General features: G+C 38.4%; 1 long non-coding RNA gene and 2 pseudogenes across 1 annotated transcript; 1 reads left to right on the top strand and 2 right to left on the bottom strand.

Annotated features, from left to right (window-relative positions):
- Positions 1-18,778: 18,778 nt before the first annotated feature.
- On the bottom strand, positions 18,779-21,546 carry LOC112471687 (annotated as a pseudogene).
- Positions 21,547-25,775: 4,229 nt separating this feature from the next.
- Positions 25,776-31,025, bottom strand: LOC112471688. The gene is made up of 3 exons (XR_003043375.1): positions 30,696-31,025; positions 30,121-30,234; positions 25,776-27,022 (listed from the first exon to the last, which is right to left on the bottom strand). It is a non-coding gene; the product is annotated as an uncharacterized LOC112471688 (long non-coding RNA).
- Positions 31,026-54,837: 23,812 nt separating this feature from the next.
- Positions 54,838-56,130, top strand: LOC102892796 (annotated as a pseudogene).
- The last annotated feature ends 7,359 nt before the right edge of the window (positions 56,131-63,489 follow it).

Raw genomic sequence — 63,489 nt, 5'->3', positions numbered from 1 at the left:
AAAAAAGAATCAACAGGTGTTAATAGTAATTTAAAGAAAAGAAAAGAAAAAAGCAAATGAGTTGCAAAGAACAAAAAGGATTCATTTTTAAACTATAAAGAGACAGTAAATAGCATTTCATACAAGCTTTTAGAAGAAGAACCACCCTGGGAAGCTTATGAAGCAAAGGCAGGCTACTTATAAGCTGGGGCAGCCCAGGTGCTGGCCAGGCAGAAGCAAGCCCACTAGAAAGCGTTTTAGCAATGGGCCCAGCTGGTAGAAAGGAGAAAGCCTCAGGTCTCAGGGAAGAGTCTCTTGCCTTAGAGCACAAATTATTACCTTTTCAAACTCAGACAAGTGATGAAAGATAACCAGAAGTGGCAGTAGGTTTATATTCTTAGTCGGGATCTCTCTTTTGGATGAACACTTTGTTAGAGATACAGCATCTTTTATGGGCCTCAACAAGAAGTATTAACTGACCTATTGACACATTCTCTAGGGAGTCAGAGTTCAAATTTCAACTGAAAGGATAGCAAATTTCTCTCTCATGCAGGCCCACATTCTATTCTTCCCTGGGCCTACGGCAAACAAACAACCCAGTTATCTGTGATTAGGTAGCCTCCATCTGAATGCAGACCTTCAGGCAAAGGAGAACAAGACAGTTTACTTCAGAGTGAGAATTACTACGGGGGTCAGCTAAGGAGTGGAACCAACAATAACAGCAACCCAACTCATTACCAGTGAATGGGGGGACTATGCCCTCCATAATCCCGTAAGTGCATTCATCTAGAAAAGTCTCCTGAAAAGTCAGTCTTAAAAATAACCATTGTGCTTGACAGGCTCTCTATACATAGTTTAGTTGCCTGGCTCCTAAGGGCCAGCTCAAAAAAAAAATAAAAAATAAAAAATAAAAAAATGAAAAATGTATAGTGATGAATTAAATTAAACTCTACAGTGAAGGCTAGGCCTCAACAATGTTGCCAGGCACTGCCCAATAAAGTTGACGTCTACTTTCATTGGCACAATATTTGTTTGCGGTCATATTTCCTTGAGACCAAGTGGCAATGGCAAAAAGAGTAAAAAAAAAAAAAAAAGGACACCCCCCACCCACCCAAAAAAAGAGATTTATTTGAAGAAATTGGAAGGGGTTCCGTAGGAAACTAAATCACAATGCAAGCACACTTCCTCTGAGCTACTTACTCCACCTAGGGTCCACACTCAGCATTTCTACCAATTCCGATACTGTCCTAAGGTCTAGACAGGGAATGAAGCTAAGAGGGCAATTTCTCTCAGGACCAAGCCAGCCCCTCTGCAGCGATCACAGCATGGGGCTAGAATCTACCAACATCTGACTGAACACATTAGAGAAGTATGAATTAAATGAACAGTTTTCCTACAGTCCAGATGCCAAGGATGCAGGAGAGCTAGCTGAAAATGGAGGGTGCTTAATGGACAGTTTTCTGTTTATATCCATATCAGTATTTGCCTTTGGAAATAAACTCTACCCCATGGATTGCAGAACCCTAAGGGAGGTACTTTACTTACTCAAGTAGAGTCAAGACCTCCAAATTCACACTAGTTTTTCAACTCATAAAACATTCAGAATCTGGTAAAGAAGGAATACAGTAATTAACAGCCTTAGACTAAATGTTCTGTCTTGAAAATACCATTCTAAACCGCATCTTCAGATCAATGTCAGTTCCTTGTAAGGAACTACCTACAAGAGCCCTAAGAAGCCAAAAAGATGTCGTTCTCAGATGCAGAGGAAGTTTTAGAATGCCAGAAGGGAGACACCAAGCCTCTACAAGAAGAACTGTGCTTATTCTCAGATAAAGTGGTATCAAGGAATCATGTCTTAGTGTCACAAACTGCCACCTGCTCACCTGTCAAGTCAATGCCAACTAATACAGACAAGAAATAAAGGAAGCTGGTTTCATTCATTTCACTACTGGTTCAATCACCAGAGAAAACTGATCATCAGTAAATACCTCGAAAGCAGTAAAGAGTCATTACTCTGTTTCAATCATATTCTTGATCATTAAGTGGCAATCACAAATGTTCTTATTTTCACATTCCCTGGAGAGTTTATGTCCTCTCAAATGCTGTGATTAGTATTTGATTATGCTCTAGATATCTGTTAGTGGATTTGTTTTGTATTTTTTCCCTTTTTCTGAATTGCACTTTAAAGCAGGCTGATTTAAGCCTGTTTATCAATCTGTTGAGCACCCTAATGCAAAAGAAATATCTGCAAATAGGCCCAGAACCACCCAGAACTCATCCAATTACAGTATAATCTCAAATCTCAATACCACACAATTCAAAAGGAGATGAGGAACGGCCTGAACACAATTCTCACTGCAAAGAACTGAACAAGTCACTCAGCCTGACACTACCAGCCTTGGGCAAGACTTCTGAGGAGGAAGGAATATTGATTGATGATTTAGTTTAATTTTCTACTTGCATACAGGCAAATGAGACCAAGTCAAGAAAGTCCTTTCAATTAGCAAATTAAATGATTTGCTACCTAAAACTGAGATTAAAAATCTCAGTTTTAGGTAGCAAACTGAGATTAAAAATCCCTCAAAATACCAACAGACATGTATCTGTGCTCTTTCAAACGTATTATTACTATTAGACGTCTATCAACAGGTAACATTTTCTAAGTATGTGTTAGACAATGTACTAGACACTTTATCCCACTTAAGTCTCACAACAGCCTTATAAGGTAGGTGCCATTATACTCCCATTAAAGATGTGGAAATTAAGACCCAAAAAGTTGAGTACTTTGCTCATAGTCACAAGCTAATAGTAAAAGAGTCTGTCCTAGAATCCAGGTGTGTTCAAAGCCAAAGCATGGTCTCCCAACACTTTCCACAACTACAGTCAATATGCCTTATTGGGCTGGAAAAGTTCTTTATAGTTATTTGAAAGTTGAAGATATTTTTTGTCACCACTTAAAATTAATTAATAATTTATGGCCATGAAAAACCAGGACCCCTCCATTGGAATGTGCACCACACTATAATCACTCCTTAAAATTATAATCCTATTTAAAAATGGAGATAGAGGAGCACAAGATTAAAGAATTCATGGCTCAATTGTGTGTGTGTGTGTGTGTGTGTGTGTGTGTGTGTGTGTATGTGTTGAAGGGCAGGAGAAAAGTGAGAAAACAAAAGATGGTTCACAAGCAAAACTGTCCCCTATTTCTGATGAGTCCGTCACCCTGCTCTTGAGAAGGTTAACTTCATAGGAAGGAGTTTAAAAGATATTAGATGCATTTCTCTCATGTTGTAGTCAGTCTCCAAATTAATATAGGGCAGCACCCGAAATTTTCATAAAACTTAACATTTTACAAAGTGCTTCCACACACATTGCATCTCATTTCATTCACATAATTTCACAAAGTTCATAGGGCAGGTGCAGAGACAGGTTCATGACTTGTACAAGATCACTTGGGCAGCTAATTCTGAGTGGAGCTGGGATAACAACACAGGTCTTCAGCTCTTACTCTGTGGTTTTTTCCAATAAACCATACTGCCTCTAAACATACCAAGTGGAGGATCCCTTGATAACAACACTCAACAGAAATCATGAAAACATCTATTTCTCCTAGCAATAGGTAAAAGGGAGGCGGGTGAAGGACGCTCTCTGCACAGTACAGGCATACCTTAGAGATATGTTGAGTTCGGTTCCAGACCACTACAGCAAAGTATCACAAATAAAGCAAGTCATAATCTTTTTGCTGGTGGAGTCTTACCTTCAATTTGTAAAAAAAAAATGTGTGAAGTGCAATAAAATGATGTATGCCGGTACTGTGAAATCACAACTAGCAAGGGAAAGTTATTAGCAACCATCTACACCTCATTATCTATCCAGAATTAGCTCCAATTCAGAAGAGAACCAGCTAGCAATGGCAACAGCAGGAGGCAGGCAGTTCAGAGCCTGACTCACTGCCCTGCCTTTCATTACCAAGGGTTTTCAAACAAATATGTGCCCTCAAAATGAGAGTACACAACTGCTTAAAGGTGGGAGGCCAGCAGAAGCATCTGTTTGATCTCCCAAGTCAAAGATCATCTAATATCTTAGAAAAAGCCTAAATATCAGAAAAATAACTTCCCATACCTTTCCTACCATCATCTCCACCCACTGCAACACATAACTGGTCTCAGATCTCAAAGAGGTTTGAGAAAGTACTAATATCAGTGCATTCAGTTCAACAATGATAAGGAGAAAATGAATGGTGGCCACTTGCTTTGGTGGAGGGAGGGCCTAGAGGTGAGGGGTGTGGGGTGGAGGAGAATGGCAGGAAGAGTATAGGGAAAAGCATAATGTAAAATTGTGTAACCGGGGATGGGAGATGGGAGGCAAAGATGACAGCTGGGACTGGCAGCCTCAGAGAGGAGGAGCTCCCTGGCAGGAAAAATTGAATGTATATAAACGTGTAGCAGAGGGTGAGAACACAAAGGGAACACAGAAGAGCAAATTGAGTCCAATCCTAAGAAAACTGCTTTTACATACGCCCTAAGGAAGCAAAAGAGCTAGCTTCGCTCCATAGAAGAGAGACTATCAGTGATTTTTTATAGCAGAAATTCTTTGACCTCCAGAGCAATTACTGAACAGGCAATAAGACTAACTTCTCCCCTCTCTCAGCTGACTACTGCCAAGGCCAGGCCTTTAAATCTAGCCTGCTTTTATTACCTTTCACTTTTTTTTTTTTTTAAAACAGCTGTTAACTTTCAAGCCCCTCTCTACTACTAATTCACTGAGGGTGGATCACACTACTATTCTTTCCTTCATGCCTCATAACAAAGAGGAAATGACAGCCAAGGACACAAGAGCATTTCTCTTTCCTCTTTCTCTTTCTCTCTCTCTTATATCATGTATCTCAAAAAAGAAGACTAAGCAAGACAAATTAATACTGCGGTTATAGGCACAGTATTTCAAATCTGTCTAAATAATTTGACTGCTACAAGTATACACAGGCTACTTACAATACAGCGTGCCTACCCTTAGTGTTAATTTTAAAAACGAAATTGCTTATCAGTATTCCTTAACACCAAAGGCAGGTCATAAGTCCATATGCACCCACCAAGGGCAAGGCAGTCCTGAAGCTCTAGGAGTGGATGAAATGGGCTAACCTCATTCTCCGCAGCAGGAAGGAGGTATATGGGTCTGATCTCATGGATTACTCCAATCTGTAGATAGAGATGTCAGTAATTACAAAGCATTTTCCAAATTCAAACATGTTCCTTTCACAGCTACCTCCATCAGGAAGACAAAACAAAGGCTTAGAAATTAAGACTGTCTCCATCACTAGTTTCTAAACCATCCAAATTACACCATCCAAACAGCTAATGGAGCTTGGCATATTTTAGCCGGCCTTCTCCTTCGGAGAAAAAGGAAAATCTAGTTCAAAAAAGACTATGTAGTTCAGTGATTAAAAGCAGCAAACTCTAAAATCAGATTTGTGTGGAGGCACCGTCACTAACAGTATGGTCTTAGGCTACTGACATAACCTCTCTGAGCTTCTCCCTAATCTGTAGAACAAGGCCAATAATAGTAGCAATCTCATAGGGTTATTGTGAGGATTAAATAGCGCGGTTTAAAATAAAGTAGTGCCTGGCACATAGTTAGCATTATTATATGTCTTCATAGAAATAATGCTTAGCAAGCCACATGCAGTAGCCTTCAGGACTGCTCTGCAACAGGCTAGGGAGCAGAAACTTCACACAGAAATATATTCTAACTCAGAACTCTAACTTAGAACCCAAACTTCTTCAAAAAAACCAAACCAACAAATTAATCTTAACCTGAGAACCAGAATATAAATATTAATTGTAGAAGGCAGTGAAAAAGAAGAGAATTCTTCATTCCTCCCTATCCTTAGAGCAAACTAGAATGGGGAGAGTGATAACAGCAGTGTGGACTCAAGGAGTTATCAGATGTTATTACTGAGTTAGAAGCCATTAAATCTGAGATATTATGAACAATGTAGAAAGCCCACAAGTAATAAAAATAAAAAGAGGCAATACAAGACTCTCCTTTTAAAAAGAAAATAGTAAAGAATAAACCTACCAATTACAAACCAAGCTGCTAAGCAATGATATATGGCAAGATACTGGACATTAGGCAGGCCAACCTGTAAATTCACAAAATGTAAGATAAAATGGTAGTTAAAGGATTTACGTCAGATTAGTTTGATTTCAGCCTAAGAAAAAATGTCAGCTCTTGGGTCGTTACCTCCACGACTTAAATTGTCTTTACTTTGAGCAATTTCTTCAAATGGAAATGATGCTACCTTCTTTGCAGGGTATAGTTGTGAAAGTCATGTAGTATATGTGGAAGAGTTCTGTAAATTGTAAAGATCTATGCAAATGTTAAACTACTTTAGGACAGGTAAGGGATAAACATCTGATCTTCAACAAAGATTTTCATTTAGTCCTACTGTCAATTTCCATTGAAAGGCTAAACAAGCATGATCTACCTAGATCCATGAGTCTAAAAGTCTGTGACAAAAAATTTAAAAAGTTATAAGTATGATAAGCCATAAGCTTCTCTCATCCCAGAAAACATACACAAACAAAATTTTGCATATAATACAGGGTTGTCACAGACCCGAGGTTACAAACCCTGCACCTTTATTGTACTGCTGTTCAATGAGGAGAAAAATAAAGGTTTCTCTATTAAGCTGAGAGCTCACCTTATAGGGAAATAAGCCATGGTCTACAATATCTGGGTTGGATTCTTCAACTTCTTCAACCTCAGTCTCCTCATATGAGGGAATAATTCCCACCTTCTTCATAAGGTTATGGTCACACACACACACACACACACACACACACACGTAAAATTCCTTTGTAACCCGTACAACTATTACATGTAATAATACAACGTGGCCTTTCATGTGAGCATGCTACTCTATAATTTAAAGGGTGATCTAAATCAGTCCTGGTGTTCTGTTGAGGTACCTCAAAAGCAGTGTGGGATAAAGTGGGGGAGGGGGGTGAAAGACAGGGCTTAGAGACTCACCCATGTGAGGAGAGGGGTTGTCTAACTGTGCTTTTTCATAATTTTTCAATTTACAAAAAAAAAAAAAAAAAAAAAGCATTGAAAACCACTGACTCAAATAATTTCAACATGTTTCAAATAGAAAGTGACATTAAATAAAGTAAGGTTTCCAGCAATTAATTTAAAAAATTAGAATAATTTTGGTTAAAAAAAATCTGATAAAAATAGAATTTGACACCAGATCTAAGAAATACAAGGGAATGGAAATTTTTAATAGCAAAGGGAACAATCAGCTCACAAAGGACCACCTATTAACATGTCTTCATGCATGTCTAACATGCTCCAGGGGCTCAGCAACACTTGCCTATGACTCTGAATATCCTCGAATGGGCTTACAACAGATTGAAAAATCCTAGTCACTTAGTCTATACTTTCATAGTCCATAGGTAAACAGCTTCATTTTTAAAGACGCTCCTTAAGACTGAACATTTCTTCCTCACCATAGGGAGGAAAGAGGTTTTTTAATTTAATCTTGAACAAAGTAAGTGAGGCTAAATAGATCAGGTCTCATTTTGACTGTGACATCAAACTGACCATAATATTACTTTTAAAAATTACAAATGCATCCAAGAAGGAAAATGAAGTAGCCACAAACTGCTGTCAAGATAGTCTTTTTAGGAAACTTTAGAAAATCTACGTTTTAACTCCACAAACAGTACTCAAAGTTTGGTAAGTACACAAAGGTAAAAAGCTAGTTTTACTAGCCATTAAAAACTAAGGACGTCTCATCCAAAAGAAACAGACAAATGCTTACAAACGGGCTGTAATTCGAATAGTGTTCTTAATGAACGGTTTGGTTTCAAACAGTGAAACCCTACATATTTAAGCAAATGCTCACAAAAGATTTCTTTTCCCAAGAGACTGTCAAAAATAGCTATGAGCCAATATAGAACTATATCCAAATGGAACCCTGAAGCCAGAAACAATTTTTTGAAGGGGATGGGGTGGGGAAAACAGTAACAGAGCATATTAAGAGCATGCCTCAGTTGACCCTCCAATTATGATTAAAAGCAAAATGAAAACAATATGCTAGAAAAGTTGAATACTCCAGCTAAACAAACCATTCTCAAAGCCATGAGTAATCACTAATCAAAAGTTAATCTCCACTAATTACTTTTTCTGTGAAATTCACTTGTCTATAGATTCAGTCTAACTTTTGATAACAAGCTCACTTTGTCCCTGACAGCACAACAACAATCAGGATTTAAATGTTAAAAATAACACAATTCTGCTCATTCTTCCAGAGAATAATATAATTCATCTCATTCTTTCATCTTCATATATCCGATGAGAATGGCAATGAACACAAGTAGTCCAAGATGAACACAAGTAGTCTGGATATAATCTAGAACAGGGGTCCCCAACCCATGAGCCGTGGACCAGTACCAGTTTGTGGTCTGTTAGGAACAGGACCACACAGTAGGAGGTGAGTGGCGCCCAGCAAGGGAAGCTTCATCTGTATTTGCAGCCGCTCCCCAGTGCTAGCATCACCACTTCAGTTTCACCTCAAATAATCAGGCATTAGAGTCTCATAGGAGCACTGGTCCTCTGGTGCCAAAATGGTTGAGGACTGGTGATCTAGAAGACATTTTAACTGAAAAGGTAAGAAGCTCTTTCCCCCACCTTCTTTTAAACAGCTATTCCCAGAAACCACAGAGTCAAATATTCTGCACGCAAAGAAATTCAATCTTTGAATCACATCCCAGGATGTCAGGTAATATAGTTCCAGTCTTCCTAGCTGATCCATTATCTTCCAAAACATAAATAGCTTATAGTCAAAACCACACTAAAAACGCTGTTATTACGTATCAAAAGCAAAACTTTTCTTAAGATGGCAAAATCCTAGAGCAGTGATTCTTAAACTTTATCAGGCATCAGAATCATCTGTTTGAACACAGACTGCTGGGCCCCATCCCCAGAGATTCTGATTCAATATGTCTGAAGTGGGGCGTAGGAATGTGCATTTCTAAAAACAAGTTCTCAGGGGATGCTGGTGTTGCTCCATAAAGCATACTCTGACAACTAATGTCTTAGTCTGAAATTGCTAATGTTTTCGACTATTTCAAATAGAGGGAAAATAAGGGTATAGGAGCCACACAGATGTTTCTGAAACCACATAAAGACTCTCCTAGCAGCTGAGTCTGTGTTCATAACTAAAAGAAAAAATGTAGCAAAATAGTATGTAAAAAACTATTATGACTTCATTATGACTTCGAAATAATGACTTACCAATCCACAAATTGAGAGTATGCTTTCAATTCAATTTACCATTTTTATTGAGAACCTATTTACTAAGGACTGTGCCCAGGGATAACCAAAATAAACTTTGCTCCTAAAGAGCTCAACCTTTCAAGACATGAGACAGAAAAATAATCAAAATACAACACATCTGATAATGGCTGCTTCTTAACAGATGTATAAAAGGCAACAGAAATAAATAACTAATTTTGCTGGGGTAGAGGGCTAACATGTGCATAGAAAGCTCATGCATAAAATCTAGGTCCAGCCTTGTCAGTTTTGGGGAGAGGGGAGACAGTCTTGCTCTAAGACAAAACAGTTATGAGCACAGTGTTGAGAAGTGGCAGGAAGAGTAGTTCCATATAAAGCTGAAAAAATTCAACATTTTTTATTGCTTTATGCCAAGCAACTATTAAGTACTCGTACTACTCAGAAATATAAGATAGTCCATAGCCAAAGATCTCATAACTTAGGGAGAATGATAAGCAAGCATCCGGCAGGCTAAACAGCTTGGGTTTCTTTCTACAGAGCAAGTGGTTTAACTGATCTGACTGGTGGCATTATAAAGGATGAATGAGAAGTAAAAAAGGAAGTAGGAAACTCCTTCGATAATCCAAATGGAAAATGAGTCTGAACTAATTAAGAGGAGCTGTAGGAATGGTGAGATGGCAATGGATATGAAAAATGTTTACGAGAATAAACTGAAATTTTTTACCATGGGGTGGAGAGTGATACTGTAAATGGAATAAAGAAAGACAGGCTGAGAGTTGGCTTTGGAGGTGCATACAGAACTGATTATCCTGATGAGAAATATGAACCTGGTATTCAGGAGAGAGGTGGAGGCTGGAATTATCAGCTTAGGTGGAAGCTGAAGCCATGGGAGGAGATGAGATCACTCAGGGAGGATGAAAAGGGAACTGAGAATGGAACTTTCTACATAATTATAGTTTTTTCCAAATGATTCACCACTGAATGCAGTGCACTTTTACTAGGAGAAAATACACCGAAATAGAAATTAAATCCCTTCCAATATCTGGACAATAGTTTTAATAATGTCAGGTAATTAATTTATTATTTAGAAGATTTAAAAGAAGGGTCTTCTCATGTTCTTGTTGTCATTGACTTGGATACAAGGCATAGATAGTATCCATGCCAGAAGCCCCCAAAGGAGCTCTAGACTTTACTTGAGCAGCATATGCAATGCTATTAGCTTTTATATAAAAACAGCACCTATTTCATTCAAAAGATTATCCTGAAAAATGCTTTTTCTTGGATAAAAAGTTAATTTTCCCAACCAAATTTTCTCAACTTTTAAAAAGGAAAATGTATGGAATCTCAGCTAAACCGCAAGGCTAAACCAACTCTCAGCCTGCACTCTACAGTAGAGTACTAAAGAGAAACAAAGCCAATATGCCATAGACCAAGTGATTCCAGAGAAAAATTCACAGAAATAGTAGCTCCTATTTTAGACTGTGATAAAAGTTCATGAAGTATCACTACACTTATGTTCCTTTTCCTACCTTTCTGGTCCTCTTCAGTATTTCTGTAAAGATTAACCAGATATGGTTTTTGAAAAATAAGGATAGCAACACACAGGCAAGTGACCAAGAGACCATTCTCCACTTCAACAATGACATGAAATGGGAAATTTCCTTCCTCCTTCTAGGCCCCAATGATCTCTCAATCTAGAAAATTAAAGATACTCAATAGAACTATACTGAGTCTTATTCTGATTTTTAAAATGATTATGAAATGAGACAAATTTCACTCCTTTACCTATGGACCATATTGATAATATGTTGAAATTGCAAACTTTCCCACTACTTAAGTCATGACAGTGGCAAATTCATTTATATGGGGAAATTAAATGAATGAGTTCAAGGAATATTTAGTACTACACGCTGTTAACAGAGATCTATATTTTCCCCAAATTCTCAACAATTTATAAAATTATCGTTCATTCTAGTAATTTCACTTGCATCTCCAAAAGGGGAAGTAACAAGAAGTTTTACATTTAAAAAGGATGAAGAGAGAAAAAAAAAAAAGGGAAGCCACCTGGCAAATTATTCTTAAAATAAGTTATTTCACCCCACCCCACCACTACCCCTACCTTCTTCCCTCATCTCTTCTCATCCCTCTTATATGGGAATTTTACATTCAATCTGCTCTTACAAAAATTAAGATCCTACTTGTGGAATTTAATAAGCATATCTAGAAACAGACTATCAAGAACACTTTCTTAAAATAAAATACACTTCCAGACAATGAAATATTCAGTGCTAAAATCTCCCAGCTTAGGGAAAACAATCTTACCCAATACAGAAGAAAATTTCATAAGACTTCATCACATTTAAGTACCCAAGGGCAAATATTACACTAGGGGTAAAGTAACTACATAATTTATCATTTAAACCAGGAAACTTTTACGAGTAAAAGAGATGTTATGGATAATTTTGATGGGGCAAAAAGCACAAGCTAAGAATTACAGTTACCCCACTTACGGGGAACCTGGAGGTTGTGTTGTACAAGACCAAGCAATTAGAGTGGAGCTATCTCAGAATAAAATTCCAGGTCAGTCAACTTCCAATTCTAAATTGAGTAGAGTTATGATTCACAAACTTTTCCTAAGAACTCTGAGCAATAATTTTCCGAGAACTGCTTTAAGTATCTATGTCTCTGATTTAAATATATCTAGTCCTACAAAACACCTCCAAATTCCTGGGGGGGTTTTCTCACTATCGAACCTGATAAATCCTCAACCCTATTCTCCTACAGTCAATATTACTTGGTAGCTATACCATCACTGGCTCAGATAATTTCCCCATTAACCAAAATGGTAACTATAATGCCTTACGGTAAGGTATGCAGTATATAATCAAGCCCTACTTCCTTGATTTCGATTGACAGTATACAAAGATCAATGAACCCTAATATTTGCAAAAGATAGCTCTCTGACAGTATTACATCTAGTAAAATTATAAACTCAGGTACAGAACAGGCCAAGATTGTGTAGGTTAGCATTGACTCTAGAATGTACTCTCTGATAGTGTTTCAGAAATGAATACCAAACTGCATGGTAATAAAATGCTAGACATACCAATTTAAATTGTGACGTTAAGAAAAGTATATTAATATATAGAAATTGTTCCATATAATAACATTATAATAACATAACAAATATGACATGTTAAAATCTGAAACCTCAGTTCTCTTGTGTGTACAATCAGAAGATCTAAATCAATGATTTCTAAGGTCCTTTCAGCTCTAATATTCTGTAAATCTACGTTATAAATGGTCAGTTAATTGAAATGCAGTATTCTATGAATTCATGAAGATGAATAAGGCAACGCTGTTTGTTAGAATGTATATTTTAATAGATTATAAATTATTTTGAAACCAAGATGTCTGTAATTTTGTATCCCCACAATGCCCTGCTGCACTTAAATATACTCAAAAATATTTGTTAAAAGAATAGTGAGAAAAAACAATTCTCATTAATCGAAGATTAAGAAAAAGCTTTTTATTAAATTTCAGCCTATTAACTTAAAATGTACTAGTTATCCTTATTATGCTAATGAATAGTATAATAAATGAAACCAACTTTCTTTGATTAAGAGGGCTTTTCGTGATATCAGAGCCATCTTTCTGCATATCAAGATAAAAATAAATTCTAGGAGACTAGACTATGGCACATTTGAATTTACCATTGATGCCCTTTTTATTTAAAAAAAAAAAAATCCCTAATATCAGTTTTTCTTTCTTTGCACCGACTAATCCTAACAACAAGAGAATAAAAATTTAGTATAAAATAGATTTTTGATATGAGATTTCATTTCACAGTTAGAATGCAACTTTCTCATTCTTTTCCAAATTAGGTAATGATGCTACCCATCGTCAATTCAAAAAGAAAGTTCCAATTCCCTGTAAACCTCCTAGAATCAAAACAAACAGCTTAGAAATCTTTCTTAAAAAGATAAGCTTTAAGAAAATCACCTGTGGGGGAAGGGACAGGGAATAGGACATTTTCTAACTATTCTTTAAAAAAAAAATTCAAAAAGATTACTGTACACATAACTGAATGTCTCTGAAAGTAAATTTATAACAGCAGCAGCTAATTGTTATGAATTATTTATATATGTCAGGCATAATACAAAGTATATTACATAATTTAATTCACTACATAAAAATACAGTCTACCCCTTTAGGTTGTTATTGCCGTTCTACAGATGTGCAAAGGCGGGATGCATACCCTAGCAGTTATAATTCCAGAGCTCAAAACACTACACTCTACTGCCTCACTGGCTGCAGTGCTTTGTTTACATTTAGGTCTAAATGATACCCTATATACATTATTTTATTCGAAAACATGTTTATCTTAGAATGACTGACACACAGCATATTCTACTTCTTTCTCATCAATGTTACCAGTTCAGGCCTTTATCACTACACATCCATCCCCAGTTGTCTGAGATACCTATGTAGAAATTCTACGTAGGCCTGTTAGTTTAAAAAATATTTGGCATTACTAACTGTAACCAATTGGTTTAAATTGGTGTTCCCACCTAGTAAACTGGAACTTAGTAGTAGATCTCCAGTTCTTACTGGAAAATCTCTAGGGTGGTTGCTAAAAACACACACATTTTAAGAGGTTCTTCTCAAGAGAGATGAAAACTAGTAGCAATTTCAATCTTTTGCCAGGCAGGGACTTAACAGCACACCTCTGCGCTCTCCTATCACATGCATATTTTTGAATTTCAAAACTCAGGGCAAATAAGAGATAGCTTTTCTCACAAACAAGTCCATTTTGCACAAGGTGATTGATTATCTTTGTGCTATTTTATAGACTCTTTTCTTTTGGTCTTATTTCATATATGGACGCATGTATTGATATAAATACAGATAATCATCAACTTTGCAAAGTATCTACAAGACCTCTTCCATGCAGATATGGAACTAAGACTGACCAAGTAGACTGTGAACCAGAGGTAAGAAACATCATTGTGTAAAAACTTCAGAAGTAGGTCTACAAAGGGATCACCCATTTTATCAATTTGAAAACCCTGCTCCTCAGACCCTAAGGATTCTTTGGAACAACCAGGGGGCTCACTCTCCCCCAAACAGCTCTACTTTCATCCCATTAACAAATTGAGAATGACTGTACAATTTACAGTCTTTAATGAGTATTTATTCCCGTATTTATACCATATTCAGATATGGTATTGTGTTCTGATAAAATATAAAATGCAATAAACACTTTAAAAAGTATTTTAAAAAAAACCAACCACAAACTGAAATTCTACTCAAATAAAAAATCTAAAATTTAATAAAAATTTTAAATTAAATAAAAAAAGAAAAAAACTTTCTGTTGCTAAAGTTTGAAAACACCTAAATCTTATTCTTGCCCCAATCTAACAGATATACTATGGTCTAAAAGAAATTGTAATTTAGTTGCAGAACCCTTACTGAATCCCAGTTCACTAATGTTCTATCCACTAAAATCTGCTCACTGCTCGATATCTCCGGAAATTCCTGAAGTCAGTCAACAATCCAAATCTATTCTCTTCTCCTTCCATAATTACTTTTTATTTGCACTCTCATCATCTTGTTTCAGGTCTTCATCTCATAACTCCATGATGAGGTGGAGGATCGGGTTATATTACTTACCTAGGATCCCAAACACCAGAAAAATACCGCTGCTTCTCTTGAAAAGGGACAGCAAAATTGTACCCAGAATTCTTTAACTAAAAATTAGCAGAGTTGTCCCAGAAATTATCCACACAGCTAAGATATTACATGTGTGAACATTCAAGACTTCCCCCCAAAAATACACCTAAGGATAAAAATACAATAATATATTGTTCTTTTACATTTAATGAAACTTTTCCATTTGGAATGAGAAAGGCCTTCTCAGTGGGCCATTTCTACATCAAGAATTCAGTCATCATCAACATAATTCCCTTCAATGACGATTAGTAACAAAAGATGATTTCTAGAGGCTCCATACACTTATATAAGTGAAAAATATCTGTCACTCCAATTACTATCTTCAAAATAGGAAGGCTATCAATACCACGATGAATTATAATTGATACTCTTAAAGCATTGCAGTCCGTAAATGATACATCTATACAGAACAAGCTTCGAAAGGATACACAACAAACTACTAACAGTGCTTATTCCTGGGGAAGGGGAATCAAGGGGTAAAAGGAGTAACTTTAATAGTTTACTTTAAACACCTGGGTACTATCTGAAATAACCATGTAAGCAAGTCCTTTCATAATTTTTTAAAGTCCAGTAACTTTCCCCTTTTTTTCAAAGACTTAAAATAATTCCATGTCAAAATGCTGGTTAAACACTATCCAATGCAGTAAGGTTCATTCTCTCTGTCTGTTAATATTCCCTCCTGTAGTTGGTTATATCTATCCTTTGAAAATTCAACCTGATGAAAACTTCATTAAATTCTAGGCAACGATGGCTGGCAAACTTATGCATCTGGTAACCTCAGGCTCACCTGGTACCACTGGGCCTGTCAAGTTTTTCCAATGGTGTATTTTGAGAGTTTAAAACTTGATACAATTCTAGAGCAGGGCCAGATGGATAGTGTTGCAGAATGGTAAGGTGACACTCTTAAGACATGACTAAAAACACATTCCATTCAAATTCTTTCCCATGCTGACTTTAAAAAGTTGTTAAACTATACATACCTATTACCGAAATACAAATGCCAGCAAGCTCATATTTCTACTAGTAATTTGTAAGCAATTTTCACTACAGTTTAATGTTATTCTTACAGTAAGAACTACTACTCTGCATACTCTAGTGGGGTTTTCTTTTTTTCTTTAATGCATATCAAAATTTGTCCTTTCATCATACAGCTATAAAATCTGATTTCCCCTAGCACAACCCCCACCCCATAATTGACTTTTAATGTCTACCCACAACTGGGTAGCAAATTATATGTTCTATGGGCAGACATTTCAGAATGTTTCATGTGCACTCCACAATAAGTGGTAGACTTGCATGAAAGCACTAAAATTTACCAGCCTACAGCAAGTACCTCATATTTCACAATCAACATTTCATTGCTAGCCGCCTGCCTGGAATTCTTTCCGCCTTGATGTCCTCAGTTCCATCGGAAATTAATTTCCTCTATAACTAGACCTCGAAGAATAGCTGATCTGTTTCTGAGAAATATGGACATTATGACCCTGTGGGGATTAAGATTTAAAAAGCATGTTAGCAAAATCTCCACCATAAAAAGGAAACCATTAAAAAGCTACTAAGAAAAGCAAAAATAACCAGAAGTCACAGTATACAAACACTGCAGCTTAAAAACCGGTCAACTAAACTTTGTGTTTTACAAGTATAATAAAATCTGCCACCCCTCTGCCTCAAAAAGATTCAAACAAAACAGGACAAAAATTGTAAAAATGCCAAGTATTTACCTAAAAACAATTGAAGATACCAGAAGGGACAAGACCAAGTAAGTATGGGTAAGAAGAAACTAAAGTTAAGATAGGAAAAATAGAAAAAAAAAAGGGAGGGGGTATTTTATAAAAAATAACATATACATATAAAACACGGAACTCTGAAAAGGGGCTCAAAATCGATTGTATTGTGGAAGAAAACAAAGATGAACAACAGAATTATAAGGATAGTAATAAAGAAATAAAGCACATTTCTTTTACTGCTTTAACTATTTAGATCATTATCCTAAATACTAAATTTTTAAAAAACTTTCTGCTGCTAAAGTATGAAAACAAAATGTACAGAAAGATGCATACGCCTCTAACACATTTTCTAGGAACAAAGAAAATGTGGAACTTTTCAAAACATTCACTGGACAACTGGAAAAAAAATCAGAGTTTCCTAGTAAAAATCATGTTGCTAAATTTCTAACTCAAGCGACAACTATGAAAATGTCTTTTTATGGCAAAATCTTATTTTGAAGGATTTTGTTAAAGAATGTCACCATATTTAAAAAAAAAAAAAAAAAGTAAATACCACACTTAATAATGTTCATTGCTATGCTAAGGTTGAGGGCTAACCTGAAAGACTAAGGAGGCTGATCCACAGAAGTAGTTTGGAAACAGCACGTTCAGTGTTATAAGTATCAGGCTCCAAATAGCTTAAAACGATCAAGAACCAAATGCCTTAAATGGTAGGTAGGTTGTATGTTAATTAAAAAAAAAAGTTTTTAATTACTTCCTTGCTTCTGTTAATAAGGGACTAATGCCCCCCATATTAGAGATTTCAAATTTCATAACCATTTCACTATAAAATACACAGTTAGCTTTCAAATAGATTAAATATAAACCAAGATAACTGAAAGAATATTAGTAGCAGAGAGAAAATCTTATCGAGCACATATTTTGTGTCAGGTATCATGCTGTGTGATTTATGTATGCAATCTCATTCCAACCATCATCCTGTGAGGTATTATTCCTAATAAACAGAAGAGGAATCAGAGATTAAGAAACTTGCCAAAAATCAAGACTCCCATCCAATCTCTCAGGCTTCAAATTCATAATATAATCCCCTTTGGTGAAGAGGATGCAAAATGGAGTCCCTCTGACAGTTTTATTTGACCAGCACAGTATCTTTAAAAGTCCAACTTTCAATGTGTTCAAAGCATGTATTGTACTCTCCAATTTAGCCAATTGTACTAGCCCTGTGGTAAATGAGTTTGCAATCCCTGCTTTAACGCATGTTAATAAAAAGAAAAACAAGTGAACAGCTGCTCTCATCGCCTTTACATTCCTAGAAGAGGTGTGGCCTTGACCAGTGGTTGTTCTGGGGACTAGGTGCTCTAATTCTGTGTCAGAAGACAACTACAAAATGAAGATATTCTCAACAGGGGCTGCTCTGCCTTTTAATGGAGCATTTTGGAATTTTGTTGTATTTTTGGTTGGCACAAAAATTGAGATGGCACACTATAGTGGGCTGGGACCAGGGATCCTCAATATCCCACAATGCAGGAAGTCTTGTACAGCAAAGAATTGTCCCTCCTCCTACACAACTTTCAAATGATATTCAAGATGAAAAACTAGTTCTGAGTCAAGAACCTAACTCAATTTTAAATATACCACAATGTATTCTTGCATGGTTTTAAAAATCAGTTTTCCAGGAATGCAATTACTGTGTAAAAAGTGAGGAAAGACTGTACTTTGTTTCATTTGGAACTTTACCAAGAGTTGTTCGCCTTTCATAAAATCAGATTATCAATAGCAATGTCGCCTGTAATATCTGAATTATCATTATAGTAAAAACGTAGTTCTCACATTTGTGGCTTTTGTAGTTAGCATATTTTTGGTTTTTCTATATATGAACAGCAGACTACTTCATTGTCTTCCTCTGTAGCCATGCCTTTACAAAGCGTTTACAAACTGTACTATTTTATTGTTATTTTCCCCTTTATATACATTTAAAGCATTATATACATATATATTTTTTCTTAATAACATGTAGTGAATTACAAAAAATGTGTTATAAAAAGAGAATACAGGATAAATACTTGGCTTTACTTCTGTCACCTACCTGGGGGAGGGAAGCAATGACGATGAGGAGTAACAGAGTGTCCCTGTAACTAGATTTTACTTGAGATGAGAGTAGTACTGGGAGGCATACTTCAAAGATTAGGGAAATTCAATATCTACCTTCCCTAGGAGGAGTGGATAATTCAGTGAAAAGTCTAGTCTGCTAACGACCATCTAAAGTGCACATTTTATGGTATAGTCATTTGTTAGAAAAATCAACCTTGAAATAATCTGGACCTTCTCTTTAGTACTTCTCCTGTTCACTTTTCTATGAACTACCAGAGTTGCAGATAACCCATTAAAGGTAAACACTTTATAGGTAGCAGGCCCTACAACTCAAAGCTATACATTTATGCCACTTTACAATATAGCAGTTTAAAAAACTTTTCCATACATTATCATTTAATCTCATAAAAACTTTATGGATTGTTATACTAATTTAAAAAACAGAAACCAAGGGAACTAAAATGGAAATAGGCTTTAGGCTACCACCAAATCCAGTGCTCTTTCTATTCAACTAACCTGCCCCACAAAATGACCTTTTTAACAGTTTTTTATTTACACTTTACAATAGTAACAGAATATATCAATTTACCTGTCCTGTAATATTGTCTCCAATTGAGTTTAGGCATTAAATTTAAACTACACTAATTTTCTAGTTTCAGAAAAACTATGTTAACACTTCTTAAAACTGCCTTAAACATATTTCAAGTAAATATGTATGTTTTTGATTATGCTTTATGTTATTTAATATTATTCACCCTGGAACGTATTATACTGTTCAATTTTTGTTATTCTTATAGCCACCTAGCCCCAGTTTATACCAAAAGGACAAAAAGTATATCTCTTATCCTGAATTACTAATAGTAAAAGGCCTTATAATAAAGCTCATGAAACTTATTTTTCTTAGTACTGAAATTTAACCATAAAGAAATCACATCACTAGTCTGCAGAGCATACATCCACTTTCTCTGACTCTCTAAATCAGGTGGTTATAACTCAGCAAATGAAAATTATTCTGAACTCACGAGGAGGAAAAGGGTGAGCTCAGTCACATCTTCATTCATATCTTTTTTTCCTCTAAGCCAAGAATACAAATATATTCCAAGCTCCCAAGCAAAAATCTGAAAAAGGAAATTTTTGAACAGCCTCAGAAATATCTTTATCATATATATACCCTACAGTCTTTGAACTATTTAAAGTGAACTCCCATCTCTACCAAAGTATTACAGCACCAGCTCCCATTTATAAAGAACAAGCCTGGGCTTCTATCACAGCAGAATTTTGACTGATTAAGTCTTGACACTTAGTCTGACAGTGTTCTTTTCTTGATTTTTTTTTCTGACACTCCACACTTCATTGTGAGGAGTAGTGGTGTGGTGGGAGGGAGAGGATGAGATGGACAGGCCCAGAGCCCACCTCAAGGAATTTTCCTGGACATCAGGCATTCCTCCATGAAGGTTTAGAGGAAACACCGTCATAAATGAAATCTCCAGAGGGCAGCACTGTGTCTGCCAAGCAGCAGGGCCAGCAGGGGTGCCCTAGGCACCGCTAGGCCCCTGGAACATCAGGGCTATGATGTCTGGCTCGATGTAGATGGTCGGAAAGCTACAGTTGTATCTGCACACAGGAACGCTGTCCCGGCCCACCAGGAACTTCTCGAAGTTCTCGGCAACGTTGTTGAGGCATACCAGGGACAAGGTGATGAACTTGGGCTCCGCCATGAACACAGTGGTGACGTCACTGGGCAAGGGCAGAGCCTCCCTCAAAAAGGCAAAGAGGGGGTGCACCTGTGCATCATTCCCCTCGCACTTCTCGAAGAACACGAAGTTGGGCTCGAACCCGTCACCAAGTCCGATGTACTTGAGGGAATTCACAATCTATTTGTTCTTGGCATTCTCCTGATGCCCGAACTGGGTGCACGGGAAGCCAAGCACCACCAGGCCCCAGGGCCAGAGCGCTGCTGCAGCTCGTTCATCTGGGTGTAGCCCTGGACCGTTGTGCCTCAGAGCTACGCCATATTCTCAAAGAGTAGCACCTTGCCCCGAAGGGAGCCCAGGCTCACAAGCTCCAGCCGGCCAGTGGGCGCGCAGAGAAGGCATACTTACTCAGAGCGCTCGGGCCGCAGCCACCAGCTGAGCAACGCACATGTCTTGGGAATGAGAGCAGAGCACTGGGGAGCCAGACGATAAGGCTTTCTTAATAGCTGACATTTACTATATAAAAGAAAAAACCTAATTTCAAAAAGCCAAAGGTTAAACTTTTACCAGGTTCCATCCAGTCTAGTGAATAAACTTTTATGAAGCTTATGCTTCTGTGTATCACACACAGATTGAAAATAATTCATAGTGTAGGTTTTTGTTAACGAAACAAAAAGAAGTTGTTTATGAAGGTTATAATAAACAGAATCCTATTTTAATGAATTCCAAAGTTAATCTACCTTTTTCTTGAATTCATAATCATAGAGCTTTAGAGTTAGAAACAAATTTCTGACTTCAAAACTTCTGGAAAGCCCATTTCATTTCATATTCATTTCCATAAAGGGTTTTTTCTCCTATTGAGCTCTTAAACAAGTATAGTAGTCCCCCTTTATCCCTGTTTCACTTTCTATGGTTTCAGTTACCCATGGTCAACAGCAGTCTGAAAACATTAAATGCAAAATTCCAGAGATAAATAATTTATAAGTTTTAAACTGCAAGCTCTTCTGAGTAGTGTAATGAAATCTCGAGCCATTCTGCTCACTCTCTCAGCATCTCTTTGTCCAGAATATCCATGTTATATATATATATATATATGCAACCCATCGATCATTTAGTAGCTTTCTAGGTTATCAGATGGACTGTTCTGGTATCACAATGCTCATGTTCAAGAAACCCGTTTAACTTAATAACGGCCCCAAAGTGCAAGAATAGTGGTGCTGGCAATTCGAATATGCCAAAGAGAAGCCTTAAAGTGCTTTCTTTAAGTGAAAAGGTGGAAGTTCTCAACTTAAGGGGAAAAAATCATATGCCGAGGTTGTAAAAATCTACAGTATGAATATTCTATCCATGACATTGCCTAAATTATAAATTAAATTTTATTGCAGATATGTACATATAAGGAAAAACAGTATATATTGGGGTCAGTACCAGTCCACAGTTTCAGGAATCCACTGAGGGTCTTGAAACATAACCCTCGAAGATGAGAGACGACTGTACCAGATGAGAGAGATTCTCCCTTTTCTTTTGAGGTCCCTCTCAACCAGCTCTTTGCCCTACTTATAATGGTTTTGACAATGAGTGCGTGCAAATAACTATACTGCTAGTTTCATTAAAATGATCTTCTTAATACTAAACCCATGCTCTTCTTCCCTGTGCTCTAAGCTATTGTTCTTTGATACAGCCCATCCATCTTTGGAGACTGCCTAATTCCCTTACTTCATTTACACTGATACCTTGAAGGTATTAAAATAGATAATCACATCCCCCTAGTGCTCCCTTTCCCTAAATTTAGCTGCTCAGGCTTTTCTCTTAAGTCTTAGGCTATCATCAATGTAGAATTATCTGCATCTTTTCCTAAATGTGGTTAGAAAGTGTTCATGATTATTTCGAGTTCAATAGTAGGGAGAAAACAATTATACTGTTAATAGTACCACACTTCTGATGTGATCATTGTTTTGTCTAAAGGTAATTCAATGACAGTTCACTGCAAGTTATTTGAAACCTCTTTACAGTTGCTCTTTTCCAGGTAGCAGTTTCCTGGTTTGCCTTAAGGACATTTATTTCATCCTCTTTAGTGAATGATTTGAAATTCCACATTAACAAATATAATTTCAATGCTGGAACTGTTATGCTATTTTTTCCCAGTTGCTCCACAATGGTTTCCAACCTGCTAAACTTGTAGAATCAAAAACTTATGAGTAAAATTTAACATATCCCATCAATCAAAAAAATCTTAATTACATTTAGCATATTCTTTCAACCTGTGGATTGAAAAGTATTTCACAGATAGCGGCCAACACAGGATATCTTGTTGCCTTTTTGTCCTCTAAGAAGCAACATCTAAAGTAAGAAAATAACCTTCTCTAGGATTTTAAACATGAAAGGCAAATGATTCCTCTGTGATGGTTCTACTTTCCCTCTCTCCCCCTTAACCCTTGGCCAGTGTTCAAGTCATTCTGTACTCACCAGAAATGTGCCTCAGACAACAGCATCAAAGTAATAAGCACTCAGCTCAGAAAAAATAGTGTGCTCCCAGCCCCTGTATGCAACCAATAACTCAAAGGCAGGGGGCTAAGTAATAAGGAACATATATCCTAACATGAAAGGACAACAGAACTTATTGGAAAACTTCTGTTTTGATTATGAAATTCAAATTACTGTAGCTTCCTCTTTTTTCCAAGTTCAAATAGGGTAAAAAAAAAAAAAGTCAATGTAACTAATAGCCAAGGTATTAATTCAATAATGCTATATTTTCTTTACTAATAATGACTAGTAACAGTACATGTTGATATTGCTGATAAATGCCTCATGAAAATCCTTATTGTTTACAAAAATCATCAGATTGTTTCAGATTACATGGCAGATAAAAAATAAAGCAAAAAAGCAAAACTACTCAATACTTGAAAATGCTGTTTTTCAAACATGAGTCTCATAGCCAATAAATTATGAAATCAATTTAGAAGGTCACAACAGTTTTCTTTAAATACACTACAGAGTAAGGATAGATACTGTTTCACAAAACATTACATATTTCTGCATAGACTTAGTCACAAATAAAATCTATCTCTCTATCTGGGTCACAAACAAAAGTTTGAAAGCCTTTTTTCTAAAGAGCTTTTATATTTTTAAAGTCATTTCAACATGATTACGTATGAAACAAATTATTTCTATTTTACTAATATTAGCTAATCTCTAATATATTTCAGCACCTAGAAAATTTTACTTCATAATGTTAACTTTTCAGATTTTTAAATTAACAAGCAGCAAGGATGTGGCTGATAACAGATAATGATTATATGGGAGTTTATTACATTATTCATTCTACTTTTTATGTTTGAAATTATAACGAAAATGTAAAAGAAAAAAGAAAACAAGGAAATAAACCTACCTGATACAAATAAATATAATGAATAAATATATAAATTGAGACTGACACATCGTTTCTAAGGAATACCAATCTAGGAACTTTCTCAGATTTAATCCAGATAACGCTTGTGTTGCCTTGTTCAACTATAATGGACAGGTTTAGAAGTCAAAAAAATATATAAGGGACAAAAGAAACTAAGGCATAAATAGAAAACAAACCTCAAAATATAAAATAAAAATACAATTAGTTAAGTGTGCTTCACTGTGTCTTCATTGCCTCTTCAATAGTCAACTACTTCTCAACCAACAGAGAGAACAAAATACCTACCTACCTGGCAGTGATTTTCATTTAATTGTTTAATTCATCTGACAATTTTTCTGGCAAGTTTAATATGAGACCTCTATAACAGATACCATTCTACCTTCCTTGAAACAAGAACTACAAATGTAGTCTGAAGCAGATTTACAGCTAGTTGTATTTCAAAACAGTGCAAACTTCAAAGTCAGCTTTCCTTATTTCCAAAAAGTAAATTTCTAAAAACTTATTAAAACAAAGTATTCTCTCTCTAGGCCCTTTACCCATCAGAGGCAGTACCTAAGCTGTAAGATCAATAGAGTTCTGCGATTTTAGAATTGGAAGGGAATTTAGACATCATCTAGTCTAGTGGTTTTCATTTACTATCAGGAAGAAAAGAAGGATCAATGTTATAATTTATAAATGCAAGCACACTCTTACCTTTTTTTAATGTATCTTACTGTATATGGAACATTTTGCCCTGTATTCTGTCAGAAAGGACTTGACATTTTGTCTTGTATTTTATATTTAATCATTTTTAGAATGTGAATATACATTTGGATATGATTAAAACTATTGCCACAATCTGTAATTTGTTTTCTAATAATAGAACCTTATATAATATATAGAACCCTAATACTTTCAAAGTGATTTCACATCATCTCATAATTCATAGTTTAATCAATCTGAAGCAATATTTGGGTGTAACAAGATAAAACGAAGTGAAGCAAAGCATATCCAAAGTGAAATACTACTGGAAAATACCATAAAGTGTACCATAAGGTTCTAGTAACTAAGATCACTTGGAAAAACTAGTCTTAAAACATTCTATGATTATTTTCAGAAATGCAAAAGAATACCATTTAGTACTTTTTAGAACAAGGAACTTAACACAAGATGTTTCCATCAAAGTCTGCTTTAATGAAAAAATAAGACTGGGTTGTTGTTTTTTTTTTAATTTGAAACATTAACAAAAACAAGAAACAAAACAAAAAACCAGAGAGTGCCTGAGGAACATTAACTATGTCTCCCACTAATCTTCTGTACGTAAATAAATGTAGATACTTAGGAAATTCTTTAAATATTCAATAAACTCCATTTCCATACAGAGCTCTGAGCAGTCAAGTAAAAATAACTTCAATCTAATTAGGTTTGATTAATAAATGTATACTTTGTATAAATGTAAAATCAAACAAAAAAGGCCTACTTTCGACTTTAGATAACAATTTTGAATAAACTCTTGAGAAACAGAAGTATTTTACTTACGTATTCAATTTTTTAAATTTAGACATCAACTCCACTGGAATAATGTTTTTACACTGGATCACAAAAGTATTTCACTTTAAATTCAGTGAGAAGTTTATGACTATAATCAACTAATTTTACTGAAGAGTTTTCCTGCCTCCCTAAAACTATTTCGTTGGTAAGGACCAACTAAAATTGGGAATTCTGAAAGAAAAATCCACAAAAACCTCACAAATTTTAAAAGCATTTATCTAAGGTGCTTAAAATTAAACTCCATACCATCAATGGCATTTTTATAAATTCATGTAAAATGATGTTTTGTTTAAAGAAGCACAGTGAAAGCCAAGCCAATTGTTCACACAATGGTGATTTTGCACTATTATTTTAATTTTGATATGTGAATGTACTTGAAAGATCTCTATTTACTCTTTCTGATAGATTCTATTTTTCCAGATGCTCCTCATTTTTGCTTCCTGCTTTTCTCTTTGTACTACTGTAGACTTTCTTCTTTTTCCTTTTCTCTTACAACTTCATTCTCTATTTCTGATGCTGTCCAGATTGTGTTCTCACTGTAAATAGAATGCATCAGAAAATTTTTCACAGAATTTACTTCTGCTAAAATGTCTTTGCATAACTTTATTCAAATTTTTATTGAACATCTGTGTGATATTTAATATAGTCATTCATTGTTTTTCTACACATTTCATTTGTATAGATATTAGCATCTTATCTCCTTTCCAAATTCTTGTTAAAAAAACTTTTACATACATCTGGCAAAGTTTCAGATTTTACATATGAAACATCTTATTTTGAAAAAGTACCTCAAACTAAATAAATTTATATTTAGTAAAAAATAAAGACAATAGGATAACATTTTGCTTTTTATTAATATATAAAGGTATACTCCACAAGAGAAAATATTTCACATAAAAACTGAATTAATGAGAAAAATAAAGGAATTCTTTCAAGACCAAATAGTCCAATTTCTCATGGAGATTTGTATAACTCAGACAAAGTAAGGCCTGTAATGAACCTCAATCCTAATTTATGGCAAATGTTTGGACTGTGGAGTACATTTATATTTAAGGGCTTTTATTTCCTTTTGTTGTTTTAAACCTTGGTACATTAACAGGTTAAGCTATATTATGTCTGGCAACATAAAATCCCATCTGCATCTCTTTCTAATTTGGATCCAGTAACCTTGAAAAACAAAGACTAAGAGCCCAGCAACAGGTCCTGATGTAGTAACACGGCCTTTCTACTCCAGATCCCTGAAAAGTTTCTCATGCCTGGGTGCTCCATTATGTCAGTAGTGATACTCTGGTCAGTTGCCTGAGAGACTGGAGGCTTATGATCTTCTTAGAAAATGCTTTATTCCAAGGCAAACTATTTCTTCATTTAAATTTTTATTTGGGTTAATTATGTTAAGATCTCTTGCATGACATTTGGCATGTCATTTGTGCACAGCTGCCATAGATAACATGTCTTCTGTTACTCATTTCACTTCACCCAAAGAGGAAATGCACAATAGCAAATACACATCTAAAAATGTACTCAAGGAGAGAAAACTGCCAAACCACTGAAGCAAACAGCACCTGACAGAAAAGAAAAAACGTGTGTATTATCTAATGCAAATACTGACATTGTTAAAAACACAATGCTCACAGCTATCTAGTATCACCCAAGCAAAATGGTTTCTTAAAATTTAGCTCATTAATAATAAAATTGATTAGACTTTTCTTTTTCTCCCACTAAACTGTGTTTATTATCCAACTTTATATTTTCAATATTACATTTTTACACTTCACTCCACATTCATTCATCAGCTAACATCTTCGACACTCCCACTGTGTGCCAGGCACTACATTCTATTTCTATTAACTAAGGGATTCTATGAAGAAATATTTAGTTCACTGAAAGAAAAAGAAAGCCATGAAATCTCCCAGACAATGAAATGGACATACAAACTTTCTTGCCAAATCTGAAACTGCAGCACTGCTGGTCACTTTTCTTAAAAAGTTACATGTGCAAAAGTGCAAATCTCTCTGTTCGGAGCCTTCAAATGAAGTTAACTTCATTCAAGATAATAGTGAGTTAGCATTAACAATTAAATGTTCAATATATATATGAAGAAAAAAAGTAATTAATAATGCTACTTTTCACATACAGTAATATAGCATGTTACAGTACAGTAACATGTTACCTATAATAAAAATGGACTCTGAACTGAGACTCACTATATGCCAGGCAGAAATCTAAGTGCTTTATGGCCATTATCTCATTTAATCCTCGCATCATCCCCAAGGGATTGACATTATTATAAACCCCATTTCACAGATGATAAAACTGAGGCTTGGAAATACTAAGCACCTTACTTACTCAAGTTCACTTAGCTACAGAGAGCTGGGACTCAAACCCAGGTCTATCAGGATCCCACGTCTGCGCTCTTGACTACCATAAAATACCGCTTGGCTTATACTTGTTCAATTTAATTCTAGTCTAAAGCTTTTGAATGTCTTAGCATTTTAGGAAAAGTTTCTTCCTTTAAAATGAACTACATTTTTCACGATACATTCAAAAATCAACACTTTACATAAGGATTTTACTGGAAACTGTGGTCCTTCAAGTTTAAATATTTGGATGAGAAACAAAATCTATCTGAATGAAAGTCTTGATAACAGGTCACAGAACTGGAAGAGATCTTGAGGGTCATCTAGTCCAAATTCTTCATTTTAGGAATAATGAAATAGAGACCTTTTGAAAAACATCTACACTCAATTTATACTACCACATACCCAATCCAGAAACATGTAGGTTTTGGGGTTTTTTTAAGTCATCATTTTGAAATCTAACATTTCTAACATTTCAATATCATACAGAGAGCATGGTATCCATTTCTGAAGCACTGTAAGAAAATGCAAACTCCATGACACAAGGTCAGACTACTATAAGGCTATTACCAGATGAAAGTTTGAATCTTATTATGTTATAGGAAGCTATAAAAAAGCATCCTTATCTATGTGTACTCAAACTCAAATGATAACCGTTTCTTCCTTGAATTAAATTTACATTCATTTAGGTCAACAACAAGCTCAGCTTCACTTCACCGGTCATGTCATGTGACTGAATTCAAGCTCATTTCAAGGAAAAGGCTGAACTATGCTGTATTTGGAACACATATCACTGAAAACAACCAGATGAGTCTTTGAAGGCCTATTCAAAAAACTTGCTTTAGTTGCTAAGAAACTACAATTTCACTGTATTATCAATCACTGAAAGATGCTATGCCAGCAGAGAGATTAGTGTTAAGATCAAGAACCTCTCACCTATGGTGCCAAATGAAACCATGCTATTTCCACAAATCGAATAGCTGAAAATTAGTATTAGGCTTAAGTCATATTGTCAAAACAGACTGTTGGTTAATTGGTTAAGACAAATCAATCTAGCTCTACCCTGCCTTCCACAGTGGCCTATGCTTTGGAGGAAAACAGGAAAAATACACAATATACTTCACATACATTAAATGCTAGAGACAGAAAAATGTTTCCTTTCTGACCCTTACAGTGATAATTCAAGGCCATGAAGCACACACAGGATTTGATTGGTACAATTTGGTATAACAAACACATATTTAACTGATGGTGCTTTTTCGATCCTTTATTGATATATTTTCACTGTAATCGTCAGCAATTTAAGCATGGATTCGCCTTAGAATGCTTAACTCCATTAGCTCTATCACTGACTTTTTTAAAAATGAAAGTCATTTAAAATTTCAGATATTCCAACAGGAGTAATTTCAAATTGTTCTAGCATAACAAGAAAGAAACACTGAAGAAGTAGCAAAAATACTTCATAGTTCACTCTCTAGTACTGACTTCTTATAAATTCTTTACTATAAAAATATTTTTTAAATCTCTTAAAGGCTGTTTCCACAAGAGCAGAAACTAATTCATACTTTTAGTCTCACCTATGAAAGATCAATTCAGCAGCTGAACCGTAACAAATGCCTTCAACAATCAGAATCTTTTCGTCTAGATCAGATACCCCATCACCATGATTCCCCACCACTTCTCCATCTTCTCTAAAGAGCCTGAATTCAAAACCTAAGTCTCTCGTTTTCACTGAACACTGCACGCATCCCAGGCAGGGATTACTTGTATGTTCCTCAGAAATAATCTCTTTTGTCTTGAAACTTTTAGATCTTAAAAACCCATTTTCTCCAGTCACTGTCCTCAATCCCATCACTGCAGTTCCAGCTATGTGCCCCTGGCTTCCCAAAGGCCCAACCAATATCATACAGCGCTTGCCACAACTCAGCTCTTTCCTTCCCGAACATATCTTTCACACTGCAAACAACGTTAAGACCCCGGCTTCCCGCATTTCACTCCTTTCGTTTATTTTGTCTTCCCCCACCTCCATCTCTACTTCCAGGCACCCTTCTTTCTCTAATAAATATTACCCCTACCTCAGTTTCAACCCTTTCTCCCCATCCCTCTGCTCATTTTTCCTCTCCTTATTTAGAAACTCCCTTTTGCTCTCCCAACCACTACCCTAGAATGCCCAACACTCCACCCTCCTCTTCAAACCCAGCCCTCTTCCCCCCCCCACCCCGCCCATGTCGTTTAGAGCCACTGCTGCTTCCCTTTCCAGATCCCCAACTGCAGTCAACCCACTACCTTAGCTTTCCACCCACCTTCCGTCTACCTCTATATCCAAGGTTCTCTGATTCTTCACCCCCTTCTTAGGGCTCCAGTACTCTTGCTCTTGCTCAGTTTTCTCCAGGACTCCTTTACCCACAACGTGTCCTCTATATTTTAAGGATGTCATCAGTCCTACAGGGCCCCAGTAGAATCCTAGACGACCCCTATGCCCGGGACCCTGACAACACCACTTCCCGTCGCCTTAAACACAAACGCCGGTCTCCTGCTGTCTTAATAGCTGCGCCCCTTCCTCATCCGCCCCCGCTACTCCAGCTCCTCACGTCGGCTTCCTGAGTGTCCCCGACTCGGAGCGACGAGCCCCACGATGTGGCGCCTCTAAGTCAGCAATACACCTCAGGCTCTTATCTGACGCCCCCACCTCTCACACTGGCGAATCCCGTTCTCACACCCGCGCCTCCAACTCCGACCCGCTTCTCCTCGCTTTAGATCCGCAGTCCCTCAGACTACCCACCAGCTCCCTTCCCCTTACTCTCGCACCTCCTCGGGCCCCGGACGGCCGCCGGCGTTCCACAGCCCCCGCCCGACCCGCCCCCGGCGCCCCGCTTACCGTTCTGAGCCGCGCCTGGCCCTGGGAGAAGGGAGCCAGAGACCAGCAACAGCGAGAGGGCCAGGGCGCTGGGGAGAGACGAGCCCGACATCCTCCCAGTAGAAGAATGAACAGCAAATGGGCCAGGGCCGGAGCCGGGGCCGGGGAAGGGAGGGGAGGGAGGGAGGGGGCGGGCGAGCGCGCGAGGGAGTGAGCGAGGGAGGCAGCGGTGGCTTAGCGCCGTCCTTCTCCGTCCTCCTCCTACCGCCGCAACACCCAAGCCTCGCGAGACCTTAGCTCCTGGTCGTGGGCGGCTGAAAAGTGATGGTGGCAAGGCTCGCGAGAAGAAGCGACCTCAACAGATGCTCCCGCCCCTTGGACTTCGAGGCCCCGCCCCTGCAGAAACTGATTGGCCAGGTTCTAGGTAGGTCACGTGCCTTGGGCGCTTCTGCCCACGTGACGGAGCGAGGTTAGGGGGCGTCCCTCCAGCTCTCTTGGCCTGGGGGAAGTGCGAAGTCTGCTTTCGCTAATCCCTTTGTGAACTGGAGCTCGCCTAAATAAAAGGAAGCTTTAGGAGCCTAATGTATTTACTCCACCCGTCCTGCTTTGCAGTTTGAGTTCTTGGCTGCGGAATTTGATGCACCACGTCCCATTTCTCGCCTTCCCCTCATTGTCCCGTATCTAGCTAGCTCCAACCTTCCTCTTTAACCTATTGTTTTAACCTTCCATGGTAAGTGCGGCACTCCCCATGCTGGATATTACCTTTTACTTTTCTACCTGCTCCCTCCGCCTGAAATGTCCTTTTTTAACTCGCTCTTCTGTTTTCCCCTCCCCCATTTTAGCCTTATTTTAGATTTATAAAATCAACTAGCCTAATTGCTAGAGTTTAGTTAGATACTAAATTCTACAAGGAAATCATCATGTGTTAATTCATATGAAGACTATTCAGAAGCATTTTCATACAGTGAACCTTCATTGAGTACTTGTTTTGTACCAGGTTGTTCACATCTGCCGTGAAACCCAGATGTAAAGATGCTCCTCACTCACGAAGCTCACAACCTAGTCTATCGGAGGAGCGAGGAAGAAGACAAATGACCTAGCAAAACAACCCATAAGAAAGAAGCCAGCAAAATGCTCTGGCAGCGTGGTCACAACTTTTTGCGTGGAAGTTTGGGAATTGCTCTTTTTAAGGGTATTTTTTGTCCTCTCCTCAGCACTACCATTCTTTGGTTGGCAAAGGAGTTTCTGAGGCTTAGCTCATCCTTGACTCAGAGCAGACATCCTGGGGAGAGTCATTCCAGTGAAACTGAGAGGAGCCAAGTAAACTATCTTGATGACCTGAAAGCTCAGAGAACCTGAAGGAAGGCATTTTCGCCATGACCCTCACATGCTCAAGCCTAAGTAGGCACAAGCTTTAAACATGAACTGAAACGCTGATGGTTCCAGACAACTTTCTGGCCTGCATTGGAACTACAACTATGGCATGTTGTTTATTAAAATGAAAACTATATCCTTCACAACCTCAGGTGTGTAAGAAAGGTTCTCGTATTGGACAGAGGCCATTCCAAAGACAGCTCTGTATGAAGGGCACAGAGCCACCTGTGATGGAACCAGGCTTTTCAGAGAAATTTGAGGTTAGATGCAACCACTCTGCCTTATTGTTGGTAACTAACATCTCTATTTGATCCTTACAACAAGAGATCCTTACAAAATGATTATGGTCATTTTGTGGGTAGAGAGATTGAGGCTTAAAGGAACATAACCTGGCCAGGGCCTGCGTGTTTGTGGTAATCATTAATACCAAATAGTCTGGATTGCCTCCTTCAAGGCTCATGGCAGGAGTACATTTCTCCCTTGAAGTGAGGAGGGGCATGTGACTTGTTTTGGCCAGTGAAATGTGAGAAGTGACATGAATCCTTTTCGAGCAAACACATTTCATTCCAGTTACACTTTAGCACACGCTTGCCTTCGCGGTAATCAGTTCAATGATCCCCAACCTTTTTGGCACGAGGGACCAGTGCTCCTATGAGAACCTAATGCCTGATGATCTGAGATGGAGCTGAGTCAGTGATGCTAGCACTGGGGAACAGCTGCAAATACAGATGAAGCTTTGCTCGCTTGCCTGCTGCTCACCTCCTGCTGTGCCGCCCAGTTCCTAATAGGCCACAGAGGTTGGGGACTCCTGATCCTGATGATGAAAGCATGTGTGAAAATGAAACATGTCAGCCTGGGTCTATGAGTTAATATAATAGCCTAGGCCTCTGCCAACCCACATAGAATAGGTAGTGTCTGTTGAGCTGAGCTATTGAGATTCAGAGGTGTTTTCTCCTACTGCATAACCTGGACTATTTTGATTAAGGGAAAGATGAAATCCAGGTTCGTCTCACCACTACCACCATTTACTAAACTATATGGCCTTTGGCAAATGACCTAAGCTCTCTGGACCCTATTTATCTGTCAGATAGGACTGATGATAGTACCTACTTCATAAAAAGAATAAATGAGAGAATTTATGTACATTGTTTAGACCACTTATTTTTTAGTGCACAGTAAATACTCAAATGTTGATGATAATGATAATAAATATTATTGTTGCTGCTACAATTCTGACTCCAACTCTAGTATTCTCGAGCACTATGCCATGCTTCTTACAAAAAGTAATACAGGAAGAACATTTTTAAGTATGGTATTACCAATCAACTCTCAAAACCCAAAGTTATGAGTAATCCTTTTACCCAGGAGAAAATGTCATCAAATCCTACGTGATAGTAGCTGTACTTTTAGAACTTTTTGGTTGGGAAAACACATGATAACTAAAACCTTCCAATAACTCAGTAACTTCTTTAAAGGAATTTAGGAATTTGGCGCTTTTTTTTTTTTTTTTAAGATTTAAATACACTTAAAAATATCTACAGTTAAATGCAGCTGTGAAAGATGGCTGAGCTCCAATATCTCACAAGATCCCTAGGGGTCCTCAGTGCTCAGGCCGAGACACTTTTTGGCCTCCAGGGACTGCTTGCTGGTCCGCCTTCCAGTCTTTCCAGTACTGACAGCACTTCCTAGTGGCAAGACCTATAATAAAGCATTCCACATTGAAAGACTTCCAGTGGTTTTGTTTGGTGTGTTCCACTCAGCCATTGGAAGGATGTCAATGAAAATTAAAATAGTGTTGGCAGAGTTGACTTCGAACTTCCTAATGGTTTTCCCCCACCCTCCCTTGAAGATCTCTGCTCTTTTGAAGTTCTTGCCATTCAGGTCTAGCACCCTGCCCATCTTGATTGCTCCCATCTTCTGACCTCCCAAAATAATCTTTTCCCCTGCTCTTTCCAATTCCTAGCACCAACCTTTAACTTCATGGGTGAGTTCAACATACATGTTGATGATCTGTTCAATACCCTGGCCTCTCAGTCATTTCATGATCTCACATCCAACAATATGCTCCGCAACTGAGCCACCCCTTCCAAGTTTACACCCTCCACACTTTAATTAGCCTTAAAAGGGCTCCGTATTTCACTCTCCATTTATCACCTCCTATCCTTTCAATCCCATGTGCTAGGGCCCCATTTGCTATAATTCTTCAACCTCATTGAGACCTCTAATCTATTAATCCTACCAGTTTTCATTGTCCATTCTTCATCTCCCTCTGGCCCAGCGTAGAGCCTATGACCTATGATTTGTCATTATAATCATTTCCTTATCCACCTCAATTTTCAACATATTTTCTTAGGAAAACCACAACCTGGCTAAACACTACCACCTGAGATGAGATTTTATAACTGCACCTGAGCAGCTGAATGTCACCAGAGAAAAAGCACACACAGACTGAATGACTTCATTTTAAATTCCTGGTCTTAGACCTCAAACGAGTGCCTAGCACCACCCAGCAAGTCTGCTCTTCCATATGTGGTAAGCAGGTAATCATGAATTTGCAACCACAATGGTCACATACAAGAAACGCTCATTTCTTTCATTTCTCTAAGTCAAATTTAATCCATTCTAAGCACCTTTATGCTGAGAAATGAAAACATGTGTCCACAAAATAATCTGTACAAGATTGTTCATAGCAGCTTATTTATAATACCCCAAACAGAAAACAATCCAAATATTTATCAATAGGTGAATGGATGAATAAACTATGGTATAGTCACACAATGAATACTACTCAGCAATAAAAAAAGAATAAAATCCTGACACATGCAATGACATGGATGAATCTCAAAAGCGTAATGCTGAAAGAAAGGAGACCAGAAAAGTATGTACTATATGATTCTATTTATACAGAATTCTAGACTAGGCAAAAGTAATATATATTGATAGAAATCAGATAAGTTTCAGTGGTTTCCTGAGTTATTGACTAGAAAGGGGCATGTGAGAACTTTCTAGGATGATAGAAATTTTCTACATATTGGTCAGGATGATGGTTGCACTGGTGTATGTATTTGTCAAAATTACTTGAGATTATGCCTTAATAAAATATGCAAAACAAAACCATCCCATTGTAGGGGAAGCCTTTTCTGAGCTCCATGATTCAATTAACCTGACTATTATATACATCTATAAGGCTCCTCCTTTGTACCATTGAAAACTTGCACAATGGATTAATTTAACACATCCCCACATCCAGTCTTCCCATCTAGAACATAAGCTTATTATAACAATCTCATATTTTTTCACAGTTCACCAAGTTTCTACATTCATTATCCCATTATTTCACTTGGTTACCAAAGTTCCATTTCATAAACAAGATAAAAGAGGCTCAGAAAGGAGAGTGACTTGTTCAATGTTTCTGGTTGGAGGGTAATAAAGCCAAATAGAATTTTCAACCAAGTTCTTTGGATTCCAAAGGAGATATGCTGAGGGTGGCTGAGTCACCATCCTAGCAATCACCTAAGATGACCCTCTTCAGACATCATGAGTCTTGCCTGATGATAAGGCAATCTCCTTGGGCAAGGTCTGCTTAGGTTGTTATAAAATTGGCTCATCCTCTGGCCAGGACTTTGGGATGCTCATCATTCTTTAAGGAAAAAACTTGGGTACCATCTGTACTGTTATGGCCAATGAAGACACTTGACATCCAAGTTAGGCTATTTCTGGTGCTAGAAATGAGGTTTTAGGGGCTAATACATAACACCATTTTAAATCCTGCTCAAGTTGGAAATAACTGAGAGACAGACACAAGTATCTGACTGGATAAGTCTGCCAAAATCAGGGTCAAAGTGTTACTAGTAAGCTTACTTGGCTACCGAGGTAATTCATGTTCTCCAACATCACCTTTATAGGGAGATATTTTGATCTCCTAGGTGATGTTTTTCTTACTCTGGATATTGTTATAGGTAGCTATTACACCTGAAATTGTGGCAGCTATCTTGTCATTGGCTTGAAATGGAAGCCAATGCTAAGAGATGGTAGAGCAGAGATATGGAAACAACCTGGGCTCCAGATGATATCAACTAATTCTGGAATCTTACATATGGACTTTCTGTTTCTTTACTGCTTAAGCCAATTTCTGTTTCGTAGAGCCAAAATAATGTTTTATGTGGAAAACACTCTTGGCTGCCTGCCCATTATTTTTTCCCCTTTATTAATACGAAAACTTCATTTTTTTTTTCATGGAAGGAAAAGCAATATGTCCAGCTAAAAAATGCTTTTCTCTATAGTTTCCTTCTTCCCTAGGCATGGCCATCTGATCCATTTAATTCTAGCTAATGAGATATAGATAAAAAATTTCTGAGTAGGGGCTCAAAAATAATCTTTCTAATTGGAGTAGATTTGGTTTTCGCACTTACTCCTTCCTTCTCTCTGGGAATGGAGAAGTGATGTTTGGAGTTACTGCAGCCATCTTGTGACAGGAAAGATGAACATCAAATGCTAGAGTTGGCAGAACTGGAAAAAATAAAAATAAAAAGTGCCTAAAAACTTTATGACTTCCCTGAGCTGTTAAATACCTATGCCAGCCTTTTTGTTATATGAGAAAAATAAAACCATATTTATTTAAGCTACCATTAGTTGTATTTTCAGAGAAGACATCAAAAATGCAACATCTTTCTCTTCCATGGTTTTTATTTTTATTTTGCTTGATTATATCTTAAGGATTCTCCCTTCTAATAGTATATGGGAGGTAAATGTTCTTAGTCTTTGCATATTTGAAAAGTTCTTACTTTGTTCTCATACTTGTTTGAAAGTTTGATAGTCTAGATGAGTATACAATCTAATTTGAAAATAAATTTCCCTCAGGAATGTTAAAACATTGTTCTATTTTCTTTTCAAATTTAATGTTACTGATGAAAAGACCACTGTTAACTTGATTTTTCACCAACGCAAGCAGCTTTAAAAAGAAATATTTTGAGTCTCTTTAAATCGCACTTATTTTTGTTGTTCTAAAATTTTGTAACAATATATTAAGGTGTTGGTCTTTTCATTCATTATGCTCAGTATTTGCTGGGCTCTTTTAATTTGAAAAATGTTTCTTTACTATTTGGGATAAATTCTGACCCTCCATGATTTTTTCCCCTTCCTTTCTGAATGTTTCAATTTTTGGATTTATTCTCTCTCTCTTATCTTTTTCTCTCATATTTCCTATGCCTTTTGATTTTTGCTCTGTTATGAGATTTTCTTTATTTGTCAATTCTTCTATTACATTTCTAACTTTAATAACTATATTTAAAAATTTAAGAGCCATTTCTTTTTCCTAAATAATATTTTTCATTTTTTAATTCTAGTTGGCATACAATATTATATTATTTTCAGGTGTAAAATATAGTGATTAGACATCTATATAACTCGTGAAATGATCACCCCCCAAATTTAATACCCTTCTGACACCATACACGGTTATTACAATATTATTGACTATATTCCTTATGCTATACTTTATATTTCCATGACTATTTTGTAATTACCAATTTGTATTTCTTAATCCCTTTTCCCTTTTTCACTGACCCTCCCTCCAAAAGCCCCCCATCTGGAAACCCTCAAAATGTTCTTCGTATCTATGAGTTTTTTCTGTTTTTTTGTTTGTTTGTTTGTTTGTTTTGTTCTTCAGATTCCACATGTACATGAAATTATATGGCATTTGTCTTTCTCTATCTGACTTATTCAACTCAGCGCAATACCCTCTAGGTCCATTATGAAATAGCTTTCTCCATTCCTTTACTTTCAGTGTGTGTGTGTCTATTAATCTGAAGTAAGTCTCTTATAGGCAATATACATAAAGGTCTTGTTTTCTTATCCATTCAGCCACCCTATCTTTTAATTGCAGCATTTAATTTTTTTTCATTTAAAGTACTTGTTGATAGATATGTAGTTATTGTCATTCTTCATTCATATTTTTGATACATATTTTTTTCTTCATCTTAAAGAAGTCCCTCCAACATTTCCTGTAATACTGGCTTGGTGGTGATGAATTCCTTTAGCTTTTCCTTGTCTGAGAATCTCTTTATCTGTCCTTTGATTCTAATGATAGCTTTGCTAGGTAGAGTAATCTTCATTGTCTGTCCTTGTTTTTCATTGCTTTGACTATTTTGTGCCAAGCTCTTCTGGCTTGCAAAGTTTTTGTTGAGAAATTGACTGATAGTCTTATGGGAGCTTGCTTGTAGGTTACTAACTGCTTTTCTCTTGCTGCTTTTAAGATTCTCTCTTTGTATATAAACTTTGGCTTTTTAATTACAATGTATCTTGGTGTGGGCCTCTTTGGGTTCATCTTCTTTGGGACTCTCTGAGCTTCCTGGGATTGTATGTCTAGTTCCTTCACCAGATTAGGAAAGGTTTCCATCATTATTTCTTCAAATAGGTTTTCAATTTCTTGCTGTCTTCTCCTTCTGGTAATCCTATGATGCAAATGTTGTTACATTCAATATTGTCCCATAGGCTCCTTAAACTATGTTTTTTTATTTTTAATTCCTTTTTTCTGGTTGCAGTTCTGATCAGGTGTCCTCTGCTACCATATCTGTTATATCGGTATTTGATCTTCCGCTTCATCCAATCTGTTCGTTCTCTCTAATGTGCTTTTCATCTCAGTGATAGTGCTCTTCATTTCCGACTGGTTCCTTTTCATGTTTTCCATCTCCATTTTTATATTTTTTATCTCTTTGTTAAAGTTCTCACTGAGTTCATATACTCATCCCCTAAGTTCATTGAGCATCCTTATAATCAGTGTTTTGAACTCTGCATCTGTTAGACTGCTTGTCTTCACTTTGTTTAGTTCTTTTTCTAGAGCTTTGTTCTGTTCTTTCATGTGGGACATGTTTCTTTGTCTCCCCATTCTGGCTGCCTCCCTGTGTTTGTTTCTATGTATTAGGTAGGGCTCCTAAGCCTTCCAGTCTTAGTAGAGTGGTTTTATGTAGTAGGGGGTCCTGTGAGGCCCAGTGGCACAGTCTTCCCTGGTCACCTGAGCAAGGTGCTCCAGGAGTGTCCTTTTTGTGGGTTGTGTGTGCTCTCCTGTTATAGTTGAGCCTTGGTTGCTGTTTACATGTCAGTGGGAAGGCTTGAACCTCAGGCTGATTGATTGTGAAGATTGGCTGGTGAGGGGCTGACCCTATGGAGCAGGATTCACTTTAGCAGGGCTTTGGTGCCTGCCCTGTCTGTCCTTCAGGTGTGTCCTCCTCAGATGCAGCCTGGGGTGGTGCTCTGGCTCTGGTGCTGGTCGAAGCAGGCCACTGGGTGTGCCAGCCCAAGGGCCTCCTGGAAGGGGTCTGGCCATAGGCCAAGTTCAACAACAGCCCATGCACTTTCCATGGCCACCTGTTAAGGCTCACCAAACAATCAACAGGTGGCTGCCACCCATGCTGGGCTTATAGGTACCTTGAGAGGCCAAACCTGGAACCAAGGCTGGCTGCCACCAGTGTGGGACTTGGGGCTGCTCAGCAAGAGGTACAGGGCATGCCAAGGCTGGATGCTGCTTCTTTGGGTTTTGTGAGCCTTTGAGAGATTTTAAGAAAGTCTGTAGCAAGAGCCCAAGGCAGACCATTTGTATGGAATAAACCCTGAAAGTGGCTTGGGTGGGCCCGCAAGTTAGAGAGACGGAGTCTCAAGTAATTACCTGGGTGAAGCGAACTGTGTTATCCACGTTGACGGAGACTCAGATATGGTGTCTGCCTGTGTCTGCACGCTGGGTGGGAGGAGGGCTCAACAAAGGAACAATGGACACTGCCAGAACTTCTGTCTGGGAGAAAGCCACCCCTCCAGCCCTCGCCCTGAAGCCCAACAATTCGGTGTCTCCTTGTATATCTCCAGCACTCCTCGAGCTGCTGCTCCAGTGCTGGAGCTCAGAGTGAGTGAGTCCATAACTGAATAAGTCCATGTTCAGGCCCTTAAAGAGAAATGTCTGCAATTCTCACAGCCTTTCATCTCACTCAGCTACAGTCTCTGCTGGTTTTTCCTTGCCAGAGATTGTGGGGACTTCTCTTCCCAGCACTGGAAGCCTGGGCTTGGGAGCCTACTGTGGGGCCAGGATCCATCGCTCCTCTGGGGGTAAGGGAGCTCTGCAGCCAAGGTAACCCTCCAGATTCTCAAACACCACATATGGTTGTGGGACCTGGCTGTTTCACTTCTCCACTCCTCCCATTGATCTTGAAGTAACCTCTTATATATGTTCCCAGTCGTAAGACTTCTGTTCAGCCAGACCTCAGGAGGCTCCCAGTGATGGTTGCTCTGTAGTTTCGTTATTATTTTGATGTGGTTGCTGGAGGAGGCATGCACAGCATCTACTGTTCATGCCATCTTGACCAGTCCTTCTTAAGAGCTATTTCTTATTCCATGATTGTTCCTTTATTATAGCAATTTATACTTGTTCTATGGATATATTACATATCGAAATGTCTCTGTATATGAAGCTTTTAAGATTTTCTGTTCTCTACATTCCTTATTCCTCTTCTGTCATGTTTTTAAATGTATATTTTAATCTTTTCTTTTTCTTTTATTTATATGTGTAGTGATCTATATTTGCTTTTTTTTAATTTAAGAGAGAGAAAACATGTTGATTTTTCTTTGCAGTTGGTATTAGTTTCCTGTGTGCTGCATGAGTCTAGGTCTGCTTTCCTATTCAGTATCTCTCTGAAGGGAAAGGCTGACCAGAGGCTCCAGGCATAGGAATGAGGTTTGTTATTATAGCAAGACTGGGCTTGGAGCTGACTTTGAGAATTGGTGGGGGAGAGACGCTTCAAAAGGAGAGAACTTAATTCTGAGATTGTTATCCACCTAGCAATTTTTGTTCTTTGTGGCTAATCCTCTCTCAGTGAGCTAGAAATATCAGGGAGAGTTGTTTAAGGAGGGATTCTTGGGAAGTAGTTTACAGAAAGACTTCCACTTAACCTCCTTTTAGCTCTCCTTGTAACTCTTCTCTCCTCACCTGCCAACTCTTGGACTCTGCTGGGCATACCAGCCCCCTCCTCAGCTACAGATCCTTTCTTCACTTATTCTGGAGAGTGGACCCACTTCTATGTCTCATCCATTAATAAATTCTCTCCACTTACTGCTTTCCAGAAAACTTAGAAAGTCTCTTGGTGATGGTCCAGTCTCATTCTCTTTGCTGTGTTAGGTTAATTTACTTTTACTCTCACTTCAATGGAATTTCAGGAGGGAGAGAAGAAAAATGTGTGTTCTTAATCCATTATCTTTGCTAGTATTTTATTTTTAATTTTTCATTTGTCTTTTTAAATGAGATTATTCTAATAGTGCTTTTTTCTCTCTATGTGATCTTTAGTTGGCTCACATTCCATGTGTTTTTCATGCTCTGGGATAGTTTAAACTCATCCAAACACTGGTCCAAGGACTTATTACATCACAGTCACCTGGGACTAATTTTTATGAATAGATTTCATTTATGTCTATAAAAACACAAGAAAAATATCGACGAATGTACATAAATGATAATATTTATTAACTCAGAAGGAGTGGAATTAGGGAGAGTAATGGGGATACTTAATTTTTATTTTATACATATCTATATTGTTGTTGTTGTTTTAATAACCAGTAGGTATAACTTTTGAAATAAAAAAAAATTCTTAATGAAAAAAATAGATTTCCAGCCCAAACTTTGGAGACTCTAGTTCATTGAGTTTAGGAGGCCAGGGAATCTATACATGTATTTTAAAATGTACCCAGGTAATTCTAGTGTGCAGTCCAGTTTGGAAAACATTGGCATAAACATTATAGACAATATCTTTTCCTCAAAGGTATGAAAGTATTTGCATATAGAAACCTGTTGGTCTGAGGTTTGGTTGGGGGTGGGCAGGGCAAGTGAAGGGAAAGTAGTTCTCTGACTTTTTAAATTATTATTATTATTATTTATTTGTCTAGTTTTTCTACCTCTCCTTGAGTCAGTTTTTCTACTTTACATACTTCCTAGAAAATTATCCATTCTTTTAAATTTATTCATGAAAAATCATATGTCCTAATTTTGTATTACCCTTACAATTACCTTTTTATTTTTAATTTTAACCCCTTTTTTATTCTTATTATTTGTGGTTTCTCCATTTAAAGTATTTTATCGTGGTAAAATATACATAATGTAAAATTTGGCATTTTAGCTATTTTTAAGTGTAAAATTCAGTGTTACTGAGTACATTCACAATGTTGTACAACCATCACCATCATCTATTTCCAGAATTTTTCATCACCTTGAACAGAAACTCTGTACCTGTTAAACATAACTTCTTATTTCTTCCTCCCCCAAGTCCCCAGTAACTTCTAATCTACTTTCTGTCTCTATGAATTTGCCTCTTCTCAATACTGCATATAAGTGGGATCATACAATATTTGTCCTTTTGTGTCTGCTTATTTCACATAGCATAATATCTCCAAGGTTCATTCATGTTGTTGCATAATGTTTTCAAGGTTCATCCATGTTGTATCAGAATTTCATTCCTTTTTAAGGCTGAATAATATTCCAATTTATGTATAGGCTACATTTTGTATATTCATTTATCAGTGCACATTTGGATTGTTTCTACCTTTTGGCTATTGTCAATAATGCTGTTATGAAGATTAGTGTACAAGTATCTATTTGAGTCCTTGCTTTCAATTCTCTTGAGTCTGTACCTACAAGTGGAACTTCTGGATCATATAGTAATGCTATATTTAACTTTTGAGGAACTGCCTAACTGTTTTCCACAGCAGCTGTATCATTTTTATCAGCAATGCACAATGGTTCCAATTTCTCCATATTTTCATCAACATTAGTTACTTTCTGAGTTTGTTTGTTTGTTTGATAGTAACAATCCTAATGGCTGTGAAGTAGTATCTCATTGTGGTTTTGATTCGTATTTCCCTAATGGCTAGTAATACTGAACATCTTTTCATGTGCTTATTGGCTATTTGTTTATCTTCTTCAGAGAAATTTCTATTCAAGTCCCTGGCCTATTTTTGGATTGGATGTTTGGTTTTTTGTTGAGTTGTAAGAGTTTCTCTATTTTTTATCGATCTAATTTATTATTTTGTCCCTCCTGAACCCCTAAGAAGCATGTAGTGGGTCTTTTACATGTGTGTTGTCCAATATGATAGCTACTAGCCACAAATGACTATCGGAATTTAAACTCCTTAATTAAAATTAAATAAAATTTAAAATTTCATTTCTTCAGTGACGTTAGCCACATTTCAACTTCTCAATAGTCACATGTGGCTAGTGGTTACCATAATGGACAGCATAGAATTAACATTCTTATACAGAAAGTTCTTTTGAACAATATTGTTCTAGATCTACCTTCCACATCTCTTTTTTTCCCTCTAATATTCTTCATCTCCATTTTATCGTCTTCATTCTGAAAGATGTTCTTGACTTTATCATTCAGACCCTAAATAGGTCTTCAACCATGTCTATTACATTATTGACCTTTAATATTTAATTTTAAATTTTATTTGGCAATTAGCTTTATAAATGTATTTCTTTTGTTCTCTTATTGCTGAATTTTCATACCAGCATATTCTTTATAGATGCAGTTTGCTCTTGATAATCTCAAAGAACACTAATTCACTTAAAAAACATTTTTAAGTCCTCTGTCTCCTAAATGAACTTTGTTTTCTCTAGGGCTAAGTGTCCTATTTCTTCATCTCAGTTCTTCTCTTTCATGCTGTTGGTTTTCCTAATGTCTAGTGATTCTTAATTGTCCATTCGTATCTTTTAAATTTAGAGTGGGTTGATATACAGTATCATCCTCTTATCTGTGGTTTTGTTTTCCATGCTTTTAGTTACCTGCAGTCAACTGTGGGCCAAAAATATTAAATGGAAAATTTCAAAAGTAAACAATAAGTTTTAAATTATGCACAGTTCTGAGTAGAGTGAAGAAATCGCAAGCTGTCCCCCTCCATCCCACCTGGACATGAATCATCCCTTTGTCCAGTGTATACACACTGAATATGATACCTGCCCATTAGTCACTTAAAGCCCTCTCAGTTACCAGATCAATTGTCGCAGTATTGCAGTACTTGTGTTCAAGTAACTCTTATTTTATTGTTATAATTGTTCTATTTTATTATTGTTGTTGTTAATCTCTTACTGTGCCTAATTTATAAATTAAACTTTATCATAGGTATGTATGTATAGGAAAGACATGGTATATATGGGATTCGCTACTATTGGTGGTTTCAGAAATGCACTGGGAGTCATGGAATGTATCCCATGAAGATAAGGGGAGACTACAGTATATCTTATTTTCATTCTCTTAGCAATTGAAGTTTCGTTTACACACCAGGCCTCTCTCCTTAATTGCAGGATTGATTGAAGGCTCTAGGTCAGGAACAGTCAGATAAGCTTCCACAATTGCTAAAAAAGGCTTTACTCTAGAGGTGAGTGCTATTTCCATGATGGGTGGGATGCATTTCTTTATTTTCTTTCTTCTCTTCTTTCATTTATATTGCAAATGTACAGAATTGTCTTGGGCCTAATTCGATTCTTGGTCCTAAGACCTGACTAGGAGTTTCTCTCAGGCAAATTCTTCAATTTGATTAGAGAGTTGTAATCATGGCTTTATCCTGGGGACAAACACTGCAGCCAGCTGTTCTATATATAGAGAGGGGGGATGATGGCTTGCTCAGTTGTTCCAGGGCAGACCTTTAATTAGTTACTCCACGATCTACTCGTGCTCCCTGCCCTTGCTGACTCCTTGAAGCTCTTTGAGAAAAAGCATCTCTAACTTATGTTTCAAATCTCTGCTATATTTGTTTAGGATGTGAATTTTTCTGCTGTACTTTCTCCCTCAATTGAATGCTATCTTCATCAATTGATCTTTGCTTTTATGGACTTCCGGCACATTGTATTGAATCCATATCCATAGTAATCAATTATTATCACAGTACAATGTTCTGTTATTATTATTACTATTATTTTGGTCTTCATGCACCATCTCAACTCCTTCTTTATAAGATGAATGTATTTTTGCTTCATGTATGCTTGTATTTTTAACTTATATAAATGGCATAAAAAGATTTGTTTCATTTTTTTTTTGGCCAACATTGTGTTTTAAATATTTATCCATGATATATCTCTATCTCTATCTCTATCTCTATCTCTATCTCTATCTCTATCTCTATCTCTATCTCTATCTCTATCTATCTGTATATCGATATATGGATAGATAAATAGCTAGCTGGATAGATGATAAATATATGGGGGGAGGGATCCAATTAATGCTTTAGAATGCAGCTTGGTATTCCATTATAATCCTCTACTACATTTACTTCTTTATTCTCTGGTGTTGAATACTTGGTTACCTCCAACTCTCTTCAAACTCCGACAAACACGTCATAGGTATTCCTATTTCCCCATAATTTCAACACTTACTATTTCTCTACTTTCTAATTTTTGCCTATCTGATGGACATGGAGTAGTATTATTTCATTGTGCTTTTAATTTGTATTTCTTGAAAATCTCTTTCTATTTATGTGTTAACTATTTGGATCTCCCTTTTGCAGACTGCCTGTTCGATTAATCAGAATATATTAAACTGTGCTGCTCTAACAAACAACCAAAAAATATTGTTGACTTAAATAAAGAAACGTTTATTTCTTGTTCTTGCTATATGTCCATAGAGGGTTATAAGAAGGACTCTGGTCCTCAGCTACTCAGGGACCCATGATGATGGAGCAGCCATAATCTTGGACATTGCCTGTCATTATCCCAGAGGAAAAGAGAACAAAGTGAATCTTGCACTGGCTCTGGAGCGTCCACCCAAAAACAATGCAAACTATTTTCACTCACATTTCATTGTCATAACGAGTTACATGGCCATATTTAACTTCAAGAGTGTGGAAAAGTATAATCCTACTGTGTGTCCATAAGGAGGAGAACTGGAAATAGTTGGTGAACAGCACTAATGACAATCATTATCTGTCTTTCTAGTCAAAAAATCTTCAGTTTCAGGATTTTTATCCTCATTAAAAAAAATACACTCTCTCCTTGTTACTGTTTAGGGGCAATTTGAACTCTGGTGCTGCCTTGGTGGCATGGGGGTGGAACGGTAACAACGCAGGAGTGCAATTAGCATTTTTTCTCAGTTCTTTCCCACTGACGCAGCAAAGAATTACAGTTCAGCAAGATTTAGAAAAAGTAAGATTTATTAAAGTACATTTTAGAAAGAGATGGGCCATACTGAAGGCAGTAGCCCTGTGGAATTTGGGAAGTGAAAAGATAAAAGGTAAAAGACAGAGTGTACTCCAAGAGAGGAGTGAATTTTCAGCTAAGAGAGCTGTAACAACACAGAAGTGAAAAGGTCGGTATTATATTAGGGCCAAGATTGGTGGTTACAAAGGTGTTCCTAAGTGATTGGCACTTGGCTGCTATATAACTCTTTGTTTACTGTACTTAACCAGAATTCAATCTCTTAGAATGAGATTTATGAACTTCCAGGCATAAACATGGTATTATAATGATGGTATAATGAGGCCGAGGTTGTGGGCAGATTAGGGTAGAACCTTCTGTGCACGCTTCTATGGCCATATTAAACCAGCTATAGGTTACAACCCTCCAGTCCTTTGTCTCTCAGGATGCAAGAGTGATTCTTTAACTACAAATGGGGTGTGTTCTTTGGGTGGTCTCTGGACTGTCTCTGGGCTGGGCCTCCGTTCCTTTGCTCCTCTGTTGCTCAGGTCTGACTACCTACCTAACATCCCTACCTAAGGGAGTTGTCTAAACATTTGTAGAGTAAAGAAAATTTTTTCATCTCCCCTTCTAAGTTCTCTGCTGGGGCTCCTGTAACAAAAGACAGATTAACAAGAGAAAAACAAACAGAGGGTTATTAACGTGTATATTTCATATATACATAGAGAGATTTAGGAAAGAGTAAATCAAAGAGGTAGTTTAGAACTCCAGCCTATATAGCATCTTTAACAAAGAATAATAAATTTGTAGAGAAATTACAGGACAACGGAAAGCACTTTTCAGGTTTCCAAGGTTGACAAACTATGGGAAGGTAAATATATGAGAAACTAATGGTAGTTAGAGGCTAATTAGTAAAGTTTATTACATAGACTCCTCTGGTAATTCAGGCTGATATGGTTTAAAGTTACCTCTGGTGATTAACTTTTGTTCTGATAGAGAGGGAGGAGGGACACCTTTAAAAATTTATGTCCTGCTTTTAGGCAAATAGGAGGAGAGCAGGGAGCTTTTCTTGTATTTACTTCTTCTAAGTTGCCTTCAGCTCAAAATAATCCTTATAATAAAGTAATGACATATTCTGATTTCCTACATATTCCACACAGTCATCCCCACCTTCTACCCCAGGGATGCATTTGTTCCTTATTTTGGCCCTGATTTCCTGCCCTGGGAGTAGCTATCTTATCCTTTCTTCTTTATAACACTTGGTTCTACCTTCTGGAAGATTCTTTTGTCTCCATCATCTTCTTTGGCCTTATCTGACATAGGCATCAGCACATTTCCTTGCCCATTGATGGCTGGAGACTCTAAAGTTATTTTAAGTCTCAAAAGGTTACAGATTTTTAAGGTTCCTACTCACAAGTTCTTTGGAAATACAGTGCTCTTTTAAAACTGAGTAGCCTCCTAGGAAGACGAGGTGCTATAGGCATTAAAAATAAAAAATAAAAAATAAATAAGGGATTGTAAGCTGACAAGGTCCTTGCAATCAGTGAGGCCAATCAAAGGTTGCCTCGCCTAAAAATTAAATAAATAAAAATAAAAATAAATAAAACTTAGTGGCCTTCATATTTATTTGATTTCATGCAGTTCCATATGGCAGAGCTCATCCATGGTTATTTTCAAGATGTACTTCTTGGATTTGCTAAATTTCTTTTTCATCCCATTCTCTATCCCTTCATTTTTACTTATTGCAGGTAAAGTATTAAGCTTATCAGGATTTAGTGGAAGAGCTGCAAATTTAGTCTCTTTTCCCAGAGCTATTTTGTTAAATTTAAAGGATTTACTGAATACCTCACCTTTAGTTGAACCCTCACTTGGAGACATCTTTATGCATTCAAAGGTTTGTATCGATGGATGAAATGGCAATAAACTTGACTTGGTCCTTGTCAAAAGTTTGAGATTTTAAATAGCCTTCCCATCCTTTGTATTCCGGGATACAAGAGGGATTCTTTAACTACCAATAGGGTGTTGAAGGAGTTATCTCTGGGCTGTCTCTGGGCTGGGCCTCTGTTCCTTTGTACCCCTGTTGCTCAGGTCTGACTACTTACCTAACATCCCTACCTAAAGGAGTTGTCTAAACATTTGTAGGGTAGAAAAAACCCTCAGTTTTCTGATCTCTCTCCATTTCCTTCCATTCTTGTTTGGAAATGGGCCAATTATTTTCTGAGCTCATTTCAAATTCAGTCAACAGAAGCTAATGCTCACTACTCTCTTCCTTTCCTCTAGGGTTAAATGTTTACCAGGCATAGATCTACCTTCCAAGTTACTGCAGGTGGCAGTTTTATCCAATATTTTGCCATTGCATAAGATAAATCACTATCCTTCCAGCATGTGCTCACAGTTTCCTTGCCACCTGGTGACCATCTCCTAAGCCATTGCCACATATTTTAGATGTAGCGCCATACTTCTGTATCAGTCAGGATAAAATAAATTATACTAAGCTAACAGACAACCATAAAATCTTAATGGCTTAAAACCACAAAGGAGTATTTCTGAGTCACTGCAAGTCAACAGGGCCTCCACTTATCATAAGCACTCAGAGAGCTAGGTTAATGGAGTGGCTACTACCTCCAACATTGCTTGTCACCATTCCAAAGGGAAAGAAAATATGGTCAACTGTAAGATGGCTCTTCAGCTTCTGCTTAGAAGTGTCATTTCCACTAAAATTTTGTTGACTAAGCAAGTTATATGGCCACACCAAACTTCAAGAAGGCAAGAAAGTATAATCTTATCATATACTGAGAAGGAGAACCAGAAATATTTGGTGAATAGAACTAATGACTATCTCACATACTTTGTCCATTTTTATTGCAGTTCCTGTCATTTTCTTGTTGATTGTTAGAGTTCCTGGTAAGCTCTAGAAGATGTTGCTTCCTCATCAGTTTTAAACTTGAAAATATCTTCTCTCCACCATTCCTCTGTTAACTTTGTCTATGGTGTCCTTCACTCAGTAGAAATCCTTTCTGTTGCTGTAGATCAATTCACCAATTTTTCCAGATTAAAATTTCTGTATTCTGCATTGGGTTCATGTTTAAGAACCATTTAACAGCAACAAACAAGATTAGTGAATTCAAAGGCACATATGTATAAATTATACAAACTGAAGCCCACGGAGTAAAAAAGAATGGAGAGAAGTGAGTACAAGAGACATGTGGGACATCATCAAAAGTTCAAACATGTGTACAATTAGTGTCCCAGAAGAGAAGAGAGAGAGAATGAGACGGAAGCAGAATTAGAAGAGAGAATGACTGAGAACTTGGCAAAAATTATCAAGATATCAATGTATAACTTTATCCAGCAAAGCTATCATTTAGAGTCAAAGGACAGATAAAGAACTTTCCAGACAAAAATAAGCTAAAGGAATTCATCATCATCAAGCTACTATTACAGGAAATGTTGGAGGGACTTCTTTAAGAAGAAAAAACATGTACCAAAATCATAAATAAAAAATGGTACCTCAAATGGAAAAGAATTAAGTGCTCCAACCAAAGGATAGGGGGGCTGAAGGAATAAGAAAACAAGACTCTACATATGTTGCCTACAAGAGACTCACTTTAGATTAAAAGACACATGCAGACTAAAAGGAAGGGGATGGAAAAAGATATTGCCTTGATAGTCCTAGAGGGTATTGTGCTGAATGAAGTCAGACAGAGAAAGACAAATACCACATGATTTCACGTACACATGGACTCTAAAGGACAAAATAAATAACAATAACAACAAAAATGTTAACAAACTCATAGATAAAGAGAATATTTTGAGGGCTACTAGACAGGATTGGGGTTGGGGAAACAATGAAAAGGGCAAAGGGATTAAGAAATACAAATGCGTAGTTACAAAATAGTCATGGAGATATAAAGTGTAGCTATAGTCAATAATGTCGTGATAAATATGTAAGGGGGAAGAGGAGTACTAGATTTAGTGGGGTGATCACTTGAGCTCTAATCACTATGCTGTATGACTGAAATTAATTTATTATTATATGCCATTCGTAATTGGAAAAAACTCATAGAATTGTACAATGTAAATATGAGCAACTAATTATATTTCAATAAAGCTGAGGGGGAAAAGACCCAGAAAAAAACATAATCAAAACATAAACAGATTCAAAATGCTCAGTGAAACCCAAGCAGAATAATACAAAGAAAACCATGTAAGCACTTACTGGTCAAATAGCTGAAAACCAAATCTAAATAGCAAATCTTAAAAACAACCGGAAAATAACGACATTACTTTCAAAGGAGCAACAGTAAGAGTTGATATTTTTGCATTAAAACTATAGAAACTAGAAGGAAACTAAATAACACCTTTAAGCTGCTGAAAGAAGAAACCTGCAAACATATAATTCTATCTCCAGAAAAAATACTCTTTAAAATATGAAGGCAAAATAAAGATATTTTTGGATCAAAAAAAAAACAAACAAACCCGTAGCCAAGATATTGTACTATTCATGAAAGGATAGTTAAATAAACCAATGGAATCAAATACAGAGTCCAGAAATGGACCCACACATATACGGTCAAATGATTTTTGATAAAAAATATCAAAGCAATTCAAAGAGGAAAGGAAATATCCTCAACAAACAGTGATGGAACAATTGAATATTCATCTGGGAAATAAAGGGCATCAACCTCTACCTCATACCATACACAAAAGCCAATTTGAGATGGATCATGGACCTAAAATAGTGAAGCTACTTGAAGTGCTAGGAAAATATCTTTGTGACCTTTGAGTAAGCAAAGATTTCTTAGGGAGGATCCAAAAAGTATAAACCATAAAAAGATTGATAATTGGACTTCACCAAAATTAAAAAACTTCTATTCATCAGAAAGCACCATCAAAAAATAAATAAATTGGCAAGCTACAGACTGAGAAAAAATATTCACAAATCATATTTGATGAAAGGCTTGCATCACAACATATAAAGTAGTCTTACAACTCAATAATAAAAATACAAACAATTTTTGAATGGGCAAAAAAACTCAGACATTTCACAGAATAAAATATACAAATAGCCTATAAATATGTGGGAGGAAAAAGCTGAAAATCATTAGCCATGAGGGAAATGCTAATTAAAGCAACAATGAGGCACTATTACATACCTGATAGAATGGCTGAAGTGAAAAAGATTTTACAATTTACACTTTGTTATTCTGCACCTCCCCAACCCCACCCCCAGTCGCCTTTGCACTCAGCAAATGTTTTATAGGAGAAAACCAACTGTGCTTCATGGGCTCTTTTCAATCTAAGGTCCCACATCTTTAATTATAGGTAATAATTGGACATTGTATCTTAAATATTTTATCTTCTGTTTCTTTTTTGAGATTCCAGTTAAATAAATGTAGGCATTTCTACTTTTGTCATCCATATCTCTTTTCTTTATATTTTCCATCTCTATATCCTTCCTAATATTATTTATGTTGGTTTTTGTCCTTACTTATCTTCCAACTCTCCCATCTGTTCTTTGACTGAATACATTCTGCTCTTTACCCTATCTACTAAGTTGTTTCAATTATCAATGATAATATTTGCCATTCCTAACATTTCTGGGTATTTTCTATAATTACTTTTCTCATTCATATTTATAATGCCTTCCCTTATATCTTGAAGATATGTATTGTCCTTATTGTAAATTCTTCTTCTGCCTAGTCTGTTCATTTTACTTCTTCTACAGTCATTCATTTAGTGGTTGTCTTTGGAAGTGTCAGTTCTCTTGGCCAATAATATGTACTTTGGGAAGAGGAGTGAGATTAAAGACCAGATGCCAGCTTTGGCTCCTTTTGGTGAAATTATGAGGAGAGTGCCTCAGGGAGTAGATAGAGCCTCTGAATACTAGTTCTCTGTTTGTCACTCTCCAGATAAACCAGAGAACTCTGCCTTCCAGAGACCATCCCTGAGCTTTGCCCTGGTCACTCCTCTTTTCTAAGAGCTGCCTCCCTCTATGAGGTACATTTATCCCAATCAAGGCATGGAAGACTGCTCAGTGGCTGCTTGCCAGCCTTCATTTGTTGAATCTATTTCCCATCTTAGCTGCCTCCAGAACTGCCTTGAGGCTACATTTTCATTTCCATCTGGTATTGCCTACAGAGGTGAGAGGGCAGGCTATTACACACCTAGAGAATTGTGGAGGAAAGAAAAGTTAATAATTAGAGGGTCTTACCCCAAATTCTCATTCAGTCTTGATATTCAGCTTTCTCTATCTCTATGCTGTAGTATTCACCCAGACTGGGACCTGTCTGGCTTCTGGTTTCTTTAGGGGTTAGGTTCTGAGATACATCACCCCTCTAGTGTATACAGTGTATCCAGGGTTGAGTTCAGGGGAAGGAATATGCAATCCATTTAATTTAGCATTAAGATAGGAATGTGACACTACAACTACTGCTTTCCATCTCTAGAAATTCTCTAATATTTCTGGTCTGCTAATGGTTCTTCACGTTGTTTTCTATTTCTCTTATATATTGTTTTAAGTCATTTGTATATCTACTCCGTCATTTCAAATGCAAGACTGCATTCTGAAAGCCTTCATTCCTTTCTTCTGAAAGATCTTATACTTAGTAAGAAGCTGGGGTCTCATCCTCTTTCTCCCCAGTATTTCCCATCTGTAAAATGGGACTGGATGGACTAGCTAACATTTGAGGGCCTTTCCATCTCCCATGGGCTATCACTTCAAGGATCAGGCCCAACTATTATTTGACTTGGTTTCTTCTTTATATTCCACATTAATTCAGAAATGTGGGTGGTGACACCACATTCGTCCTGATTTCACTCTGTTCATGAGTAGTCAGAGGGCAAAATATAGAGCTAAGAAATGAAAACTGTTTTCTCTTAGAAAAAAAGCATAAACCATCCACAAAAACAATTACCATAATGAATAGCTAAGCTAGGTGAACACAGGCCTACCCTGAGAAATGTAAACCTGGTGGCAGGGGGTGGAGAAGTGGAGTGGGGGATAATTTAAGGATTTCTTGTTATTCCCAAAGCAAAAGATGACTTAAAAATTACTTTGATCTTGCTCTCTGGTCTTTCAAAGGCCCTGAAGCTTCTAGAAGCTGCTAATGACTAATGTGAAATTATAATTCTCTAAGAGATAGGGGTGTCTCTGTGTGGCCTGTGATGCCAGAAGAGTAATAAACTGAATGACCTCTAAGAATCTTGCTCATCAAATATTTAGTGATGTCTCTTTGTAGGGGCAGAAGCTATAATGATTCTGGGAAGAGCTAAAATCCATTCTGAGAGGGATTGGGGAGTTGAAAGATACACTGGACCCTCATTCTCTCCTAAATCTATTCTTGGACTTCTATTTGATTATTCAGCCTGTGACCCCTGGTCATAAAGACCTGAGCCTAACAGCACTAGAAATGAGAGGGGTAGGGTGGTGAGTGGGGCCTTTGGGGTCCAAGAATGAAGCACAGACAGGCCTCACTCCTTGCCATCCATGATTTTAGGCATCATAAAGCATGGCCTATTTGGCAAGGACCTCAACTCGATCCTCATATACCGATGGAGAAACTGAGGCTGAGAGAAGCCAGAGACTTGCCTGTTGTCACATAGTGAGCCAATCACTGACCTAGGATTAGAATTCAAGGCCTCTTACTCCTATGTAGGAGTCTGATACCTGTACCCAGGTGCCTCAGGTAAGTTCCAGATTCTAAGCCCCACACTGAGTTTGAGGGAGATCCTTGGCTGGGCATGGAGTAAGGACTAACTAAAGATGTATTACTATGGTGGATGCTGCAGTGTGCTGCCGGGATCCCCTTCATGACTGAAGGACTTACTACACCAGCTGCTAGGTGTACTGCAGGAAGACATCTCTCAGCTGTAAATCTTCTTTGGGGATTGCCTCTGCTAAAGAAAGTAACCTGAATCATGTCATTCTCCCTCCCCAGGAGATTCATATCCAATGATCAGTGCTTGGGTATAAAAGGAACCCTGGCCCTAACACAAGACGATTCTAAAGAGGTCATCCTAGCTTCAGAGTGTTCCAGGGCGTTGGCCAGATCCTTTGTTGAGACTGTATTGTGCCCCATCATATCCCTGTGCCCAGTCCTGTTTCCTCCCCTTTTCTTCTCCTGGCATTGAGCCTAACAGCATCCCTAATAAACTTCCTGCACGTTAATCTCCATTTCAGTTGCTTCCCAAGAACTCATCCTGCCACACTTGGGTTGAATTAAACTCATGAGGAAGCCAGACCTTGGGAAGGAGCTGGGGTCAGGTGGTTTCAGTCATGGTGGGAGAGCAGCTGAGAGATGGGTCATGAGGTAGGGCATAGACTCTAGATCTGGAGGCTGAGATTCCTGCCTCCCTATAGCAGCTCTCTGTCCTACTGTGATCTTGCCTGCAACCCCAAAGCAGAAGAGGGAGAGGGTATGTGATTACTGCTGTTCCAAACTGTGATCTTTCATCACTACTCAAAAACCATGCTACTCAGAACCTTCCTGACACAGCATTCAACCCTTACTGCTCCAGCCCCCAGGGTACATCCCGTCTTCCAGCCCATTACCAGCAGCAGAGAAAAATAAAATTACATATTTTCTTGCCCTGTACATACCTTGAGGTGAGCAAAAAAAATTAATTTGAACCATGAGGGAAATTGTACACATCCAAGCTGGCCAGTATGGCAACCATATCGGTGCCAAGTTCGGGAAGGTGATCGATAATGAACATGGATAGCATCCACCCAACTGTCACCTACCACAGGGAAAGTGACCTGCAGCTGGATCACATCTCCGTGTACTACAATGAAGACACAGGTGGAAAATATGTTCCTTGTGCTATTTTGGTGGATCTAGAACCCAGGACCACAGACTCTATTTGCTCCGGTCTTTTTGGCTAGAATGTCAGACCAGACAACTTTGTTTTTGGTCAGTCTGGGGCAGGCAGCAAGTGGGCCAAGGGCCACTATACAGAGAGTGCCAGCTGGTTGATTCACTCCTGGACATATTGCGAAAGGAGGCTGAGAGCTGTGACTGCCTGCAGGGCTTCCAGCTGACCCATTCACTGGGCAGGAATGGGCATCTTGCTGATCATAAGATCTGTGAAGAGTATCCTGAACATATCATGAACACCTTCAGTGTGGTGCCCTCACTGTGTTTGAGCCCTACAGCACCACCCTCTCTGTCCTTCAGTTGGTAGAGAATACTGATGAGACCTACTGCATTGATAACAAGGCCCTTTGCGTCAACTTCTGTACCCTCAAGCTGACTGCAGAAACCTATGGGGACCTGAACCACCTCATCTCAGCCACCATAAGCGGTGTCACTACCTGCCTCCACTTGTCTGGTCAGCTCAATGCTGACCTCTGCAAGTTGGCAGTCAACATGGTGGTCTTCCCATGCCTCCACTTCTTCATGCCTGGCTTCATGCCAGTTGTGGAAGCCAGCAGTATCAGGCCCTCACTGTGCCCAAATTCATCCACCAGGTATTCGATACCAAGAACATGATGGCTGCCTGTGACCCCAGTTATGGTCAGTGCCCCCGTGTGGTTGCTGTCTTCAGTGGGCAGATGTCCATGAAGGAGACAGATGAGCAGATGCTCAATGTAGAAAATAAGAATAGCAGCTGCTTTGTGAAATGGATTCCCAACAATATCAAGATGGCTATCTGCAACATCCCACCCCATGACCTGAAGATGTCACTCATCTTCATCTGTAACAGTAGGCCATCCAGGAGCTGTTCAAGTGCATCTCAGAGCAGTTCACTAGCATGTTTCACTGGAAGGCCTTCCTCCACTGGTACACAGGCGAGGGCATGGACCAGATGGAGTTCACCAAGGCTGAGAGCAACATTGAAAGACTTCATTCCGAGTACTAGCAGTACCAGGATGCCATCACAAGAGAGGAAGATTTCGGTGAGGAGGCCAATGAGGCGATCTAAGGTCCAGCCTCATCACTCAGGTTTCTCAGTTCCCTCAGCCTTCTTCTTCAACTGCCCCTTTCCTCTCTCTCAGAATTTGCATTTTCTGCCCCTATCTTTTTTTACTTTTAGGGAGGGGTTCTAGAACAGTGCCAGAAACATAATAGGCCCTCAATTAATATTCATTGTTTGTTGAATGTCTCCTCTCTCTTCCCACTCTGGGAAACCTAGATTTCTGCCATTCTGTATAAACTTATATTTCCTTCTGATGCCCATTCCTCCCATCTGTCCAGTTAATATTTCTCTCTCTATTTTCAGGATAATTTTCCAAGAAGCTGAGTCTCATCCCAATCCCATTTAGAACCATGTGCTGAAAACCCAGATGGAGAGCCACCATCCTAAGCCCTTGTAGTAGCCAAGGGGAAAGGAAACCATGCTAACTGTAGATGGTAGAGGTCCTTACAAGGAAGAGGTGGGATTTGCCATCCTAGAGCAAGTTAAGTTTTCCTTTTATCCTTGGTTTTCAGGTTAAAGTCCTCGTTTCCAGGTATTTCTCTGCTCCTCTTTCAGTTTTGGGGGAGGTGTTAACAGTATTACCTCCATTTTCACTCTCCCTCCAAGCTTTGTGCTGGACTCTGTTTCCTTTGCAGGGGTCAGGTAGGATCCTTCCCTCTTCCACTTTACCTCCCTCTCACATTGAATCCTTTCTTTTTTTCTGGTTGGAAAAAGGGGTTAAGGAAAAAAAAAGAGACCAGGCTTGGTCCCTAAGCCTCCAGAAAGGCCTTCCCCATCTCCACCTTTTTTTTTTTTTTTTTTTTTTTTTTTTTTTACCCAAGAAAGGAATTTTACCCAAGAAAGTCTTGCTGTATGTGTATGGAAAGGTATGTACTGCCACCTAAATGTTTGAGTTATTTCCAAGAGGAGAGGGGACAGGACACCATCTTATTTCTTCTTTTCTTACTGCCTTTCCTCTCTTACCCTTGGTTTTGTCCTATCTAACAGTTCAAATTTATATTTTGTGTTGAACTTGCTTTTTTTTTTAATACTGAAAAAATGACATTGCCTGAAAAGCCAAAAATAAATGAGAATTGGGGGAAAAAAATACCACACAATGTGTCCTGGAGGATCAATCTCTCCCATTCTTCATAGCCACCATCCAAAATCTTCATCCTTTTTCTTAGACTCCTTCCACTCTCACTTCCCTTGCTCTCAGGAAATGATCTTGTCTTATACTTTACAGGAAAAAAAATGAAGCCTTCAGTGGGGCCTCCATTGATTTTTCATCGCTCATCCGTATTACCTCCTTCTTTCCAGTCCAAGGAAGGGGTGGCTCTCTCCAAGCTCTGAATCCTGTCCCTTTCTGCCTTTTCAGTGATCTTTCTGTGCCAAGTATCATATCCCTTCTCCCTCAGGGCACTTATCTTCTTCCTTTGTCTTTCTACCTTCCCATGAGAACATGAACGTGCTCAGGACTCTCAGATCTTGAAAAAAGCACTGCAATCTTTTCTCATCCATGTGCTCTTCAACTACTGGTCCTTCTATTCACCCATCCATCCACTCAACAAACGCTAATTGAGTACCTACCATGTGCCAGGCACTATTCTAAGTGCAGGAGTACAGCAGTGAACAAAAGAAAGTCCTGATTCTCATGGAACTGATATGGAAGGAGATAGAAAATAAATGCATAAACAACTAATATGTGATATTAACAGAATAAGTGCTAAGTGGAAAAAATCAGAGTAAAGGAGTTAGGGGATGGCTGGGGATTGGGGGGTAGGTGGGTATCACTTTATATGGGTGGTCAGAGAAGGCCTCCCTGGTAAAATAATATTTAAACAGAGACTTGGAGAAAGTTAGGGTATGAGCCAAATAGACATCTGAAGAAGGAGTGTCCTAATCAGGGGGAATAGCAAATGCAAAGGTCCTGAGGCAAATGAGCTTGGTGTATTCAAGGAACAGCCAGGAAGGAAGCATGGAGTAAAGGAAGAAAGAAGGACTGTGGCAGACGATTAGATCAGAAGGACAGCAGGGGACCAGGTCATATAGGGCTGTATAGGCCATTTTAAAGACTCACCTTTTATCCTGGAGAAATCTGAGGGGAGGAATGATAATTTGACTGTGTTTTAAAGGATAATTGTAGCTGCTGTGTAGAGAGTAAACTATAGAGAGAAAAGATGGAAGCAAAGAGACCAGTTAGGAGGCTATCCCAATACGGGCAAGTGATGGGAATGGCTTGCAACAAGGTGGTAGCAGTGGAGACGGAGAGAGGTCATCTGGTTCTGAACATATTTTGAAGGTTGATCCAATAGGATTGGTGATGTAGGGTTTGCAAGAAATAAATATCAAGGACAACTACAAGACTTTTGGCCTGAGCTACTGGAAGAATGGAGTTACCATCACCTGAGATAGAAAAGGCTGTAGGAGAAATGGTTTGTTTGGGTTTTGTGTTGTTTTGTTTCTTCGGTGGTGGAGGATGAAATGGAAATTATGGGGTGGATTAGAGACAAATGGAGATGTCCAGTAGGCAGTTGGATGTATAGAATTTAATGACAGTCTAAGTTGGAGATTTGAATTGGAAAGTTGTTGGCACATGGTGTTTAAAGGGATGAGATAACCAAGGGAGTGGATGTAGACCCAGAAGAAAAGACCTTAGAGTACTAAGTCTTCGGCTTCCCCAATATGAAGGGGTTGGGGAGACTAGAAGGAGCAACCAGTGAGATGAGAAGGAAAGCAAGAGAGGGGAGTTCTAGAAACACAAAGTATTTCAAGAAAGAGATTGAATGAATCAGGGGAGAGAGCGAAATGGTTGATGATGCAGGAGAGAGAGATAATGTCTGGAGTGATACCCTTGAGTAGCTTGGAGTGCACAAGAGGAAAGCTGGTCCCAACAGGAGCACCTACCCTTCACCCACAACACCAGGGCGGCAGGCAGAATATGTGGGCACAGATGCTTTATCACCCCTTTTAGCTCTGATCTTCTCAAGTGTGGCTTTCTCCTTATACTTCCATCACCTGACTCCTTTCCTGGTCTCAGACGCGTTAAGTGCACCACCAAGGTAATCAGATCAAGGTCTTCTCAACTGTGCATTATCTTAGAGAAGCGCCTGACCTGGGCAGAACTATGATGCCGTTCACTTGTCAAATTCTTCCTATCTTTCAAGTACAGCTATAAGCCCACATCCTTCTGGAACACTTCCCTGACCTCCACATCCCAGCCCACACTGCATCCTCTTCCCCTACTACCTCCAACTCCAAGACTGGCATTGAGGAGCATCCTTGTAGAGACCTAGGATGGAGAAGATGGGATGCCTCTTCAGCTGCATTTCCACTTTTCACCATGAGGGGGCGAAGGATAGCAAGTGCTTGTGTCAGCCATGCTAGGGAGAGCTTGAAAAAGAGCTGAGAGAAGCGTCTATTCAGGTCCTCTACTCATTTTTAAAATCAGATTGTTTTGGGTTTTTTTTTTTTGGTGTTAAGTTGTATGAGTTCTTTACATAGTAAACTTTATCAGATGTATCATTGGTGAATATCTTCTCCAATTCAGTAAGTTGTCTTTAAGTTTTGTAGCTGGTTTCCTTCTTGCTTTGATATAATCCATTTGTTTATTTTTTCTTTTGTTTCCCTTATCTAAGGAGTCATATCCAAAAAGATATTGCTAAGAGCAATGTCACAGAGTTTACTGCCTATGTTTTCTTCTAGGAGTTTTACGGTTTGGGGCTTACATCTAAATCTTTAATCGATTTTAATCATGTATATGGTATAAGAAGGTCATCCAGTTTCATCTTTTTGTATGTATCTGTCAAGTTTTCTCGACAATATTTATTAAAAAGACTGTTTTTACCCCTTTATATATTCTTGCCTCCTTTATCGTAGATTAATTGATGACCATTATTACTCAGCCATAAAAAAGAATGAAATCTTGGAATTTGTGACAACATGGATGGACCTAAAGGGTATTATGCTAAGTGAAATAACTCAGACAGAGGAAGACATATAGCTTATGATTTCACTTATACGTGGAATCTAAAAAACTAAATAAATGAACAAACAAAACAGAAACAGACTCATAGATACAGAGAACAAATTGATGGTTGCCAGATGGGAGGGGTTTGGGGGATGGGTGAAAAAAGTGAAGGGATTAATAGCCAGTAATAAAAATAGTCATGGGGATGTAAAGCACAGGATAGGAAATATAGTCAATAATAATATAATAATTATGTATGCTGTCAGATGGGTAGTAGACTTATCCGAGTGGTCATTTTTTAAGTTATATAAATGTCTAATCACTACATTGCACACCAAAAACTAATGTAACATTGTATATCAACTATAATTGAAAATTTTTTTAAATTAAACAGAAAGAGCAGGGAATTTGCAAGCCAACTGTTAGTCCCTCTCTGGCTTTGCAGGCCTGCTTCATTAGTCCTGCTTGCTATAGGGCGGAGCGGTAGATCTTCTGGTGCTCTCAATGAGAAAGCCAGTAGCTCAGCAGGCTACACAGGAGACCAGAGAGAACTCTTTTGGAAGAAGAGGAGGCAGAGGCCCGGAACAGCCGACCCACTTCCTCCGGCCACATGGCCATTATTTGGCAGGCTGGGAGGTCCTGGTTTCTAGCCTACTCTCTACTCTCTTGTCTGCATTCCACTCCTGCCAGCCAGGGTTAAGGCATTCACTCCAGAGTTTAAATTTTCAAGTTCAAATTTTCTTAACATGGGAGATGGGGTTCGAGGTAGGGGTGGGCAGGGGAGTACTAGTGGGAAATCTGGAGGAGAATGAGCTGGAGTTTCAGCTCTGAGGGATCTATCAAAATGCCTAAGGAGATACGACATGAGACAAGAAGAGAACACTGGACAGTGCATGTTAGAACAGACCAGAGTTGAAGCTGGCTCCTGTGCCAGGAGACTTAGGGAAGTAAATGGACTTGTGTAGTGTGAGAGGACCACCTCTGATAGACTCCCTTTCCTTGAAGTGAAAGGAACTAGACTGTATGAACATTTACAGAGGGGTGGAGGGTGATGGAGAGGGACCATGTTTTGACAGCAATGCTGCCAAAGGGTTGATTGGGGAATTTCTAAGGTGAAGGAAGAAACTTGGTGCCTGGGGTCATTCCTCAGAGGTGGTCACACATCTCTGTGAATGGATAAAGTCATCACTGCAGCTAAAGTCCTATTTGGAAACCCAAGGCCCATCACCATTTGTCTGTGAAGGTGTCAGGTTTCCTTGGACAGTCTGGTTGTAGAGGTTTCTTTAGAAGTTATGTTTGTGATGATCTCATCATGGGAAATAAGGAAAGAAGAAGAGGTGCCAAATATGTTATTGTGCCGAAGGTCCTGTTTTAAGAAAACAAACACCAGATTGTATTCATTAGCAACTGCTAGCCACAAAAGTGGAAAAAGCAGTTAAGCCAATAAGAAATAATACCCACATGTGAGGTAGTAACCTTGGGTGAAGTAGGCCAGTAGGAAGAGAGCCTCACTTCTGGTGGCAGAAGCAGGATAGAGGGACACGGCAAGAGGATTGAGACTTGGTTGCTGACGGGGGATGCTGCAGTTTACACAGCCTGCTGATCTTGAATGGGGCTTTTCCCCAGGAGCAGTGACCCAAGTGGAGACCTAGCAGCAGCCAAGACATGGTCCAAGAAGGGCCACTTCCATCACACATTGTATTTCACCACAATAGAGGCTGAGAGAAGCCAGGGAGGGAAAGGGGGCTAGGAATGGCAGTCAGTGGTCCTGCCTCAGAAATTAGACATTGTCATGAAGATTAAGAATACCTCACTAGGGAGAACTGAATAAACTGTTCTTATCGTTGGGCAGTTAAGACTTCCTATGTCCATACTAGGCCTGGGACTATGGATGTCCTGAAGAAACCTGGCAGAGTGACTCAAGCCAAACCAAAAACAACGTTACTACTAATATTGCTGTTTTCATGCACAAGGCCTGACAGGGTAGGATGAACAGTGTGAATTGCTGGGGAGGCTGACGACCTCCACAGACGCTGGACCAGATGTCCTGGCCTTCATTCCCCACTCTCTGGCCCCATCCCTCGAAGTAGTCAGACACAGCCACTAACAAACTTATATTCAGAAATGCATATACACATAGGCTCAAATACAGTGTTGCTCATGTGTTCACAAATATATATACCCATGCACCACTAATCAATCTCTCTCTCTCTCTCTCTCTCTCTCTCTCTCATTCTCACACACACACACACACACACACACAAATACACACACACACACACACAGAGTAGAGTTTGAATTCAGCACTAAATTCAAAGGGGCAAATTCTGGTTCCTCCATGTAATAGTTGGATATCCTCAAGCAAATTACTTAATCTCTTTGTGTTTTAATTTCTTTATTTGTAATAACAAAGATAATAAAAGCATTTACCTCACTGAGTTGTGAAGACAGAATGAGATAAAATGGTAAAGAGCTTATGACATGCAGAGACACATGTATTCATGTATATTTCCTAACCCCTCCCCCATACTTCTACCACTTGTTGGGCCTGGAGAAAGCACAAGGTTAGAGCCCCGGTTTTCTCCTCTGTAAAATGGAGATAATATCTACCCAGAGGGCCGTTGTGAGGATCGAAAGAGGCCCAGCATGAAAGGACCCAGGCCCACAGAAGCTGGTCGCACTGGAGCTGTTACCCTCTGTATCTGATAAAGAACAAGTCACAGAACAGGTGCAGGGCTGAGATGAGCCACGGCAGAGACTGGCCCCCGTCTCTTTTCAGGCTGGAGCTGGGTCTTACAAGGACAGAACCCAAGGCCACAGGGATGAGGGGTGTCAGAACTGCTTCTCCCTCCCCTTTCCCCGTTGGAGCCTAGTCTGGCCAGCGCTTGGCGTGGGGCTGGGGGCAGGGCTGGCCGGGTGGCCGTGGGTGGAAGGAAACGAGGAAAACCAGCTGGGTGGAAATTACTCTGTGGTTGGCTCAGGCACCCACGACGCTGTATTTATAGAATACTCCCTGCAGCTCTTAATTCCTCTCTGTAAAGTTAACCCTTTTCTGGCCCCGGTACCAACCTAGTGCCCAAGGAAAACGCAGACCTGGAGTCGGACAGCAGAATCTGAGCTCCGGCTCTGCCATCAGCAGCCTGAAGGGTGAGGGCGAAGAGTGTGATCAGTGACTGGTCACCTGTCCCCTTAGCAGAAAATAAACTTTGGATCCTGGGAATGTGGGAACGGGGTGGGGGAGGGGCAGCAATTAGACCAGCGCTCCCTTCCCGGAGAACTGGGTCTCCCCGCTAGGTCTGGACTGGGGTCAGGGGCGGGGTCCAGGCCCCGTGCTCTGCCCAACGGGCGGGCTCAGGCCTTGGCCCCAAACTGCTGCCGCGGGGCCAGTCCCGCCTCTGCCCCCACCCGGCTGCCTT

This window comes from Pteropus alecto, unplaced genomic scaffold (genome assembly GCF_000325575.1).
Source record: "Pteropus alecto unplaced genomic scaffold, ASM32557v1 scaffold38, whole genome shotgun sequence".
Taxonomy (NCBI): domain Eukaryota; kingdom Metazoa; phylum Chordata; class Mammalia; order Chiroptera; family Pteropodidae; genus Pteropus; species Pteropus alecto.
The sequence above is the reverse complement of the archived record's forward strand: the minus strand, read 5'-3'. Positions and strand labels throughout refer to the sequence as shown.